Source organism: Pleurodeles waltl, chromosome 2_2, assembly GCF_031143425.1.
Source record: "Pleurodeles waltl isolate 20211129_DDA chromosome 2_2, aPleWal1.hap1.20221129, whole genome shotgun sequence".
Taxonomy (NCBI): Eukaryota; Metazoa; Chordata; class Amphibia; order Caudata; family Salamandridae; genus Pleurodeles; species Pleurodeles waltl.
Window position 1 is genome coordinate 233,649,520 of NC_090439.1, and position 72,089 is coordinate 233,721,608.

The 72,089-nt window shown below is 46.5% G+C and overlaps 1 long non-coding RNA gene across 1 annotated transcript; it reads left to right on the forward strand.

The window, feature by feature from the left end:
- The first annotated feature begins 3,509 nt into the window (after window positions 1-3,509).
- LOC138282310 (uncharacterized) lies at window positions 3,510-43,083 on the forward strand. Its single transcript, XR_011200911.1, has 3 exons — window positions 3,510-3,833; window positions 34,916-35,005; window positions 35,471-43,083. It is a non-coding gene; the product is annotated as an uncharacterized lncRNA (long non-coding RNA).
- The last annotated feature ends 29,006 nt before the right edge of the window (window positions 43,084-72,089 follow it).

The following is a 72,089-nucleotide window of genomic DNA, read 5'->3' on the forward strand; positions in this document are numbered from 1 at the left end:
ATGTCCTTTATTTTGTTGCCGCTCAGGTTTAAACGTGCAAGGCATGCCATCTGCTCTGCCAAGACTTCAAGACCCCTGGAGGTCCCATTATCACTTAGTTCCACCTAGTAAATAGAAAATACACCACAGTATAACAGCCCTGCTACATCCACATTACAGAAATAAAACGTTGCAGGTACATGTAAATTGCAAATTAGGATAACCTAACATTTCAACGCAAATTATACAGGTTAGCACTGCAGAACCCATATGCCATTACAGACGTTGCACCACCCATCACCAAAAACCTAATGTTCATTGTACCCCTGTATTTACATTCTGCAGGTTGGGGAGTATGGAGAGGTCCGCTACTGACACCAGATTAATGTTAATCATGCTGAGGAACTCCAATTTTTTAAAGTCTGAAGTGAGCTATGTGATCTTTCTGTCATCTGCTGACAGTTGTCCAGCACCAGACGTTTAACCTGATTGTGTTTTTTTTTTTTGGAGGGGTGGAGCTGGCAGAAAAGATAAAAAGAACATGACCTGAATGCCCCTAACTTTACTCACATTGGTAGCTGGTTAAATTAATTGCTGGCCAAATGCACTCTGGTAAATCATTGAGAGGAACGTGCAGGGGGCGAGCACATACACGGGTCTAACATAAATTGCCATGAGCAATAGGGTAAAACAATATGGAATTGATGGACACAGTAAACAACCGGACACCCCAAGTGAGGTGCAAATGATTAAAGCAGTCCCGGCATTATGCAGATAACACTTTTTTTTTTTTTTTTTTTTAAGTAGAAAAATAATTATTGCATTCTTAAAAAAGGTAACAGAACTTAACTGCAATGTTTAAATAAATCTAGACATATTTAAACATTGCACACTTAATAGATTAATTGTAAAAAAAAAAAAAAAATTGGGGGAGGGGGGCTGATTAGCTGTCAGAGAGAGAGTGCGTGTGCTGCCCAGGCGTGACCTGAAAATGGGGAGAAAGCAGTGAAAATGAGGCAGAAAGCACTAAGAAAACAAGGGGAAAGGAGGGAAAAAGCAGTGAAAACAAGGCAGAAAGCAGCAGAAAGCATTAGAAACATGGGGAGAGGTGGTCTAGGACCTGCCTAGAATGTGTTCACTGAATCTACTACCTACAGGGTAGTCTCAGACTTTTCTGCCATTTTGTGTATTCCTAACAGGTGTTTTAATACCATGCTTCATTTTTTGCAGAAAACAGAACAGCTCGGTTGGTACTGTTCATAACGAAGGCTGTGGGTTACATCTATGCACAATGAATTATGCTATTTTACAGCTGTGGCATGCTTATGCATATAGATTTGCTGTATTTTCCACATAATCTATTATCAGCAGCATAATCCACAGATTTCATTTTTTTAAATGTTGCTTCTAACACAAACGATTTGCAAGTTACCTAAAAAGGAGCAACATCTTGCTGCACAGTATATGGCCCTTTTAATGCTTAAGTTAAAAAAAAGAAGAAAAAAAAAAAGTAAACGCATTACACCACATAATCTACTTTTCTTCCCTCATAATTTACTCAGCGATGCAGCATTTTTTGGCCCTCCACTGCCACATATCTCCTGTGGCCCTGGTTATATCAGAACACCACATAGCAGACAACACATTAACAAAAGTGCTGTCTTAATTAAACAAAAGGTGCGCGGACAGTGCTTAATTTGAGCTTGTTGTTTCCGGTGCTGAACACCAGCACTTATTTTTCAGGGCCAGGGCTTATACTTTTGCCTCAAGCATTTGCTGCGAGGCAAAGACACACGTGGGAAAGACGGAGGAAGGGAAAAACGAAAAAGTGCCACAAAGGGAGAAAGTAGAAAACTGCGAGAGTGAGCTAAAGGGGCAGGGAGAGGCTTTATATGGATTGAAGAGGGCCGATATGGCTTCAGGATCACACTGCCTCACTATTCAGTGCTGGCAGATTTAATTACAGCAGCCTCGTGTTTTAAAGACGAGCTTTGAGCACCAGCACCTCTTTGTTACAAATTAAGCACTGTGCGTGGATGTTTGTTTAGGGCAGGTGAGAGGGTTAACGGTATCTACAGTTACAGCATATGGTAGCTGGAGTAAAATGTACTCCTTGGCTGGATGGGAAAGGGCATTGTGGTGGCTGCGAGGGCAGATTGCCCCAGGGGAGGGCTAATGCCTTGCAAAGCATGTTTGGTTCAGTGCTAACGTAAAGAGCTCGTTCATCAGACTTAAAGTGTTAGAGTGGAGCATCACATGCATGAACGGGAAGTACCAGTCCCAGGGCTGTTTCTTTGCATCAACCAACTGCAGACTGAAATGGATAAAGGCTACATCCGATCAGGAAATGCTTACCTCTGAAAATGCTGCCTGCAGCTCCCTTTATACTAGTTTTCACGTAGCAAAAGTGGCTGTAGTGTGCTCCTCAGAAAGTAAATGCACTTTTTTTTACTAGTTTTAATGCCATCGCCATCTGCTGCCTTCCAGTACTGTGAACAGCTTTTTCTCTATCACTTATAAAATGTCCCACAGTACCATAAGAAATCATATTGCTGCTTAGGCGACCCTTATTTGTTAAGAAAGGCCCTCATTTTCAGTGCAAGCAGCAGGGTTCCTTGTGTGACGGGGTCTCTCCACTGTATGCAGCCTAAGGCGGTTGGCTGGAAGGTTCTAGTTGCAGCAACATATGCGCAGCATTAACGAGCATTTCAGCGCAGTCACGTTCTACCCCCATGAAAATGAAAACCCGAAGAGGTCTGTCTCACCGACGGAGATGGCGCCGTCTATTCGTCGGATCGGGAGGCCCTCGGCGGCTGCTGCTCCCACTGGGAGAGGAGGACGACGAGCCTGGGCAGTGGGCCGCACAGACCGAGAACCCTGGCCGGGTCCTGATCAGGATCTGGCGGTAATGGAGGCCGAAGGCAGGCAGGCCCAGGAGGCTCACCTCTGCGGCATCCTCCCGCCGCTCCGTGGTTCTCATCCCCGCGCCGTCCGTCTGTGCCCTAGCGGGCGGAGCAGCGGGGGCGGGCGGGAGGATGCCGCGGAGGAGAGCCTTCTAGAGTGAAAGGGGGCGTCTGCTATGGTGGCATAAGGTGTCCAGGACCTAGCCACTGCGACATCCTCCCGTCCGCCCGCGCTGCTCCGCCGTCCGCAGGCCCGCCCCAGGAGGCTCACCTCTGCGGCATCCGCACGCCCGCTCCTTCTCATCCCCTTCGTTCGTCAGTTTGTGCCCTACTAGCGGTGCGTGCGGATGCCGCAGGGCAGCCTCCTGGGGTGAGACGGGGTTCTGCTTTGAGGGCAATTCCTCTGTAGGACCCGTCCGTTGCGGGGCAGCCTCGAGGGGGGAGACCGGGTTCTGCAGGCGGACTATTGGGAATGGCGCGCTTGAAATGGCTAAAAGTGCGCATGCGCACAATTTTGCATGCTCACAAGCGCATAAACCGCAGGCGGACTATTGTGGATAGCGCGCTTCAAATGTCTGGAAGTGCGCATGCGTACAATGTTACGCATGCGTACAAAGTACCTGCGGACTGCCAGGTGTTCTGACGCTTGACGCTCCAAGATAGAACACCACGGACGGGATCCTGGCACATACGGAACACCGGTCCACTCCCTACGCATGCGCTCTTCTGTGTTGAGGCTTCTCCCAGCCTACTTCCTGGATTTCAACACTGGATTTCAACGCACGCGTAGTACAGTATTTATATTATGCGCATTTCCTGGATTTTGACGCATGCGTTGTTTATGTCTGTTTGATCGGTGATAGGCACACCAGTTCAGTTGTTCTGGCCTGTTTACTTAATATTTCAATAATGATTTCGGTGACCAGCACACCTTCAGGACCTTGTATTGAGGTACTTTGTTCTTCGATATAGGGAAGTAATTCAGCAAGTTGGTTTCCTGCAAATTGAGTTCAGGCAATGCACTTTATAGTACTGTTTATAAAAGTTTAGTCCAGCTACTTGACATTTTCACATTTTAATCCAGGCACTTTTAGTACTGTTTATTATAGGTTCAACGGTTAGTGCCATTTTAGCTTGGCCAATTCAAATTTTGCAAACATAAAAGCTTTCTTACCACATCCAGGCAAGCCAGCAGTTAAATGGTACATGTGGTTACGTTCTTTCAGGAAATATTTAGTTGCTGTTGGTACAGATGACTTTGAACCAAACGCAAAGCTGCCATTCTGTACAGTCATTTGGGGTAAGAAGGGCAACAAGTGTTTATTAATTTGCCGGTAGTTCATCATTGTGCAGAATCTGCTGGTGATTGGGATGAGTTTGCGGAGGCTATTGCACGTTTGCAAAAGACATTTTCAAAGGAACCCAGTATTCTTCTGGAAAGGTTTTATTTCTTTAAAAGGAAGCAAGCTGCAGATTAATCTGTTGAAGAGTTAATTTCTGCCTTGAGACATTTAGCTTCCACATGTAATTTTGGTGCATCATTAGACATTTCCTTGCGTGATCAATTTGTGTATAGCTGTTATTCAAGAAAAGTTTAGGAAAGGTTGCTTCCCTGTAGAGATCCAACTTTAAATGAAGTCTTAGATTTGGCAAAAAGTATAGAACGTTCTATTGTTTCTACAAGTGCCATGGCAATGGATAGCTCTACATTGTCTTCTATAGCTATTAATTCACTTAAGGAGCAGGTTGATTCAGTCCAGCTCAAGCTTAATAGATATGTTAAAAGTTACCCTATGAAAAATAATTATTTTTGTTACAGGTGTGGTTTGTGAGAAAACAGTGCTGATTGCAGATGCCCCCTGACTTTTTGCTCCCATTTTTCACTTTCTACTGGTGTTTTCCTGACTCTGATGTTGCCCAGGGTACTGCTAACCAGTTTCAGTGCCTGTGCTCTGTGTAAAATGAATATGCAAATTAGGCTAATTATAATTGGCTAAGTCAACATACCTAAAAGTCCCTAGTATATGGTAGGACATGTAGGTTTAGGGACCCCAGCATAGGTGGTGCCCCCATAGGTGCACTGCTGAGGTACCCAGTGTCATTTTAAAAGCAGGCCTGCCTTACTTGCTGCTTTTAAATTAAAGTTACATGCAAATTCGACTTTGGAAATAAAAATACTTCCAAAATCTTAAACAACCTTATTGTTACATATAAGTCACCCCTAACGTGTGCCCTATGAGCCCTTAGGGCTGGGTGCCATGTAACTATAAGCAGGGACCTTATAAAAATAGTTTTATAAGCCCTAGTGAGGTAAAACAGCCAAACTCGTTTTTCCCTCATTGTAGTGAATGGCCTCCATTTAATTTAATTTATGAAGTCCCCTTAAGTATCAGATACCTTAAGTTTGGTATCAAATTAATTGTTATAATAAATCCCACAACTTACAATTGTTGAACTTAATATAACTTGTTCAGGTAAACAGTTTTAAACATTACCTGAAAAGTTGCCAACTTCAGCCCTGCAGTGTTTTGGTGCTTTGCTCTGATTGGCCAGCCTCTGTCAGCCTGGCCATGCTGCCTTGATGAGGTGTGAAGTGGACTGGCTCAACACAAAGAGATGTGCCTGAGGGAGGAGATCTTCCCTCAGCAGACGGGGAAGCAGGAAGGGAAGAGGACTGCCAAACTGGTCTTCAAAGACAGGAAAGGACATTTGGAGCAACCCAGCACCTCCCTCACATCCTGCAAACCAAGATAATTAGGTGCCTCTCTGATTAGATTAGGAGAGGGTAGGAGAAGAGTGTGTTTAAGATTGTTATCCACAACATTGGGTGGGCTCAGCCAGATGTAACCTTCAAAAATAATTTTTAGCCATGATGGATTTTTGAGGAACGTTGCTCCCTGGGGTTGATTTTTGACACACTTCCCAGGAAGTGGCCATCACAGGGGGAAGGACCCTGCACCTGATTGGAGGACCAGAACCCCCCCTGTTTTTCACCCAGGAGCAAGGATAATACTGGAAGACCTGCACCCACACCTCAGATCCTTACCAGGAAGAACTACAGGAGAAGAAGGACTGTCTGCTGGACCCCTGACCTGCACCGGGACACTGCACTCTGGAGGACTGCACCAGCTGCACACTTGGACTTCACCACAAGAAGGACTTTGCCTGGCTTCAACTGGTTCAAGGAGGGACTCGCTGTTTGCTACAGGTGAAAAACTGCTAACGAGAGTCCCCTCCACCAACTCCTGAAGAAAACTGACCAGCTGACCACTGTCCAGTGGCTTTTTGGGAGTTTGCACCAGGTGAATTCTGGGAGTTGTAGTCTGCTCCCTCAAGGAGCATCTCAGAGCTTCTGGAACCTTGGGGTGAGCTGTGGACCTCAAAAGAACCTTAAAGAACATTTGGAAGAAGATCCAGAAGTTTGGAGAAGTTTGGAGAACTTTAAAAAAAAAAGCTCCATAAAGGGACCCACCCGCCACAGCAACTCTAGCCAGCTTGCCTCAACAACGACCCGGCCTGACTTGCAGGTTCGTCTCGGTGAAGAAAATCTCCAAAAAAGTACCTAAGTCCGAACGTAGGAAGTTGACCGGGACCTCCCAGGCAGTGTATCCGAAGAGGGCTCCAGGGACATCGGATCAAGATTCAGGTTTTCCCCGGTCCAAGGATTTTCACCCCGAAAAAAACGACTATGTCCGAAGGTGAAAATTTTCACCGAGGGCTCTGGCGACAGGTATCCGAGGAAGAGTTCCAGGAGGTCGGATTGGACGGGCGACTTGGTCCCGCTGAAGAAAATCTCCAGAAAAACGACTAAGTCCTAAGGTAAACTTTTGACTGAGGCCTCCCGCGGGCTGTAGCCGAGCAGAGCTCCATCGCGGTTGGCCTTAAACTTTGACTTTGCCCCGGTAAAGGTGCGACCAGATGATCAAATTGTGGCTATTCGTTTCTAAGCGCTAAAAAGTATTAATTCTTTAAAAATTCATATCTCTGATTTCCCTTATCCGATCTTATTAATCTTGGTGTCATTTTAAAGGAAATAATATAATCTATTATTATAAATTGGTGTTAGATTGTTATTGTGTTTTGTGTTTTACTCATTTACTGTTTTGTGATTTTTAAATGCTTTACACGTATGTCCCCTAAGTTAAGCCTTGTTACTTGTTGCCAAACTACCAAGGGTTGAGCTGGGTTTAATTTATAGAGACCTAACTGGACCTAAGTGGAGGTAAGTGGCCTATTGCTAAGTGTAGGTACTTACCTGCCCTTACCAATAACCCATTTTCCAACATGGCTCAAAGTCACATTTGAGTAATTTTCAGCTTTGTCCAGCTATGGGTAAGCTTTCCACAAAATGCAAGAAAATTGGGCACTGTCATGCTGTGTGTAGGATGGGCAAAGGGGTAATGAAAGTTCACAGTGTTGAAGTGCCAGTTGAAGAGGTGCCTTGTGATTTGTCCTATTAATTTGTTAATACTAAATTGGAGGACAAGATCAAGGACCCTGTTTGTCTGGTTAAACTGGGGGATGTTATTACTATTCAAACAATGTTTCACTCGGGTGCCCCTATCACCATATTTCTGATACTTTATTCAATTTACATTGGAAAGATTCTGTGATATTGAGAGAATCTAATGTACATTCTAAGGCGTATGGTGACCAAGACATTGACATGGTGGGATATTTTGAACAACAAATTGTTTGTTTAGGTCAGCAAGCACTAACAAAAGGTTTATGTAGCAGTTAAAGATTGGCATATTATAGGGTGGAGAGACCTAGCAAAATTAGGTCTTATGTTAGTCCCAGGGTCTGATTCCCCTGTCCAAATTTCTGATATTTCCCTTCCTTCTGTACAGTTGTCAAATTTATCTTCTCAGGATAGTATATTGAAATCTTATCCTGATTTATTTAGTGACAACATTGGTTGCATAAAAAAATATGTTTATTCTTTTAAGCTTCAAAGCAAATTGGCGCCCATTGCACATAAATTGCTTTCTGTTCCGTTAAGCATCGGAGATGAATTGAAAATGTTATTGGATAAAATGCTGAAGGATGGTGTTATCAAGGAGGCTGGTCCATTGGAATGTGTAAGTCCTATTGTTATTGTGCGGTAAAAGGACAATAGCATTAGGCTCCGTGCTGACCTTCGTAGCCTCAACAAAAACATTATCTGTGAATCTCATCCTTTACCTAAAATACAGGAACTGTTAGCAAATATTGGTACTGCTAAGCATTTTTCGTTATTGGATCTCAAGTCTGCTTACCATCAAATTCCTCTTGATGACATGTCACAGGATTTGACTACATTTGTCACCCCTTTTGAAACTTTTAAATTTACTAGATTACCTTTTGGATTTGCTTCGGCGGCTCATGTCTTTCAGAGGTTGATGGATACAGTGTTGGATGGTACTGTTGGAGTCCAGGCTTTTCAGGATGATTTTCTTGGGTTCGCAAATAGTGTCTCTGAACATAACGGAATTCTAGCTAAGGTGTTTGGCCGATTCAGAGAGTTTGGTATTACTCCTCGCGCTGACAAATGTACATTTAATGTTCAGAATTTTGACTACTTGGGGCATAGCATTAGTCCAGAAGGTATTTCTCCAAAGTTTTCACTTATTAAGACTATTCAGGATGCACAACCTCCCAGAGATAAAGATACTCTGAGGTCGTTTTTAGGTTTAAGTGAATATTATTTACACTTTGTTAAGGGGTATGCTTACATTGCACAACCATTAAGAAATTTACTCAAAAAAGGGTCTAAGTATGTTTGGACCAAAGATTTGGATGAATTGTTCACTACGCTGAAGAACATGATAGTGACTGCACCAGCACTATCGCCTTTTGCTGCAGGCAAAAAGTGTATTATCACTGTGGATGCCAGTCAGATTGGGTTAGGAGCAGTGTTGTCACAGTTTGACCAGGGTAATGAGAGCACTGTTGCTTTTGCTTCACGTTCCCTTTCTAATGCTGAATCACATTACAGTACTGTTGAGCGTGAACCATTAGCATGTTCATGGGCAGTACAGAGGTTTACAAATTGTATCTGGGGTGTGAAGTTTGACTTATTCACTGATCATAAGCCATTACATAATCTCTTGAATGGGAATGGTTCTGGTAGAGCATCTTCTCGCTTAGTGAGATTACTTTCAAAGTTGCAGAAGTTTGGGTCATAGCCGCACAAGAAGACAAAACTTTGGTAGATATTAAAGCTTTCCTAGATAAAGGCTGGCCAAAAGAAAGAAATGTTGATGCTAGTTTGCATTGTTACTTGCAAGTTTCTGATGAGTTATCTATTGTTGATGGGGTATTATTACGTGGTGATCGTAGTATTCCCCCCATTGTTGTTAAGGGATTTCCTCATTAGAGAGGCACATAAGGGACATTTAGGTGTTAGCACTACTTGCAAGACTCTCAAGCAGTTTTATTGGTGGCCAGGTTTGGAGTCTCAGGTGGCAAAATTTGTTAATGTATGTACAAATTGTCTGATTTCGGATAAACATTGGAAATCTTTTGCCACTCTTTTTTTCAATGTTCCTTTGCCACAAGAAGCTTGGCAGAAGGTAGTGTTAGATTTTGCTGGACCTTTTGTAACACTTCCAGTTTCACAGAGGTATATGATGGTTTTGGTTGCCTATTTTCCAAAGTGGGTATATGTAGGTGTTACTTCTATTCCTAACACTGATTCTACTATAACATTTTTATCTACAAAAAAATTCATTTGAAGGAGCACCTAAGGAAATAGTAACCGACAATGGCACACATTTTGTTTCACACAAAATGAAGGAGTTTATCGAAAAACAGCAGATGAAGCATATTAGGGTTGCGTTATATTCTCCTTCCGCTAATGGTCTGTTGGAGAGTATGAGCAAATTTCTCAAAGAGGGGGTTCAGACTGGTTTGGCAAGTGGGGTTGATGTTAAAACATTTGTAAAACAGAAAATGTGTTCATATTTAATCACTCCCCAAAGTAATACAGGGGTGTGTCCATTCGTACTTTTACGTATAAGGTTTCCAAGGTGTGCCATATGTCCATACTGGATGAGGAAGTTCAACAAGAACAGGTTAGAAGATTTCTCTGAACTAAAGACAACAGTGTTAAAGAATCAAGTTCGGTCACAGGAATAATTTAATAGGAAACACAGAATTAAGGTTGTTAATTTTATGGTGGGTGATTGGGTACTTGTGAAAGTTCCTACGAGAGTGAGAAAAGGTTATTCAAAATTAATGTCTCCTGTATGGTTGAGAAAGTGTCAAAAGGTTGAGTGTTGGTGAAGAATCAAGGTTGGTGGAGTAAAAGAGATCTTATCAAAATCACTCCTGTTCAAGCAAGTAAAATTTTAGCAGCCATGGATTTTGATGCTTTGTCAAGTTTCGCGTTTATTGAGGTCTAACAAACTAGTTGTGGTAGTTGCAGTTCTGATGCTTGTGTGTCTGATTTTGAAGATGTTTCAGAGAATTAAGTTTTGTCATCTTCTTCTGCAGATAGTAATCAGGCGCTACATCAAACAGGTTTTGCAATTGAGTTGCCTAGCTCTGTTAGTGCAAAATGTAATGTTGGAATGCCTATCAAGTTTAAGGACTTCTATGTTTCATGATTTATTTATTTATTTTTATTTTTATTATATTATTTAACTTTTATTTAAAAAAGCGAGAAGGTGTTGTAGTGTGAGTCTTGTGCTCTATGATGTAATTAGTTCTGTGCCAAATGATAAAATTAGTTCTGTGCCTGAGCGAATTCGTGTTCTGAGTGTGCTCAAGGCTGTAGTCAAGTTATTAGTTATTTTGGTGTCAATTTGTTCATGTTCAAAAAGTGCCTTGTGTAATTACAATGTTCAATGTGGCACATGTATTGTTTAACTTTGTGTGTGTTTTGAACAGATTCATGGTATGGTTGTCTTCGGATAAATCAGTTGAGACTTTATCCAAAAGACTGCAGCAGCACGTGTTGCGGGCTCATTTTATTTATATGAAAAAAAAAACTTTGTCTACGGATCTGTTCGTATTCCTGTGGAATTATTACTTCACTTGGGAGTCTACATCTACAACAATTAGTGTCTTAGTGGGTGAGTTAGTTTCTATGTGGGTCTTTGAGTGGGTGTGTGAGAGTTTCAGTGGGTCTGTGAGTGGATGTGTGTGAGTCTGAGTGGGTCTGTGAGCTTGAGGATATGAGTGGGGCTGTAAGTTGGTGCACAAGGGCATGAGTGGGTCTGTGAGTGAGTGTGTAAGGGTCTGAGTGGGTGTGTAAGTGGGTGAAAGAGAAATTGAGAGAGAGAGAAAGAGAATGAGAGGGAAAGAGAGAGATAGAGATAGAACGTTTTTAGACTTAGGTGAATGATATACTTTGAATGAGATATTTCTAGAAGTATTGAAAAGAAAAATGCATTTGTCAACTAAAAAGAGTGAGATCACCTTTGATTATGAACCTTTTGAAGTTGAAAACAAATGAAAGTAGAGAAATGACCAGAGAAACACCTGGACTAAAACCCTCAACTTGCAGTGTGAGGGTCTGTAACGTTAACTATTATTCCACAGGTTACTCCTTACTTTGCTGTGAAGTAATTGCATGGAGAGACCATTGTATTGACTATCTCTCTCTCTCTTCCATTCCATTATGGGATGGAAGAGAGAGAGAGAGAGTGATAGGACTGCGGAAGAGTCTCAAGGCCACCGCAGTCCTAGCCAGCTCCCAGCATACTGCGGTAGCCAGCATTGCTCCCACAAGCAGGGAGCTGCTTTAAATAGCAGCTCCCTGCTTGTGGAAGCGGTGTTTTCATCTGTTTCCCTGCATGCATATTTGATTCAATTTCTCAATAAACTCATTAGCTAACTGTTGGGTGCCATTCCACACAATAAACAAATCATCAATGTACCATACTCATAGTACAATACTTTCTGTGCAAGGAACCTACTCCTCCGCATGTCACGTCATGTGATTAAGACCTCAGTGTCCTTTTTGAACACACAGGTTTTTGTCCAAGGAGGGCAGCTGCATTCAAAACTATATAGGAAACCCACATCAGGTAATTCTATCCTGCATGTTAAGAGTCAACATCCACGTAGTCCGATTTAAAGTATACCTTATGGTGAAATGTTGCGCGTAAAAGAGAACTGATCTCTGCACTCTGATTTTGCAGAGGTGAGCAGTGAGGCAATTTGTAAGTTCAAACAAAGGGGCTATTCCACCAGTATTTTGGGCCAGACAACCGAGAGGGTGGCATGCGTTGACAGACAACAGCTTCTAGTACAATGACTAGACAGAAAAGATAACAAACAGGGACGGTCAGGCTTGTTACTGGGTTTTTGAAGGATGAAGTCACACTTATGAAGATTCTGAAAAAGAATTGCCACCTATTGTTGATCCACCATGTTTTAGGGTCCAGATTATCGTCAGTGTCCCTAGTAACATGCAGGAGAAGCACCACTATAAAGGATCTTTTGGTCCACAGCCATTATGTGGACAAACAGATTGAATCAAAATTAATAAGGGTATTTTTTCCTTGTCTACAATGTAAGGCATGTAAATGAAGTACTACAGTGAAGGAATATCAGACTGCAGACAGACGAGGCAGGATGTTGTTCACAAAGCTGTTGAATTGCAATTCCAATTTTGTGATATATTTCTTGATATGCCCATGTGACAGTACGTATGTTGGGTCTCAGTTGGCTCCCCACCTCCTGTGTCACTGGGATGGGCCCCGGGGGATGTGGTCCCCTGGGATGAAATTGGCCCTGGTGAGAGGACCACAAGCCCACCTCTTGAAAAAAACCCATATATTTAGGCCAAGCTCCAGGGGAGGGAGCCCCCCTCCCACCCAAAAGAATAAATGCAGAAAGCCGGGTCCCGGTGGATGGGGCCCATAGGGCTGACATCAGCCTGGGGAGGGGTCCCTATGGCCCCACTCCTCAAGAAAAAATGTTCAGGTCGGGCCCTGGGTGATGGGCACCCCTGGGCCGATCGGCACCCTTGCCATGCACTGCTAACTATCCCAGAGATTACAGCAGTCATGACAACTTCTATAACGTCCCTAAAACTATAAATGAAACATTAGCAGTAAAATTTTGGGAGAAAAAGCTGTGCATGGCGATGGTGCGAGTTATAGTTACCTTAGCACGTGAGTCATAGTTACTTGAAAGAACTCTAACTATAACTGCTGAATTTCTATGGTTTTGTACAAGTTAATTCAGAACCTAACTATGATGTCCCTGTAACATTTTCATTGGGAAAAAAAAAACAAACAAAAAAAAATATATATATATATATATACACACACATATATACATATATATATCAGGACTCACCCAAAGGAAAACACACATTCCATCCAAAAAAATGAGTGCCCAACAGGGGGTCAGGTCCATTTTGTCAGGAAGGCTGACCCCCTAACAATTTCACTTACTAGTTTTTTATAACACACAAATAATGCCCTCCCCGGGGGGGGGGGGGTTGTCCCATTCACCATGAAGGGCGACTACCCCAAACACTGGTCCCTGGTGCTTCTTGAGATCAAAGGATGATTTTTGGATTTTGGAAATTAGTTTGATACTGGAAAATGCCCAAAACGCCCAATAGCTCCCCCAACAATAAAGGTTTGCATAAGCAGTGAAAAATGTATTCTGTGATATTGGGTATGTGGCAAGGTGAAGTAATACTGACTTTTTTTTGTTACAGCCTTTGGGGAACCTGCAGATTCACAAAAAAATTATGTTTTTGTTCATTTACTGTTGCACACATCTCACGGGGCACACACACACCAACTGATTTAGATTTGGAACAATACGTCTGGCTTTTCCATGAAGTACAGAGTTTTAGATGGAAAGTTTTAGTCAGTCAGACGATATTGCGTTTTGGTGAATAACACCACCCCAGGCCCTAGCTCGGCTTATGGAGGACAGCTCTGAGGCAGGATCAGAGTCTGAGACAGCATATACTGAGACAGGATCTGTGGGAGAGAATAATGGAGCTGACTCTGAAAGCGATTTTTCAGTCAGCAGAGTTCCTCGGACAACTCATCTTCTAGAGATTCTGGGAGACATGATGACGCCAGTTGTGCGGTCCTTCTGCAAGCACAGACTGTGGACCAACCAAGAGAGTAGGCAAGTGAGGCAGGAGGCACAGACAGAGTGCTCTCTTGGCAGCCCCCCAATTTAATTCAGCCCCAAATTTCACCTTCACTAGCAGCGCTGGATGCTAAGTCGAAATTTACTTGATCGAATTATGCAGCAAACAAATGTGCATGCTGAACAATTTCTGAGGGAGCATAAAGGCACTCTAGGGACTCATTCTAGGGCACACAAGTGGATTCCCACTCCACTTCGGGAGTTGAAGATATTTATGGGCCTTACGCTCCAAATGGAGTTACTGTACAACCCAACCCTGCAGTCTTACTGATCTACTTGCACGGTTTGGGTAACCATCGTCTTCGCACCGAAAATTAGTAGATGGTTTTTTGCCATTGCAGCATATGCTGCATTTTAATGAGAATTCTGCTGCATTGACCTGGGACCATCCAGATCATGACTGTTTATTCAAAATTTGGCCTGTCATGGAAGATTTGTCTGCCAGGTGTCTAGAGATTTAAACTCCTGGAAAGAGTATAGCCATCAATCAGTTATTGATCCTGTACAAAGGGTGGGTGCTGTTCTGGCAGTAGATTGCGAGGAAAAGAACTCTCTATGGCATCAAGTTGTACATGATGGGTGAAAGCTCTACTGGCTATGTGTACAGCTTGTGAGTGTAAACCGGGAAGAGCTCTACTCTAAAGCCTGTAGGTTGCCCTTCCATGCTAGGAGTCACAGGAAAGATTGCATGGGAGCTTGTACAGCCACTCCTTCACAAAGGTTATAACCTTTATGTGGACAATTTCTATACAGGAGTAGAGCTGTTCAGTGGGCTGTACAAAGCTGGCACTGTGGCATGTGGTACAATTCGTTGTTGCCAGAAAGGATTCTCGCAGGAGCTTGTTTGTAAAAAAAACTCTAGAAATCCAGGGCACTGTGTTACGTTCTAAAGAACTGCTCACAGTCAGGTTCTCAGAAAGGCAAGATTTGTACATGATCACTACAATTCATAACGAGATTGCTTCCCCGTCACGGTTTTGGGTCAGATGGTTGAAGTGCACAAGACCACCTGTATACTTGATTACAGCAACTACATGAGCAGACTGGACAAGAATGACCAGGCTCTTCAGCCACACAATGTGAGTCATAAAAATTGCACTTGCTATAATAAACTGACTTGCTTATGGCCTGCTCGACACCTTTATCCACTGTCAGAACGTGGTAGGTGTTCTGCTCACCAATTGACAAGTGCAGTATAGTCCCCACACTGCACATAATAGTGGAAGGAACATAAGCCACTTTGTCACAAAGTACCCTGTGTGGCAAAATTGTAAAGGCTTGACTAGATTTTGAGGTGCTTTTTAGGGAACTTATGTACACAACAGAAGGACCACCATGGTTGCCTACTAGAACCAGAGTAAATGTAATGAGTCTAACAAATGTCCTGTGGGACTTCTTTACCAACACTTCTTTAAGTATCAGGACAATATACATTTCAGTATGTATCAAAATTAATGTGGATGACGCAGTGCCCTGACAGGGACATATGTATACAACAACATAGAACAAGACAGTGAACAGATTTCAAGGTTGTATAAGATTTTATATCAAACAAACATACGCAGAAGTCCTGTCAGTTCATATGTGGTACCTCCTGGCGAACCATAAAATGTTTTGAAAGCAACCTAGGGAAGTGATGGCGACATTTGGACGTATATTTCATGCCAACACATTATAAAGGTGTGGTTTTCCAGAGTGTCATGCCAGCACAATGCAAAGGTGTGCTTTTCCTGAGTACTCCATTTACCTCTACAAGACTGTCTAACGAACTGAGTGGCCTGTTTCACATTGTTGGCTTTATCTAGGAATACTCTTGTATGTGTAGGTGTGAGCACTTTCTCCACACAATACAAAGGTGTACTTTTCCTGAATAATTTGTTTACCCCTCTGGAACTGTCTGATTTACTGAGTGGCCCAGTATATATTGTAAACTCTAGGCCTGATTTAGATGTTAGTGGTAACCGTGCCGCTGTTGCTTTTTCATCGGATTTCCCATCTGCCCTATTTAGATGTTGGTGGGACCATCAACGAAAGACAGCCACAGTCCCAGGCTTGGGATCCCACGTCGACGGAGTAATGGGAAAACAATGGCTGGCGGCGAGACTGCAGCCACTGTTCCCAGTGAGCAGATTCCGATTTGCCCTCCCGCCACGCCTGCTAATGCGGGAATATCTACAACCCAAGGCTAGCAGATTGGGGGGGAAAGGGTGTGAAAAACGTCCTTCTCCCCCATTTTCTTTGACCTTTTCCATAGGAATACAACTGGAGGACCAGTGCCAAAGCTGCTGACACCTGAGCACGAAGGACACCGACCCCGTTCCCTCTGATCACGAAGGTGACCAGTACATGGGACATGTGCACAAAGGGGTGAGACTTTACCGTCGAACACGACCCAACAGTTAACATACAGGTAAGTATTTTTTTTTTCTTAGGGTTGGAAAATGTGTTGACATAGGTTGTCCCGTACACTGTATGCAACACACCGATATCAACACATATATTCAAAGGGACACTCCCCCTTCATCACTAAACTGCTGCTTTCGCACTGCTGGTACATCAGGAACATCAAATCAGGTTGGTGGTATACCGCCAGCTGGATAGCAGCAGAGTCCAATAGGTCAGCAAAGGGAAACCGTAGTGGGGGCGGTTTGTTTCCCAACTGCTAACACCTAAATACGGCGGGTGGGAGAATGCCAAAATGACGGTCTATTTGTGCCTGCTGCTGACACTGCTTGCCATTAATACCACCAACATCTGAATCAGGCCTTCTGTCTTGAAGCATTCTTGCAAATATTGCATAGAGAATGCTTATTGAAGGTCCTCAGATTCCACGGTTTCTAGAAAGTTTAGTCAGATGACTTTTGTTCTGATGAGACACCAAGACTACCAAGGCTAACTATAGGTTGAAACGTCAACATTCTCTCCCTAAGTTGCTTTCAAAACATGTTATGATTCACCAGGAGTTAACATATACGAACAGACAGGATCTCCACTTATGTCTGTTTGATATAAAATTCTATGCAACCTTGGGATATGTTCAGTGTCTTGTTCTATGGTGTTGTAAATATACAAGTTCAGTGTCAGCTTTGCGGTAATATCTATGGGGGTCATTACAACATTGGCGGCAAAAGGCGCTTACCACCGTGCAGAAGACCGCCAATACACCGCGGCGGCGGCAGTAGTCCGCCACAGCTATTATGACACACATCTCGGAAGCCGCCGAAATTCAGACACCCACACAACTCCGCCACACCAAAGGTCAGTGTTAAACTGGCGAAAACAAAACCTCCACCTCCACGCCAACAGAAACACACCCATGCTATTACGACCCACGAATCCACGCGGCGGTCTTTCAACCGCGGTATTCCATTGGCGGTACACACCGCCGCGCTCAAAATACACACACATCTCCAAAACACCGTCACATTGGACAATTCAAAATACACACACCTGATACACATACACACACCACTCCCACTCACCCAACACAATATAAAACACACCCACATCACCCACAAACCCCTACGACCACAATTTCGAGACGAAGGCCAGAGAGACAGCACAGCCAAGACAACACCACCATACAGAGGCACACAACACCATCACCCACACCACATCCACGCACAAAACACCACACACCACTACACATCACCACACACATCAACACTCACACCACCCCACACATCACACACACCACCCCATGTCACGCCAAAGACACCCCCGCTTCTCCGAGGAGGAGCTCAGGGTCATGGTGGAGGAAATCATCTGGGTAGAGCCACAGCTATTTGGCTCACAGGTACAGCACACCTCCATAGCCAGGAAGATGGAGCTATGGCGAAGAATCGTGGACAGGGTCAACGCCGTGGGACAGCACCCAAGAAATAGGGAGGACATCAGGAAGAGGTGGAACGACTTACGGGGGAAGGTGCGTTCAACGGTCTCCAGGCACAACATCGCGGTTCAGCGGACTGGCGGTGGACCCCCACCTCCTCCCCCACAACTAACAACATGGGAGGAGCAAGTCTTGACCATCATGCATCCTGAAGGCCTCGGAGGAGTCGGTGGAGGATGGGACACTGGTAAGTCAAATCTTAACTATCATATCCCCCACCCTACCTGCATGCTCTCACACCCCCCACCCTCACCCCCTCCCCTATCACTATAACTCCTCACTAATGTACTCATAACACAAACCACCCATCCCAACACCAAGCCCTGCATGACACAACTAAGCATGGACACCCAGCACTAAAGCATGCCCACTGCACATACCCATACAACCCCCTAAACCACCATCACACAAGCTCCCACACAGGAATTATTGCACTGGGGTACACACTCACCCACCCATTGCACACCATTACACACACACATGCAATAATCATGCTCCTATGCCCCTGCAGGAATCCGAAGGACCGTCACCAGAGGGTCCAGACAACACCACTCCACCCCCAGAAGAGGCCCACAGTGACGATAGGAGCTCTGCCCTACTGGATCTTGATGACCAGCCCGGACCATCATGGGCCTCAGGACAGCCGGTTCCCCTTGCACAGGAACAGCCCAACACCGACCTTCCGCTCTCTGGTAACACCAGCACAGCACCCACCCAGCGGGCCCAAACCTCCGTACCCAGGACAGGTCAATCAGCGGTGTGTCCACCACTACAGGGAACCCAGGAGAACCCACCACCCCAACAACAACAGGGACCTGGGGGCAATGGTAGTGGGCACACGGTCCAGGGGACGGAGGCACAGGAACACAGGGGAACTGGGAGGGCTGCTGTGCGACAGGCGGCGGACAGGCCAAGGGAACCCACTCTCCACGAGGCCCTATCCTCCCTCATGGGAGCATGCCACCACTCCCAGGAGACGATGGCGACGGTCCTGGACAAGTTGCAGGAGACCCTGCGCCTGCAGGAGGAACAGTATTTGGGGTTCAGGGAGGAGCTCAGGACCATCAGCTCCGCCCTGGGCACCATCGTAGGGGTGCTGAAGGACATACAGCAGACCTTGAGGGACACCGTGGCACTCCAAGGGGCCCCTGACACTAGCCAGGACGATGAAATGCCCACCACCTCCGCCGGCGCTAGTGGACAGGACGCCCCGCCACAGGACCACCACACCAGCACCCCATCCCCTGCAGACGGACAACCACCACGCAAGTGGTCCCTGAGATCCAGGAACAGGACAGAGCAAGATGGCAAGACCCCCACCAGGAAATGAGACCACCCTGTTTGTCCTCCCACTGTCCCACTTTGTTACCCTGTCCATACTTAAACTGCCCCAGCTCCACTTCCTATGCCCAGATGGCAGTGCACCTGTGAGACTAATAGACTGGACTCTGCCATGGACATTCCTCTGCCATCACCCATCCTCATTTTACAATCCCCTCCCATTTCTGAGCACTTCAATAAACACCCTTGAAACACAAAACAATCTGGAGTCAGTCTGTGATTTAGTAAATATGTATTATCAATGACAGTGTCATAATGCGTTTCCTATTGTAAAGCTAACATACCTATGTCACACATCACAAGTCCTTGAAGGATGCAAGCAGATGACACGTTGGTAACCACACCTGTGATACCATAATGGAAAGGTACAACTCAGTTACCAAATACTGGTTGAAATCGACAGACAGGATAGAGGTAGACGTGTGAAAGTTAATGTAATGGTAAAAATGAAAATGTTCTCACCTGTGTGTCACTGGAAATATTGCTGTATGACTGACTCCCTGTTGTCGTTGTCTTCTTCCTCAGCTTCCTCCTCATCACTGTCCACAGGCTCCACAGCTGCTACAACACCGTCATCTGGATCATCCTCCTGCAGAAAAGGCACCTGGCGTCGCAAAGCCAAATTATGAAGCATCGAGCAGGCGATGATGATCTGGCACACCTTCTTCGGTGAGTAGAATAGGGAACCACCTGTCATATGGAGGCACCTGAACCTGGCCTTCAGGAGGCCGAAGGTGCGTTCGATCACCCTCCGTCCACCCATGGGCCTCATTGTAGCGTTCCTCTGCCTTGGTCCTGGGATTCCTCACTGGGGTCAATAGCCAGGACAGGTTGGGGTAACTAGAGTCCCCCAATAGCCATACACGGTGCCTCTGGAGTTGACCCATCATATCAGGGATGCTGCTATTCCGCCGGATGTAGGCGTCATGCACTGAGCCAGGGAACATAGCATTTACCTGCGAGATGTACTGGTCTGCCAAACAGACCATCTGAACATTCATAGAATGATAACTCTTCCTGTTCCTGTACACCTGTTCACTCCTGTGGGGGGGACCAGAGCTACATGGGTCCCATCAATGGCACCTATGACGTTGGGGATATGTCCAAGGGCATAGAAGTCACCTTTAACTGTAGGCAAATCTGCCACCTCAGGGAAAATGATGTATCTCCTTACGTGTTTCAGCAGGGCAAACAACACTCTGGACAGCACGTTGGAAAACATAGGCTGGGACATCCCTGATGCCATGGCCACTGTTGTCTGAAAAGACCCACTAGCAAGGAAATGGAGCACTGACAGCACCTGCACATCAGGGGGGATTCCAGTCGGATGGCGGATTCGTGACATCAGGTCTGGCTCCAACTGGGTACATAGTTCCTGGATTGTGGCACGGTCAAACCGGTAGGTGACGATGACATGTCGCTCTTCCATTGTCAGCAGGTACACCAGCAGTCGGTACACCGGAGGATTCCGCCATCTTCTCACATGTCCCAGCTGACGGTGCCTAGGAAGGACAACAGCGACGAATCAGTCATTATTCCTCCAGGTATGTACCCACAGTTACACACAAGACTACACCACTCACAAAACCCTTCCTGTATGTGTGTTGAGTGTAGGCCTAGCTATGTGTGACGCAGGGGTAAATTAAGCCATGTGGGCCCCTGAAATGGCGGCTGCCTGACCTCTAAACTGGGACAATGGGATTGTGGGGTAACTGCGCTGGCGTTGCACACTGTCGCGGTAGGCGGTCGTAGACCGCGGCGCAAGGCTGCATTGGTTGACATAGGACCCTAAGGGTCCCAGGAGCCAATGAACAGGTGCGCCGGCGGTGATGATGCGCACTGCCGCGGACGTCACTGCCGCGGACGTCACCGCCATTTTCTATCTGTTCAATCACTAGATACCTGACCTTCGACAGGAGAGGACCTACACTGCAAGTGCTTCTGTGACCTCGGTCTGGAAGCGACGATGACTGCTGCGTCTGGGGAAAGGGCCCCTGCCTTCACTGCACAGGAGTTGGAGAAACTGGCAAGATGGGGTCCTCCCCCAGTACACGCTACTCTACGGTCCTCCAGACCAACAGGTTAGTACACAGGGAGCACGTTGTATGGGCTAGGCCTGGGTGAAGAGGGCTGGTTGGAAGAGGGAAGGGGGCCGAGTTCATAGAACATTAATGCATGGGAATGCATACATGGCCAGAGTAGGGAGGGGGCCACTGAAATGGCGGCTGCCTGACCTCTAAACTGGGACAATGGGATTGTGGGGTAACTGCGCTGGCGTTGCACACCGTCGCGGTAGGCGGTCGTAGACCGCGGCGCAATGCTGCATTGGTTGACATAGGACCCTAAGGGTCCCAGGAGCCAATGAACAGGTGCGCCGGCGGTGATGATGCGCACTGCCGCGGACGTCACTGCCGCGGACGTCACTGCCATTTTCTATCTGTTCAATCACTAGATACCTGACCTTCGACAGGAGAGGACCTACACTGCAAGTGCTTCTGTGACCTCGGTCTGGAAGCGACGATGACTGCTGCGTCTGGGGAAAGGGCCCCTGCCTTCACTGCACAGGAGTTGGAGAAACTGGTAGATGGGGTCCTCCCCCAGTACACGCTACTCTACGGTCCTCCAGACCAACAGGTTAGTACACAGGGAGCACGTTGTATGGCCTAGGCCTGGGTGAAGAGGGCTGGTTGGAAGAGGGAAGGGGGCCGAGTTCATAGAACATTAATGCATGGGAATGCATACATGGCCAGAGTAGGGAGGGGGCCACTCACATCGACGGTGCAGTTGGTAATGACTGTTCCTCTTTCCTTGTTCATGTCATGTAGGTCAGCGCCCACCAGAAGAGGGACATCTGGCGTGCCATCGACAAGGAGGTCCGGACCCTGGGGGCCCACCAGAGACGGGGCACCCACTGCCGGAAAAGATGGGAGGACATTCGCCGCTGCAGCAAGAAGACGGCGGAGGCTCAGCTGGGGATGGCCTCCCCACGTGGGAGGGGTGCCCGTCGCACCATGACCCCCCTGATGTTCCGGATCCTGGCGGTGGCCTACACGGAGTTGGATGGGCGCCTGAGGGCATCACAGCAGCCACAAGGGGGTGAGTACACTCTCATTCTGCTGACTTTGCGTGCAGCGGAGGTGTCTGGGTGGGGGAGGTGGGCTGTGGGTTTCCCTAGGCCAGGGCGAGTTCGGTAGGCAAGGCCCCTCCGTAATGCAGGCCATGTGGCAGTCTACCCCACCTCAGCAGAGTGCCAAGTACAGGTATAGTTGCCCCTGTGGCATCCATGTGTGCAGATGTCCACCATTGCCATGTAGGCCGTATCCCAGAAATTGCATATGCAGAGGGCAGGAGCACGGCGTAATGCAGGGGGCTGCTCTGTCTGTCTTGTCCGCCAACGGTAGCGGTATGCCATGCACTCAAACTCTCTTTCTTCTGTCTCCACCCCCTTTTTCTGCACTCCCTGTCCTTTTGTACATCAGCATCATCAGGCGGAGGTACAGTGGCACCGGAACACGAGGGAGCTGCATCCCACATGGCCATAGAGGGCCACACCACGGACTCTGAATGCACCAGTGGGACGGAGGGCGAGGGGAGCTTCACGTCGGCCACCGGATCACCAAGCAGCGACATGGGCTCGTTCGCCGATGGGGGCTCCCTTGTGGTGGCGGCACCATCTGTGCGCCCCACTTCTACAGGTACTGCCGCCACCTCCCCTACCAGCACCGCCCTCCCAGCAGCCCCTCAGCGTTCGCCCCGTGCCTGCTCACCCAGGAGGGTGGGCATCACGTTCGCCCCAGGCACCTCAGGCCCTGCCCCAGTCACCCCTGCTGCCCTCAGTGAGGAGGCCATTGACCTCCTCAGGTCACTCACTGTTGGGCAGTCTACCATTGTGAATGCCATCCAGGGTGTAGAACGAGAGTTGCAACACGGTAATGCATTCCTGGAGGGCATTCATTCTGGTCAGGCTGTCCTTCAGCGAACCCTGCAATCTCTGGCCTCAGCACTGATGGCAGCCATTGTCCCTGTGTCCAGCCTCCCCCTCCAATCTCCTCCACCCAGACCCAATCTCCTGTACCCCAGCCCATCCCAAGCACACCTACAGACCAGCATGCACACAAGTCAGCACACACAAGTAGCTCAAGCAAACATATGCACCACACAACCCACAGCCACTCACGCAAGCCTCACCCACATACAGACACAGCAACATCCACTGCCTCCACTGGGTCCCCCTCCTCCTCTTCTCCCTCCTCCCTCCCAGTCTCGTCTACACACACACCTGCATGCACCACATCTACAGGCACCATGAATCGCACAAGGAGACCCAGCAGCCCAAGCCGCTCACCTGCACTCACCACCTCCACTGCCATTTACACGTCCCCTGTGTCCTCTCCCAGTGTGTCTGTGATGCCCCCTCCCAAAGTACACAAACGCCGGCAACCACACACCCAACATCCATCCACCTCATGACAGCCTCCAGTACCTGCACCCAAAACACCGATAGTGACACCTCTGACAACTACCTCCTCTTCCTCCACTCCCAGACCCCCTCCAACTACCCATCCCAGTGTACGTCAGAAACTGTCCCTCTGTAAAGTTGACCTTTTTGCCCCCAACCCCCTCCAATTCATCAGCCCCATCTTAGTGCCTCAGCCAAAAAGCCTCCAATACCAGTGGTGCCTGTTCAAGGTTTGTGGAGTGCACCGGCCACCAGGGCAGGCAGTGTGACCCGGAGCCAAGGCACTGGCAGCCCACCCCCTGTAAAGGCTCTAAAATTGGAGAGTGGACGACGGGACCGTGTGAAGACTCCTGGTGGGAAAACAACTGACATGGGTTCCAAGGGGATTGGAGAGTCAGCTGTGACTCCACCAAAGGTGGGGAAGGGCCAGAGGAAGTCTGCCCAGCCTGTTGTGAGTGTCACGGAAGAGAAGGGCGGCATCATTCCCGGCGGGCGAGACACAATCGCCAGCACCGTCGTCACTGGTCAGGAGACCCCCGCCACCGCCAGAGTCAGTGCCCAGGAAGGCCCAAGTATCGTCACTGGCCAGGAGACCACCGCCGGAGTTACAGCCCAGGAGGGCCCAAGTATCGTCACTGGTCAGGAGACCACCGTCAGAGTCACAGCCCAGGAGGGCCCAAGTATCGTCACTGGTCAGGAGACCACCGCCAGAGTCACAGCCCTGGAGGGCCCAAGTATCGTCACTGGTCAGGAGACCACCGCCGGAGCCAGTGCCCAGGAGGGCCCCGGCTGCAACAGCCCAGGTGGGCTATGATGGAACGTCATGCCACACACCAATGCCCAGTGTAGGGAATGTCATGTCACACACCAATGTCCGTACCAGAACCGCCATGGCAAAGCACCGCTGAACAGTCCAGAACCGCCATGGCAAAACACCACTGAACACTCCAGAACCGCCATGGCAAAGCACCGCTGAACAGTCCAGAACCGCCATGGCAAAGCACCGCTGAACAGTCCAGAGACCGCCATGGCAAAGCACCGCTGAACAGGGCAAAGACCGCGATGGCAAAGCACCGCTGAACAGGGCAAAGACCGCCATGGTTAAGCACTGCTGAACAGTCCAGAACCGCCATGGCAAAGCACCGCTGAACAGTCCAGAACCGCCATGGCAAAGCACCGCTGAACAGTCCAGAGACCGCCATGGCAAAGCACCGCTGAACAGTCCAGAGACCGCCATGGCAAAGCACCGCTGAACAGGGCAAAGACCACCATGGTAAAGCACCGCTGAACAGTCCAGAACCGCCATGGCAAAGCATCGCTGAACAGTCCAGAACCGCCATGGCAAAGCACCGCTGAACAGTCCAGAGACCGCCATGGCAAAGCACCGCTGAACAGTCCAGAAACCGCCATGGCAAAGCACTGCTGAACAGGGCAAAGACCGCCATGGCTAAGCACCGCTGAACAGGGCAAAGACCGCCATGGTAAAGCACCGCTGAACAGTCCGGACCCGCCATGGCAAAGCACCACTGAACAGTCCAGAACCGCCATGGCAAAGCACTGCTGAACAGTCCAGAGACCGCCATGGCAAAGCACCGCTGAACAGGGCAAAAACTGCCATGGTAAAGCACCGCTGAACAGTCCAGTACCGCCATGGCAAAGCACCGCTGAACAGTCCAGAACCGCCATGGCAAAGCACCGCTGAACAGGGCAAAGACCACCATGGTGAAGACCGTTGAACAGGGCAAGCACCGGGTAGGAATGAATAGACCGCCACATCAGGCATCCTTATCCCATGTGCAGCTGGGACAGTGACAGGACAGGAACTTTCACGGGGAGACTCATCCAGTCTGGGCACCAGTCCCCCTCCAGAACCAGTGGAGACATGCATCCACTAACTCAGTCCTGCACAGGATGAAGCACTCTGGGCACCAGTCCCCCCCAGAACCAGTGGAGAATGTTATCGACTTGAGAGACTGTGGCTTTGCACTCCCAAGGATGGTACAGTGGGCAACCCACCCACTGTAGAGACTTGAGAGACTGTGGCTTTGCACTCCCCAGGATGGCACGGTGGGCACCCCACCCACTGTAGAGACTTGAGAGACGGTGGCTTTGCAGTCCCCAGGATGGCACAGTGGGCACCCCTCCCACTGTAGAGACTTGAGAGACTGTGGCTTTGCACTCCCCAGGATGGCACAGTGGCCAACTCACCCACTGTAGAGACTGGAGAGACTGTGGCTTTGGTCTCCCCAGGATACATCAATGGGCATGGAGCCCTGTCGTGGATCTGGCTTTGCAGTCATCCGGCTGAGGTGCCTCCCCTTCCCTTCCCCCTGAGGTGCCTGTAGTATTTCTATCTGATGCCCTGGCACTGTTCCCTCCGATTGTGGTCAGGTATCTTTTGTGGGCCTCGCCCATGTATTTTTGGACTGTTGGTGCACGGACATTGTTATGTACATATCTGCACTACTTCTCGTAATGTCTATATTTCTGACTGAATTTCGTATATATCTGTATATTTTTGAAAGACATGTATATTGCAACATTACAATGTTTGAACGGATTTCGCTTTGTCTTTTCATTCTTCCGGGGGGATTGTGGGTTGTTACTGTGATTTTTGTGGATGCATTGGTGTGTATGTTGTAATATGCGATGGTGGGGGTGGGGGTGTTTGGTGGGTGTCCCCCTAACTTTTGCCTCCCCATGTCGTAGGTGCAGTACTCACCGTTGTCTTCGGCGCCTACGTAGATGGTGGTCGTAGAGGAGCAGAAAGACAAGGCAGGGAGTATTTGGAGTTCCGTGTCCAGGGAGTCCTCGTTCCTCGTGGGATGTGTTCAGGTGAGCGTTTTCCCATTGCAAAAGCTGTTTCCGCTGTGTTTTTATCCACGGTGAATCCGCCCCGGAAAAGATGGCGGATTGGCGGGTTGTGATACTCTGGGCGGTACATTGTCTTCCGCCTGTCTGTTGGCGGTGACCGCCGCGCTGCTTGTCTGTACCGCTGTCTTTGTTGGCGGTTTCCGCCTGGGTCATATTTCCCTTTTTTTATCTGCTGCCCTGTTTGCGGTATTACCGTAGCTTTAACACCGTCTGCCAGGGTTGTAATGACCCCCTAAATTCAAAAAGTAAATGTAAATATGACCCTTACTATGAACTCCTCGGTGTTTGTGTTTTTTTGACAATGTGGGTAGCTGAGTATTTTGGGCACTAGCTCAGCTGGCATGTAGGCAAATAGGTGCATTTTTGAAAACTACACAACCAGGGGAGTCCAAAGGTGCATGACTTGCGTGGCTCTCACCAGGTAATTTTACCCAGGAGCCCTTGCAAATGTCCATGTTTGGTGTAGAACACAGATTATCCTCACATATCTGTGACAGAAAGACCTGAAATCTGCTGTAAGCCACAGGTTTCCTACCACACTGAGTTCTCACATGGGTCCTGATAAGAACAGTACACCACTTGTGTGTTTGGGCCAAGAGAAAATGACACAAAAGGCCCAAAATCGCTATGTGGAAAAATAAGCATATGGTGTAGGTGCTGTATTTGGGGCCGTGCTGTGGAGCCATCCATGTATACCTATGAACCACAGATATTTTTGAAAACTAGACGACTAGCCAAGTTCCAGGGTGGTAGGCCTTGCATGGATCCCACAAGGTTTTCTTACTCACAATGCTCTGCAAACCTCAAACTCTGCCTGAATCCAAGCATTTTCATTCCATTTCTGTGACTGGAACTTCCGGAATCCACAGGAATCCATAACCTTCTACAACTCTTGATTACCTCACTTGTGCCAATAGAAATGCAGCACCACATCTGTCAAAGGCACTAGACCTAACCACACAAGAGCGGTACCATTTTTATTGAGAGACTTGGAAGAATGCCACCATCGCCAGACACCATGCACTCAACATCATCTCATAGGCCGACGATACTCATTTAATCATCTCCCTCACCAACGACCCGCACACAGCCAAAACCAACTTCCACAACGGAATGAGGGCAGTCGCCTCCTGGATGAAGGAGAGCTGCCTCAAGCTTAATACCAAAAAAACAGAAGTCCTCGTCATTGGCAACAACCCTTCAGCCTGGGACATCTCCTGGTAGCCCACTGCCCTCGGAACCGTTCTGGCCCCCACGACCCCACCCGCAACCTTAGCTACATCCTGGACTCAGCACTTTAGATGAACCGTCAAGTCAGCGCAGTCTCCACCGACTGCTTCAACACCATGCGCATGCTCCGGAAGATCTTCAAATGGATCCGAACCGAATCCAGAGTACAGTCACCCAGGCCCTCGTCAGCAGCCGCCTAGACTACGGCAATGCACCCTACGCCGGAACCACCACCAAGGTACAGAAAAGACTGCAACGCATCCAGAACACCTCTGCCCGTCTCATCATGAACACCCCCAAACATAGCCACACCTCCACTCTACTGAGAGACCTGCACTGGCTCCCAATAGACAAGAGAATCACGTTCAGGCTTCTCACACACACCTACAAAGCCCACCACAACACCAAATATCTGAACCAAAGACTCCCCTTCTACACGCCCACAAGACTGCTCCGCACTGCCGACCTCGCACTCGCCACCGTCCAGAAGGCCACAGCAGGAGGAAGATCCTTTCCCACCACGCCGCCAAGACCTGGAACTCCCTTTCCATCCAACTCAGAAGATCTCCCACTATCACAATTCAGAAAGGACCTCAAAACTTGGCTCTTCAACTGATGCTTTCCGTTCATCGATGACCTCTCACTTCCTGCCCCCCCAGCGCCTTGAGACCCTAGCGGGTGACTAGTATTATGATTGATTGATTGATTGATTGAATGCCCCCCCCAAGCAGATGCCAGAACATTCTATCATAGAAATGTGAGGAAAATGTTTTTTTAGTCAAAGTTTGAGTTTTGCAAGGGATTCTGGGTACAAAAACCTGGAAAGCACCACACAGCTCACCTCACCCTGGATACCCCTAGGTGCCTAGTCTTAAAAAATGTACAAGTTTGCTATGGTTCCGTTGATGCTGGTTGAGCTAGGGTCCAAAATCCACAGCTACCTACATTGGAAAAAAGGGTCAGTTTTCAGTGGAAAAATGTGAGGTGTCCATGTTGTGTTTTGGGCTGTTTCCCGTAGCTGGCACTAGGCCCACCTACACAAGTGAGGTATCACTTTTATTGGGAGACTTGGAAAAATTCTGGGTGGAAGAAAACATGTGGGTCTCCGCAGATTCCAGAACTTTCCTTCACAGAAATATGAGGAAAATTTGTTTTTTAGCCAGATTTTGAGGTTTGCAAAGGACTCTGGGTAACAGAACCTGGTGAGAGCCCCACAAGTCACCCATCTTGCATTCCCCTCGGTGTCTAGTTTAAAAAAATGCACAGGTTTGGTAGGTTTCCCTAGGTGCCAGCTGAGCTAGAGGCCAAAATCCACAACTAGGCACTTTGCAAAAAACAGCTTTGTTTTCTTTGGGAAAATGTGATGTGTCCATGTTGTGTTTTGGGGCATTTCCTGCCATGGGCAGTAGGCCTACCCACACAAGTGAGGTACCATTTTTATGGGGAGACTTGGGGGAACACTGGGTGGGAGGAAATGGTTGCTCCTCTCACATTCCAGAACTTTCTGTCACCAAAATGTGAGGAAAAGGTGTTTTTCTGGCCAACTTTTGGGGTTTGAAAAGGATTCTGGGTAACATAACCTGATGAGAGCCCCACAAGTCACCCCATCTTGTATTCCTCTAGGTGTCTAGTTTAAAAAAATGCACAGGTTTGGTAGGTTTTCTTATGTGACGGCTGAGCTAGAGGCCAAAATCGACAGCTAGGCACTTTGCAAAAAACTGTTCTGTTTTCTTTGGGAAAATGTGGTGTCCACGTTGTGTTTTGGGGCATTTCCTGTTGTAAGCACTAGGCCTACCCACACAAGTGAGGTATCATTTTTATCGGGAGACTTGGGGGAACATAGAATAGCAAAACAAGTGTTATTGCCCCTTGTCTTTCTCTACATTTTTCCCTTCCAAATGTAAGACAGTGTGTAAAAAAGACATCTATTTGAGAAATGCGCTGTAATTCACATGCTAGTATGGGCACCCCGGAAGTCAACCATGTGCAAATAACCACTGCTTCTCAACACCTTATCTTGTGCCCATTTTGGAATAACAAAGGTTTCCTTGATACCTATTTCTTACTCTTTATATTTCAGCAAATTAATTGCTGTATACCAAGTATACAATGAAAACATATTGCAAGGTGCAGCTCATTTATTGGCTCTGGGTTCCTAGGGTTCTTGATTAACCTACAAGCCCTATATATACATGCAACCAGAAGAGTCCAGCAGATGTAACGGTATATTGCTTTAAAAAATCTGACATTGCAGGAAAAAGCTACAAATTAAAACATGGAGAAAAAGGGTTGTTATTTAACCTCAATTTTTATATTTCTTTTCAGCTGTTATTTTCTGTAGGAAAACCTTGTAGGATCTATACAAATGACCCCTTGCTAAATTCAGAATGTTGCCTACTTTTCAGAAATGTTTTGCTTTCCGGGATCCAGCATTGGTTTCACATCCATTTCTGTCACTAACTGGAAGGAGGCAACAAGTAAAAAAATATAGTAAAAATTGGGTTTGTCCCAGTAAAATGCCAAAATTGTGTTGAAAAATATGGTTTTCTAAATAAAGTCTGCCTGTTCCTGAAAGCTGGGGAAATGGTGATTTTAGCACCACAAACGCTTTGTTGATGCCATTTTCAGGGGAGAAACCACAAGCCTTCTTCTTCAGCACTTTTTTCCCATTTAAAAAAAAAATCATTTTTGCTGTATTTTGGCAAATTTCTTGGTCTCCTCCAAGGGAACCCACAAAGTCTGGGTACCTCTAGAATCCCTAGGATATTAGAAAAAAGGGACGCAAATTTGGCATGGGTAGCTTATATGGACAAAATTTTATCAGGGCCTAAGAGCAAACTGCTCCAAATAGCCAAAAAAAGGACTGGCACCTGAAGGGGAAAAGGCATGGCAGCAAAGGGGTTAATATCTTATGCTACCAACTTTTAGCACAGTTCGAGTGGCTGTTTAAGCACCATGCAAAATAAATAAGTGTATGTAGAATGCATTAGATTTCAAGCCTGTTTTGTGAGTCTCCTTTTTAGTTCAAGTCTAGGCAGCGTGCAAGCGCTCTCTTTCGACATGTTGCAATCTACATCTGTGGGCTTTAACCAGCCCATCTCACGCACATCACTTTCATTCATTCATTGGCCTTTCTTTCAATATTCCCTTGATTTCGTAGGAAAATGCTTTATGTTTGTCCTGCCTTGAGACTGCTTTGTTACCGCCTTGCAGACTGACCCTATTACATGGATGATTGCACGATAGGCCATCTAGCTTAGTGTGGCACACTATTTTTGTCTTTTGCCTCAACGCTTCGCGCTGCATGGCCATACGTTGTTTCTTCCTCTTCCTTGTTTTGGGCATGCTGCTGTTTCTTTGTGGTGTCTGAGCTCTTTACATGAGGACGTGAAGTTTCATATAGTGCAAGCTTGATCAGAAGAGCGCTTTACATAACCGCACAAATAGCACGAACTCGAGCGGAAGAGTGCTTTACATCACTTTGTGAAGTTACATATAGCACGACATCATACTTATTTTTATTAACAAACAACATATTACTCTTGTCTCCCCTCCCTCATAACCTGAATACACAGATTTGTTGTATAGCTATTTTAGCCATGTTTTAGACACATTATTTTAGCAAACTAGGCCTGCCGTTGTGCACTTTAGCTCAATTACATAGCTCAGTTACATTTTATTCAGCATTACTTTATTTTGCAAGCATTAGCCACATTTGCGGTGTTGTTTTATTTTCTATATTTTTCCTTTGCCTAGGAAAGCATCACATTCTCAGCATTGCACAAGGCTGCACTCAACTAGGGTTGCCGGCAAAAGTGGTACACTGTGTCTCCAATATTCACAGAAATGATCATATCCTTACATGAGGACCCTTTCTTAGAATATCAACTGTTTTATTATAAAACACTTCTTTGTCCCATACATGTTAGAGGGAGATTCCAATCAGATGGCCACAACTGCATACTGACTGCTGAACGTCTTTGCTACAGCTGCTTGCATAGACTGCCCAAACCCTGGCCTACATTTGGACGGTGTCTCTTTAGACAACAGGCTTCCTTGCTCATATATGGGGGATGATGTCTTCCGAGGGGGAAACCTGAAGGGTGGATTAGGGCTTATCACACTGTGCTCTAACATAGCTTAGGTAGGAAAGATATATATCACTCCTAGTGACAGTATAGTGGGATTGTTTTTGTGTTTCACACTCCTTTTTACCTTTTTGCTTTTAGTGTGTTTTATCATCCTAATTATTGCAATGCATTCCATTTTATCTAAGAGGCAATTACTTCATTAAACCCTTATTGAACTATATTCTGCCTCTGTTGTCTTTGCCTGTGTGAGACTAATGTAACTGAGAGAAAGGGATGAGATCTGGCCGACCACGATTTCCTTGAGGAGTCTTTCTTGTCATGCTCCTGGTTGCCAAAATCATCCCTGTTCTTGGGCAGAGATGAGGCGCTGCTAGTTAGCCAGAAAATCCAGATTGGGCCGACAGGCGTCACATGGTGTTGAATTGTACTTAGTACCCCACAATTCAGATCACTCTGCCAACCAAATCCAGTAGCCTCATTTGGAAAATGAGAACCGACGTGACAGCATAAAACTTTTATCAAAACGGGCACCACCCTTCATTTTTCAGCATGTCACCCGAAACTCATTGGAAATTCCTTGGGGATGTGTTGAATTGAACATTGCAGGCTGCAGTACCTTATGGGGCCAAAAGAGGTCCCAAGGGACACCTAGGGACAACTTTTGGTACTGCATCCTTTCCTTACTTTGTGTACATTACAACAGTAAATGTTGCAGGCTTTTTGCAGCCAGCATATTACAAGATTAAAAACATTAACGTAACCATGTTGTTCCTGCTCACATTTTAAATGCTTTTTCTATCAGACTTTTCTTTTTCCAGGATGTTGTTACTTTTTTTTTTTTACAGGAGGACATGAAGTTTCTATAGCAAGAACTCGATCAGAAGAGTGCTTTACATCGCTACCTGAAGTTTCATATAGCACGACCTCATACTTATTTTCATTTTCAAACAGCATATTACTCTTGGCTATCCTCCCTCGTAACCTGAATGGACAGCATAAAACTTTTCACAAAACCTGCGCCACACTTCATTTTTCAGCATGGCACCTGAAAATCATTGAGGATGTGTTTAATTCAAGATTGCATGGAGCAGTACCTTATGCAGCCAAAAGTGGTCCCAAGGCACACCTTGGGCAGCCTATGGTACTGCACTCTTTCCCTGCTTCGTGCAAATTACAACTGTAAATGGTGCAGCTTTTTGCAGCCACCATATTACATGTATAAAAACGAAAATGTAAACATATTGCTCCTGCTTACATTCCACGTGCTTTATTTATTCTTGCATTCTCTACGAGAGTTAGATTTTTCCAGGATTTTGTTACTTATTTTTTTCACAGCCAGCATATTACTCTTGTATCCCCTCCCTCATAACCTGTTTCCCTTTACCTGGTTCTCCAGCGCCGAAAAGGTCATAAGAATGGCAATGGCACTATGCACATTTCAGCATCCCACTCCATACACAAAAAAAAAGTTTAAAAAAATGCCTCTAACTTATGCAAATGCAAGACCTAATGTATTGTAAATGCTTGTTTTCTTTGCACTCCCTTAACCAAATGCCACAAAACTTTCAGTACTCGGACTAAAAAACGGGAGCAGCAGGTCTGCAAAGTTTCACAGATATTCGTCAAACGTGTGCAAAGTCATTTAGGGAACAAAACTCCCCAAAATCCCTATCTCTGGTCTTTCTAACTATATATATATATATATATATATATATATATGTATATATATATAATATACATCTTAGCAAACCTATCATTCTGTACACTGCTTTGGATTATTTCCACATACAGTGTTATTTGTCTTGTAATTTCTATTAATTGAATTTCTATGCAAGGTAACATTAGCTATCAATTGCCTACCACCATGTAAGCACATTGCACATGCAACACTGAGTGATATATTTTGTTATGATTCTAAATATTGCATTTCTCATCAATTACTACCTACTGGAAACACTTAGCAATCACGATGTGTTTTAAACAAAAAATAAAATACCACTTTAATATTACTAAATTCCCAACTTTTTCATCTAAAGGTAATTTAACCTCTGTCACATATCCTCAATGTTTAAGTGATACGTAATAGGGCTAACTGAAAAATAATGTCCTTGCCTGTTGCTGTGGTGTCCCACTCAGTTGGATATACTGGAACATTACCTCATCTGTTAGAATTTCTAACTCACCAGGAGTGAAGTTAGGAGCCTTGTCACTAGTACTTTCTGACATGGTCACCAACAGTTCTGGTGGAGCAGCCAACTCAGAGAGGTCAGAACAAAACCAATGCTAGGAGGAAAGTGAAAATGCATTAGAAAAGGCAGATATATGCTTGCGTCAAGGGACGTATTCCAAAATCACTGTATAGTTGTTAAGCAATTGGCCCACATTAACCTATGGGTGTGCACTAAATTGCCGGAGGTTACACCTACAAAATGCACTATTCTCGTCTGTCATCACCAGAGGTCAAGCATCCATCATTTTAAGAGAAAATGCTTGAAATCTCATTCAGCAATCAGTAGCAGCATATAATGGTTGACAAAAAGCTGTTTATCTTGAAAGAGCACTTTATATGAAGTATTAAAAAATGTATGTGCAATAGTTGCAGTAAACATTATGCCTCTATTAAGCGTGGTACAATGTCTACTTAAGTTGACGGATCTCAAATTTTAAATTAAAATATACAATGAAAACAAAAGCTATGCAAAATCATAAATATATATAAACAATGACTACTCCACGCATGATGCAAAAATACAACCTGTAATGAAATATGGCCTCCTGGGAGTATTAATTCATTTCCTTTTGTGCCCATATTATATATTTGACTAGGCATTTCAAAATGCCTAAAGAAAACTCTTTTTGGGCTAAGGTAAACACACCTGTAGGGTGAATTCCTGCTTATATATGTGTTGTAATGTGAGTGAGTGTAAGCATCTAGATTGTTTTAGGATTACAATATATTGAAATTAATTATTTACTAATTACATATTTAATTTCTTTAAAATGTATACTTATCTTTTTACACCTTGTCTTTCAGAGACATCCTCTAACCTCCACAGAACAACCCTGCCAGAGTGCATAGACAGCAACCCCAAATGTTTCGTCCTTTTGCTGACCTTGCAACCATGTAAGAAAGAGAAATAATCAGGAAATATTGTCTCAGTCACCAAGCTATCTTAGATTTATGCCATCAGCTTGAGCCACAACTCCTGCCCCTAAACCATAATCTAACAGCAATCACACCACTAGTAAAAACTTTGGCAGTTCTTCATTTTGCTGTGACAGGCTCCTTTCAATACACAGTAGCAGACTGCAGCGGAATGTTCAAAGCAACTCTTAGTGGTGTGCTGCAGGAATTCATGTAAGTCTTGCCAACCCATAGGAACACCTTAATCCAGTACAGTTTCCAAGTAGCGCGGATGAATTGAACAATGTGAAAGCACAATTTTACTCTTTGGGTGGCATTTCGCGTGTAATAGGTGGCAATAAATGCTGTGTGGGAGGTATGTAAGAACTCAATAATCTTGGTATGTCAACCATGCAATCCAACTTTATAACAGCTTAAGTGATGTTCATATTTTATGTTTTGTAGGAAACTCAGCGTACCTTAATGGACCTTGTTTGTTACAACCACTAAGAAATTCAACAACACAAGAGAAAGTCTGCTTCAATGAAACACATGGTATAATGTGTAGACCTACTGAATGGACTTTTGTGCTCCTGAAATCTAGATTTTGTTGTCTAGATAAATCTGGTGGAGCCATCCTCTACTCATCTTAGAAAGTATGCAAGATTACAATGCTATTGTATGCTGCACAACATTGCCCTGCGGTGAAACATTCCATTCATCCCCGATGATCACTAAAGTGAGGAAGCCAAGTGTGATGTTGAAGATCTGCCAAAAGAAGAAGGCAGTGGGGAGGAAGAAGGGAAAAATTTACGCCAATAACTAATTGTCCACTTCTTCGCCTGAGAATAAATATCAGTTCAGAGACATGAAGGTTAATGTAACAAGCTTGCTCTATATGTGGCTGTCTCTTGCAGTCTTTACTTTATTATCAAATGTAATTTGTTGTCCACATGAGGTGGTTTAAAATGGAGGTGTGTACTAATGGTCTCGCCATATGGCTGAATAGAAATAATGGAAAATGTTCCTGTCAGCATGTTAATATCTGCATGAGAAGATTGTGTTAAGTTGCTACATTATAGTATAGCTATTCCGAGTCTATCTAACTACAATATTAATTTCACATATTGATTTTACACATCTTTGTCATGTGTGTCAACATCTTTATTGAAGGGATATTAAAATCCAATACAATTCGACAGAAGCAAAAAGAAATGCAAATACAAGCGGAACCTAATACATACTAAAACACGTCATAATTAGAATACACCGGATTTGGCCGTCTGTGGCACTGCGCAGCTTATGACAGAGCTTCAAAAAAGCACTGGCACCAACTGCTGTCAAATCCGGAAACCCAAATTCCAAATGTACCTGCGCAGGTGAGGCAAGGCGCGGAACGTAGAAGACACTCTTATAGATTTTATTAACCAGCCTATTTAATAGGCAGGAACCTTTGCACAGACGGATTTCTTGACCATAGACCAATGAAGGGATTATCTTTACTCTCATAACTTCCATTAAGGGAAGAAAGGGTGGCCCCCTAAAAGCTTTGGATAATTTTGATAAGGCCACCTGCAATGCCACAGCTTTGACTTTGATCTCCTTCTTGTGTTTAACAAAACTGCCCCTAGAATCAAAATGTACCCCTAAATATTTGTAAGACTGGTCAGAGACAAGTTCACAGCTTTCACAACTAAACCCTGAATGTTTTTTCCTTCCAAAGGAAACCACTTTGGTTTTAAGCAAATTAACTTCCAGTTAATTCTCGGAAGTATTAGATCCAAGTTGATTAAGCAGCTGTTGAAGGCCAATCTTAGTATAACTAAATAGTACAAGGTCATCGGCATAAAGCAAATGACTGAGCCTGAGGCCACCAATCTTAGGGGAATGAGAATTAACAACATCGAAAGACATTAATAGATCTGCAATAAACAAATTAAAAAGAAGAGGAGCAAGCACACAGCCCTGTTTCACACCACAAAAGGTGGGGATTTTTCTAGAAAGAGAACACCCATCAACGAGCTTAATCCGAACCCAAGTATTTGTATGAAGATCTATGATGGCACCAAGGAGTACTGGGGGGATACCCCAATTCTGTAGGTTAGCCCACAAAGCGCTCCGGGGGACTTTGTCGAAGGCCACCTTAAAATCAACAAAACAGCAATTCAGCATTAAGCCTGATAAAATTGCCCTGTCGATCAAAATAGAGAGTGCTAGCAAATTTGTCGAAGTGCCTGAGCCAGCAGAAAACCCTGTTTGAACAGCAGGAATTAGGGCCTTTGAGTCAGCCCAGGCACGAAGATCTTGCAACAAAAGACTGGCGTACAACTTTGCCTCGTTATCCAGCAGGGATCTCATCCTAAAATTAGCAGGATCTGACCTTGAACCACTTTTATGTAAGGGATGAAGAATGGCACTCCGCCAAGACTCCGGAATTATTGAAGTCAAAAGGCAGTACTCAAACAGATGGGGAAGATGGTTGGCCCAAAAGAGAGGATCCTGTTTGAACAGTGCCTGCAGAGGACCGTTGGGGCCGGGAGCTCCAAATTGCTTAGCCCTCAAGATAATATGAGGAAGGCGTAATTGAAAGGACTTCTTCACCCCCTGTGTTGGAGTTGGTGACCCAAAGGGCATGGGACACATCTTAGACAGAGTAGAATTAGGGCTATAAGCCTCCACTTTCAATGATTTCCCATCTGACTTACTTGCAGAAAAGTGGGTCGTCAGATAAGACGTCAAAACTCCTTCAGAAATGTTGGCAATGCCAATGACTCTTTGATTTCTATTTAGATTGTTAATAAGGGACCAAAATTTCCTAGGATTTGAGTCTTTGCTTGCACTTAAACGTTTAGCCCAAAACTGATTAAGGTGGTACTGGTGGTCATCATAAACAGCCTTCCTGAAGTCTTTCCTCAATTGATTATATTTAATAAGTGATCACTTGGAGCCAGGACTTTTCCTGAGTGCCCTCACTAGTCTGTTGCATGCTTTCTTTAGATTCCTGGATTCCCTTGAAATGACCAAGGAAGGGGTGGAGCTCAAATAAGCGCAGGTCGGTGAAACCTTGACAACAAAAGGAAGGAAAGTTTGTCCCAAGACAGAATTGGAGACTCACAACCCGCTACCTCAGAATCAAAAAAGTTGATACATTCAGATAACACTATACTGCCAAAAGAAGAATTCCATTTTATGCGCTTTAAAGATTCAGAGAAGACGCCACCACCCACATAACATCATGCAAAGAAAATCTGGATTTGATGGATACAATTTGTGGACGGTGGTCGCTCTCACTTCGAGGCCAAATCGAAAACTTCTTGATAAGGGGAAACAATTCACTGTTGCAAATACTGTAATCTAAATAGGAGTAGGATCGACCATCCGATCTTGTCCACCGGGGAGGCACATCGCCGCATAAGTGCCCGTTCAGGACTTTAAAGCCCATACTATTAAGGTGCATTACTGTGTACTCTCCCAATGGGCAATGCGAACAGCCCTGAGGCCTCAGTTCTTTCGGAAATTAACTGGCGGTTACAGAGATCAGGGCCATCCAGAGCCTCCATTGTGTCTTGAAACAAATTTGTATTACAATCACCGGTTATGAGGTAATTGGCACCAGGGTACTCCCCAACTAGATCGCCCATAATCTGCCTCAGTCAAGACAACTTGCCCCTTTTATCCTTTGTGCCAGGCGTGATATAAACATTAACTAATATAAGGGTTTGCTGTACAGTCCTATCCTTAATGACTGACCCCTGAATCCAATTATCATCCCAAACCAGTGGTAAAATACTCCTGTTTAGTTTGGCAGTTACATAGATAGCCAATCCTCCCTTGGAACGACCATTCTTGCTTGTTCTAAGAGCAGGTTACCACTTTTCTAAATACCCGGACAGCGAACAGCTGGTCTCAGCCCATGTTTCCTGAAGGGCAATTACATCATAGCTTTTAAAAAATGCTAAGATATCAGCTCAGGCAAACTTATGCACAATCCCATTGATGTTCCAAGAGCATAGGGACAGACATCCAGATGTTGTCCCAAACCCACCCACCCGTGATGGTCAATGAGGACGCCCGTGCAGGAGGCCAGCAAGTCCCAATTGGATGCCCCCTGGGAACCAAGACCAGTGAAAGGGGACCCATCAAAGGTAGAGGTTCCACCTAGAGCACCTTTCAAAACTGAAAAAGGCTTCAATACTGTGAGAGCCGTTGGACGTTGAAGTTCTGATAGTAATGCAGGATAACCAGACTCCTTATAAGGAATGATTGTAATGCCCCATGAGAAAAATACGTCTCTCTTAGAAAGAATGAACTGAGTTATTGAGGCAGAAAATAAGGAAACCAGTGTGGACTCTCTTGAACTAGACCCACTTGAGTCCAGAAATTCAATAGATACAATGTCCTTAGAGACGATGTTATTAAGATCCGAAACAGCATTGAAGAGCCTCAAAATGTTCACCCTATTCAAAATGTCATGTGGCCCCCTTGAACGATATTCAGGAATAAACAAGTTTTTAGGTTATACCCCCCAATGAGGCAGTTGGTGGACGCGGGGGGTATAAGTACTGTAACTGATCTGTTACAATATGTGAGCCTACAGGGCCCACCAGGGCCGGCATGTTTGCACAAACTGACTGAAGGTTTGATGACAGGGTTGCAGGAAGGCATCTTATGTTATCAAAATGCAACTTAAGGGAATTAGGTGAACCAGGGGCCAGGGCCTTACCACCAGTATTTCCATAGACCGTTTTGGGTTCAATGTGGCCGTGGAGCAGGCAGGCATTCTACCTCCCCGAAATGAGGCTAATGTATCCAATACATTACCTAAGTTGCCCTCTTCAACCAAGGTCAAAGGGTCCTTGAAGGGGGGTTCAGTTCCCTGCACTGTGATAGCAGATGAAGGATCTTTAACAAGCTCAATCGAGGGAGAAGGACCAACCAATGGGGTTAACGGAGAACAGGGCAATCGTGACACCCTGGGGACCACCTGCGGCTGCAAGGGTTGTGATGTCTCATGACTGGCCAACAGTTGGGCCTTAGTTAGGAATCCTTGAGAGGATTGGCTCCACCTTTTATTCCGATGTTTGCAGGGTCTTTTTTTTCCCTCTTGCTCAGCGAATGTTGAGCCCCAAGATCAACTCCTAAGGGCGTTGGATGTGTTGAAGCTGGTTGAGCAAGAATGCGGGGGGGTGATGACAGGCACCATAGACTCAGGTTCAGGTAAGGGAGAGATCTTGGGAGCATGATTGACCACAGTAACATGCTCCAAAGTTCCCGTAGCAGCTAGCCGAGAAGAATTGATAGAGGTTGCATTTTTGACTGGAAGGAAGTAATCGTAAAATGTTTTTGGTTTGATAGGATCCTGAGCCAAGTCAGAATGGGTGCTTAAATTCGGCTGAGGCACCACGGGCGCAGAAGCTGGAGATAGCCTCGTAATTTTGCATAGAACCAAACTTAAAAAGATGGGCAATGATGAAAAACTTTCAATAATTGGAGAGCAACAGAATATTGGTTGCGCAAGATTGGAGCTCACCTGAGCTCTGGAAATAAGCTGGTTAAGATTTTCTATTTTGTTATCAATACCAGCTACGTAAGAGGCCAGTGTATTCAGTATATCAACTTGGATGTCCAACTTATTGGAATGATAGTTGAAGGCCAATACAGTGGATTGAAGAGTTAGCAAAAGCTGAGGCCAGACAGAGTCAGTTGCTGCGACCAAAGAGGATGGCACAGGGTTGGGTACCCTACCAGCCCCTCCCGAAGAATCATGTTGAAGACAGGAAAGATCAAGGAGCAATTGGTCCTTAAATTCGCCCTTGCTAGGCTCCATTTGAGAGCTAGGGTCGCCTGCCCCGCTAAAGGACCTTATTGGTAACATTGGATGAATACTGCCAGTTGAACTACGAATCCATTGGGCTGCCGGTGGACTCGATGATGTAGAAATACTGCAGTCCTGTGGAGGAACGTGACAACTCCCAGCCAGCCCCTCCTGCCGAGGGAGGACAGCTGGAGAGGCTACCAAGGAGGTCTCCCACTCTCCAATTTTGAAAGAATGATCGCTGGAAATAATAATTGGCGAAAGATCGTGTTTTGACAAGGACACGGCCGGCTGGCCCTCATAGGGTGGCGAATGGCATACTTCATCCTGAGATCCTGACTGAGAGAAGGCAGATAAAGCAGGACAATGAACTTGAACCACTGTTGTAGAATAACCACAAGCCATAGGTAGGGCATCAATTACTGCAGATTCCGAAGAGACGCCCCAGCCTGGCACCAGCACATTCGCCGCAGTGTTTGCCGGAGGTTCCTGCCTAGGTTTTTTCTTGAACTAATCCAGAAGCCAAGATTCACGAAGTTTTGAGGGGCATGGATGCGGCGTGTGAACAACAGAGAGTTGAGACTTCAAAGTGACTGGGTTGGATGGATCGGAAGCCAGTGGAGAAGTGGCCGCTGTAATTACAGTCGGTGAAAGAAGATAAGTCCACTTTTCAGGGGTCTATGGCAAATACAAAATAGCATTACTGCGGCGCCATTTCTTGCGTTTTTGAGGGTTTCGATGCTCATTCCTTACTTTACCAGACCTCATGTTAAAGCAGACTCCAAAAGTCCTTCCTTATCTGACAAAGCTCGGGTCAAAGGCAGATTTGACTCAGCGTAATAAGTTCTTAGAAACGCTTGTAGCCCTTTTGAGGGGTGTCAGTACTCCACTTGAAGACTTGCAGCTTATGGAAAAATTGAATAGTAGAGACCTGTTAAGTTGGATTGAGCAGGAGAGACAGGGGGAGCAGGAGAAGCACGGCAACACGGTCCAGACAAGCCCCACTGGCCTAACGCCAGCCGTTTCCATCAAAGACAGGTTGCCTGCAGCCTAGCTTCAATTTATTGGAGCCCCAACACCTTGACCCTGCTTGCAGAATGCTGTGCACTTGCCTTAGGCCGCCGTCCTCTATGAATTCCGGTCCTGGGCAGTTCTGGGAGGCCTAGGAGGATCAAAATAGACTGCAAACAGAAATTCTCTCAGGAGTTCTCTTAGTGCTTCCACCCAGGGTCGTCCGTCGTGGGATGTGTGACCCTAAGGATCTTTCTGTGAAAGTTTTAAAAGACTATGGCCCTCATTATGACCTTGGCGGGCGGCTCCAGCTGCCCGCCAAGATCTGACCGCCGGGCGACCGCCAATGCAGCCGCACTCCCGCCGCGGTCATTTTGGGATCCCCTCTGGGCCGGCGGGCAGAAATCTGGTTTACGCCCGCCGGCCCAGCAGGGATCTCGGCCGCAACACAGGAGCCGGCTCCAAATGGAGCCGGCGGTGTTGCGGCTGTGCGACGGGTGCAGTTGCACCCGTCGCGCTTGTACGGGGCCCTGTCAGGGGACCCGTGCACTGCCCATGCCAGTGGCATGGGCAGTGCAGGGACCCCCAGGGGCCCCGCGACTCCCCGTACCGCCAGCCTAAACCGCCAGGAAAAGGCTGGCGGTACGGGGACTCGTAATCCCATGGGCAGCGCTGCCCTGGTGGATTATCACCACCGGGGCAAATGTGGCGGAAAACCGTCGGCCCCGGCGGTGCGACCGCAGTGGTTCTGCCAAGGTCGTAATGACCTTGGAAGCACCGCCAGCCTGTTGGCGGTGCTTTCCTCAAAACAGCCCTGGCGGTCTAGGACCGCCAGAGTTGTCATGACCCCCTATGAAACTTTAGCTTTCTAAGATGGTTGCCAGATTAGAGAGAGCAGCTCAACATCTGCTATCATCTTCAGTAGCCTAAAAGAATCCTTGGTGACTTATTGAAAAGGTAGGCTTTGTACTTGTATTACACAGATATGCTATTTCATTTTTTTCCTGTTGTGGTACTTTGTTGTGTTATAACATAGTAATAGGTTGTAACAGCAGGCATCATTGCAGTGTGTGTTTCTAGGAATGGCTAATACTGCTGGGTTATTATATACATGGTTAATGCTATGGTAAAGGTATTATAAAAATGTGCAAACTGCCTACAGTGTAATATGAAAAACATAACTGAGTGTTTTTGTGACATTTAATAAAACAATTTAACAAAATATAACTAATAAACAATGAATACATTAGAATCGTTTGTGTGTATTATATTAGAAAATTGTTATATATATGAGCTAATTTAGTTAATAAAAACATTTGACTACTCCACGAAAAAGGAATACAACAGTCAATGTAAATGTACTGACTAAATGGATTTTAAATCACATTGTGACATATCATAAGTAAGGTCTGATAAGTGAACAAAGGTAAATGTTTAATTTCACATGATCCAACACCAAATTTATTATCTTGATAAATGAGACCATTAAGGGTCCATGACCATTTATTTTGACAAAATGTCCAAAATACAAATGTCACTCAGATGGAAAATATGCTGACAGAATTGTCCTTCGAGTCGATGTAGCACTTTCACAGGAAGAAAGTACTTGTGCCTCTTGGTGGTAGTTGTAGTGGTATCCTCTTCCACTTGTCCTGATAAACTGCCCCTCCTCAATGTGACTATTGGCTAAACAACTGCAGGGTAGAGGTGATGGCAGGTGTCTCCACTGGTTGCAGGGCCTCCCATGCCGTGGAAGAGGCTGGTGTATGTTGTTCAGATATTGTGTGTCCACACAAAGAGTAGATGACTCACAAATAACCCTGCATATGTCTCAAAACCCATCCTGCACCACCCCAGACAAGGAGCACAAGACAGAAATTTGCCCCTCAATAATGTCACTGAGTTTTTTGTTGTGTCTGCTGAGTTCTATGACCTGTCCAACCTGTTCTTCGTGCCAGGAGGATACTAAAATTATGTTGTCGCCTATGGGTTTCCTAAAACTATGGGCACCACTGGGCTCACTCGGCTGTCCAAATGGTTGCTTCACCCTTCCCACACTGCCCTGTGGCCTTGGCTGAGTTGCCACCATCCCACCGGGTCCTGGCTGAACTGCAGATGTTGTTGTTGAAGTTGTAACTGGTAATAAAGGAGCTTGGAATGGAGTGTGTACTGCCAATATAGATTGTGGGGATGGGCCACATGGAGCAGTGGCTAACTCTAGCTGTTGCAGAGAGGGAGACACTACAAGGGTGTAAGAAGTTGTGATAGGCAGAGTGAGGCTCATCCTAGCAGCCTGCCCAAACACACCTGACGGACCTGGCTGATCCTCAGTGGGATAAGGACCAGCAGGAGTTGTGTCCTGACTGGGGGCTTCTACAGGAGGTGGTATGGTGCCAGGAGATGGAGGATTCCTACCAAATGAAATGGCATGATGATTGTTAGTATGTCTTTATGTAATGGATTAAATGTTATAGTAATGTGGTTGCTCAGATATTGTATGCCTATTTAGACTCATAATTCTTAGTTAACAAATCTGAACACCTCATTGATATACATGCTAAATTTCAGTAGATTAAGGGAGAAGAAAGTTGCTTCCCCTTTGCTTAAGGCATCAATTTACACTTCTTACTTGAGACTTACACTCACAAATGTTTCCTGAGTATGATGTAGTTACATGCTCAGCTTTTCTACAGTATCACAGTTATAATTTATCTGTCAAGAGTTATATGTATTCCTTTAACATGCTGAGGCCACTTAATGAACCAACTATTTTAATTATGTTCAATTTAAATACTAGATAAAATTCACTTTATATTTAAATGGCATGAGATATAACTTGCACAGGGAAGGAAACTAATGCATAAACCAGATAGTTAAATACACAATACCCCCTCTGGTACACACACAATTGGCTAAGGTTACACACTGTAAGTGTAAGACCACAGACATAAGTAACCTGCCTTAAAATAGGAAATTGTTGAAGAGTATGCACATGGGTTATCTAAAGATTATGACACTTGATTGGATATATTGAGAATCCAGGATATTGTATGATGAGAGTGACGCATCCTATGAAGCTATGTTAGCTATTAAAGTGCATTATGGGAGTTGTATTCATTGACCACTAATGGAGTAGCTGTTATTGTGTAGTGCACTAATTAATGACTCAATGTAGTCTTGCATGTGATCCAAATGACAGTTTCACAATGCATCTACAGACTCCAATAGCAGGCCTCAGAAATGTTTAAAGGCCTACTGAGCTGGTTCTCCCAAGGCGTGCTGCACCCATTTACTCAGCACATACATGTTAATTGATTGTGCAAATTGTGTCTGAGTTGCTTTCACCATGTTAAACGGAGAGAACACAATCGCTTTAGTAGTGAGTAGCAGTGGTAACATTCTGTTAGTCCTAAGGTCCAACAAAAACCAGGTTCAGTAAAGAGGATGATGAAGGAAAAACTTTAGAGATGAGTCTGCAGAGAATGGTAAGTCCAACATTTATGTAATGAGTTCACAGCTTATGTACACATAAATAGTTATCATCATTGTTTTAACCATTGATGATTTGTACAAGGACCCTACAAAGAAAGTTACATGCTTTAGATTAGTTTGTGTATGTGCATGGAAAAAAGCAGTGAACACAATGCTTACTTGTTAGATCATTATTAGAATTCTACACGGAAGGTACATATTTATGGCAGTTTTGTTACCATTCTGAAAAGGCAATGAGGTTACCTGATGTAGCAATGTTACAGTTTAGAAAGAAAGACTGAGCTCCAGGGTCACTTAAAATTAGATTTGCTAGGATTTTCAAGAAAATGCATATTTGTTAGGTGTGGGCAAAAATACAATTCCACATGCAGAGATGACGCAATTTGAGAACTCTGCGTTAGACGTGTAACACAGAGTTCCTGCAAAGTTCAACCATCTGGCATGTGGTGGAATTATTTTTCTATAGGCGCATTAGCGAGCGTGACGAGATTTGCCAGTTACAGGCAAGTGCACGCAAGATTTGCTGGCTGCTCACACGGCTTCTGGTTGTCACGGAGCCTTCTAGCACCATTTTCATGACGCTGGTGAGGGGCAGGCTGCATCCCGAGCAGCCTTTCTACGCAAAAAACAGCTAAATCTACTCAAAAAGATGTTGAGTGAATATTTTACTCCAACTGACCATTCAGGTTGCTTTTTTATGTGAAAAGCATTTTTTTTATTTTACTTTTTATGTTTCAACAGTATGGAAATACCCCTAAGACTCCAACTTCCTCTTCCTGTCCAGCAGGTTCCTCCCAGTGCTTTTTCCATCTCCTGGCCACTTTTCATTTGGATTTCAAGATGGAAAGATCACTCTCTTTGTCTGCAATTCCTGAGGCATATATACCATTGCATTTTAAGGATTTTGGCCCTCATTATGATATTGTCAGAAAATCCTGCTTACCGCCTCGCTGACTGCTGCCAACCTTCCGCCACCATGGTGGACATCTGCTCACCATATTATGAAACACACACATCAATCCGTCACTATTCAGTCACATACACAATTCCGCCACACCAAAGGTCAGTGATAAACTGGCGGTATCCAAACCCACATCCTTATGCCAACAGAACAACGCCCATCACATTATGACCCACGAATCACCACAGCAGACATTCAATGGCGGTAAACCATTGGCAGTACATACCGCTGCGCTCAAAATACACACACTCAAACAAAACAACACCACATTGGACAATTCAAACTACACATACCTGACACCCATATACACACCACACCCACATACCCACACCACTATAAAACACACACCCACAGTACCCACAACCCTTTACGAATAAAAACCATTGGCACGAGACAGACACCACGACCAGAGACAAGCCCAGAGCCACACACCACCATCACCTATACACCATCCACGCACCTTACATCACACACCCCAACACATCTCCCTACACACCCTCACCCACAATACTCACACAACACCCATGGCACCACAAAGACACACCCAATTCTCAGAGGAGGACCTAAGGGTCATGGTGGAGGAAATCATCCAGGTAGAGCCACAGCTATTTGGAGCACAGGTGCAGCAGATATCCATTGCCAGGTAGATGGAGCTATGGCGGAGGATCATGGACAGGGTCAACGCCGTGGGACAGCACCCAAGAACCAGGGATGACATCAGGAAGAGGTGGAACAACCTACGGGAGAAGGTACGTTCCATTGCTGCAAGGCACCAACTCGCTGTACTGAGGACTGGCAGTAGACCCCTACCTCCTCCCGACAACTAACAAAATGGGAGGAGCAAGTCTTGGCAATCATGCATCCTGAGGGCCTGGCAGGAGTAGCAGGAGGACTGGACTCTGGTAAGTCAACTCACTATTTCAATCAACCCCCTACTTGCATGCCATCACATACCCTCACCCTCACTCCCATCACTCCACCACCTCCCACACACCCTACCATCACATATCACTTATCACAATGCCAAGCCATGCATGCACCACCAATGCATGGATACCACTGACAGCCCTGCATGGACACCTATCACTAAAGCATGCACACTATAGAGAATCAGCTATCCCACCATATACTAACTCACACAAGTGAAAGCTGCCGGGCAAATACAACCAAAGAGGGCAACCCACAGATCCACAGTATGTCACACACAGAAACAATAACACTGCATTCACATCCCCATAGGTACCCCAGCCAATGTCAGTGGAGAAGAGGTGCCAGCACTTTCCAGTCCCCCCACAGAAGAGGCCCACAGGGATGACAGCGACTCTGGACGCCTGGATCTGGATGACCAACCTGGCCCATCAGGGACCTCCGGACAGTCGGTAACCCAGCCACAGTCACACACCACCATAGAGCCTTCCCCCTCAGGAAACACCATCATTGCACCCACCCAGTGTACCCATACCTCTGTCCCCAGGACACGTCAATCAGCAGCTTGTCCACCACTACAGGGACCCCAGGACACACCTCGCCCACAAGACAATCAGGGACCTGGGGTCAGTAGCAGTGGGCACACAGTCCAGGGGACAGAGGCACTGGACAACAGGGAAACTAGGAGGAGTGCTGTGCGCCAGAGGGGAGGACAGGCCCAGGGAACCGACTCTCCAGGAGGCACTCGCCGAGATCCTGACAGCATACCAACATTCCCAGGATACGCTGGGCCAGATCCTGGCCAACATGCAGGAGAACAGGCGGCTGCAGGAGGAACAGTACCAGGGGATCAGGGAGGACTTGCAGGCCATTAACACTACCCTGGTCTCCAATGCAGGGGTCCTGGCAGACATGGCCAACATTACGAGGGAGGCAGTCTCACAACAGCGGGCCCTTGCCACTAGCCAGACATCTGCACTGCCTACCACCTTTGCTGCTGCTAGTGGACATGAGGCGCCGCCGCCACAGGGCTAACAGGCCACCAGCACCCCTTCCCCCGCAGAAGGTGAACCACCCTGCAAACGTTCCCTGCGATCCAGGAAGAAGCCAGAGACTATTGCCAAGACCCCCGCCAGGAAATTAGACTCTCCTGATTTTCACCCTTGTGTCCCACTATGTCACCCTGTCCACCTTGAACTGCCATTGCTCCCCATCCTATGTCCCCTTAGGCAATGCACTTGCACTACAAATAGACTGGAACTATGCCCTGGACTTTCCTCCATCATCACCACAGCCCATTGCACTTGCCCCTCTACTTCTTAGCATTTAAATAAACACCCTTTGAAAAAATACAAGTATGGAGTATGTCAAATGATTTATGTATGTATTTGTTTAACCAGGTTCAAAGATTGCAATTCAAATGTACAGTAATGTTCATATTGGAAATACCTGTAGTTGGCTGCAGTGATCTCACCAGGAGTGATAGTGGGGCACCAACATCTGCAAGATGAGTTACCAAAGGGTAAGGTGAGTGGGCATAGAAGTGGGAAATAAAAGCATGCCAGTGACAAAGATAAACAGGAAAAGGTCAATGAAAGATGAAGTAACACTGTCCTACCTGTGTGTCATTGGAAGTATTGTCTGATCACTGCGGTTCTGTTGCCCTCATCCTCTTCCTCTGCCTCATCATCCTCACTGTCCACAGGGTCCATTGCTGGCACATGGCATCTCAAGGCAAGGTTGTGCAACATACAGCATGCCACAATTTTCTGGCAGACTTTCTTGGTTGAGTAGCACAGGGGTCCACCTGTTAGATGGAGGCACCGAAACCTGGCCTTCAGGAGGCCAAAGGTACATTCTATTATCCTTCATGTACGCCCAGGTGCCTCATTGTAATGTTCTTCTGCCCTTGTCCTGGGATTCCTCATAGGTGTCAGTAGCCATGATAGTTTGGGTTAACCTGAGACACCTGCAAATATGGAGGGACAACATTTAGCCACACACTATCCCATATGGTCTACACCATACCCATACACCAACATCCACTGGGTGGGAACCAGGGCTCACCTATTAGCCACACCCTGTGCCTCTGTAGTTGGGCCATCACATTTGGGATGCTGCTATTCTTCAGGATAAAGGCATCATGCACAGACCCAGAATACTTAGCATTGACATGGGAGAGGAACTGGTCCGCTAGGCACACCATCTGGACATTCATAGAATGAAAACTCTTTCGATTTCTGAATACCTGTTCATTTTGCCAGGGGGACAAATGCAATATGTGTTTCATCAATGTTGGGGGTATGTCCCATTGTATAGAAGTCAGCCTTCACTGTGGCCAAATCCTCCACCTGGGGGAATACAATGTAGCTGCACATGTGTTTAATCAGGGCAGACAACACACTGGTCAGCACTTTTGAGAACATTGGCTATGACATTCCTGCTGCCAAAGCCCACTGTCACTTGGAAAGAACCAGCTGCAGGAAATGGAGCACAGATAGAGCTTACACAATAGGGGTGATCCCAGTGGGGTGAAGGATAGCAGATATCAGGTCAGGCTCCAATTGGGCACACAGCTTTGTGATTGTGGCACTGTCAAGTCTGTAGGTGAGGATAATGTGCCTGTCTTCCATTGTTGCCAAGTCCACCACGGGTCTGTAGAAGAGGGTGTGTGTCTATCTCCTATTAATCCGCAGCAGCAGCAATCTATGGGGCAAAAGAGTAAGGAGCGGGCCACAAACTGAACATTGTAGCCACAATGCATGATGTTAATTTGAAATGTATAAGTGCCATTTGTCCTGTATGTGCAAATGTGAACTGTGATGCAGTTATAATCCAAGGCCTGCCCCCTCCCCTGAAATTGCGTCAGCCTGTCCTGTGTGGAGAGACAGGTGGAAGTGAAATAATTTCACTGACGTTGTGCGCTGTTGTGGGAGGTGGTTGGGAACCGCCATGCAGCGCCTCATTGGATAATATTGACCCCTATTGGGTACAGTGGCCAATGGTGATGTACACCGCCGGTGACGGTAGGTGCCGCCGTGGACGTCACCGCCATTTTCTTTCTGTTCCCTCACTTGCTACCTGACCTTCAACAGGAGAGGACCTACACTGCATGTGCTGCTGTGACCTGTGTCTGGAACCTACCATGACTCGTACGACTGGTGAAAGGGCCCCTGCCTTCACCTCTCTGGAGTTGGAGAGACTGGTGGATGGGGTCCTACCCCAGTACAGACTGCTGTATGGGCCTCCAGACCAACAGGTGAGTACGCTGTGAGCACGATGCATGGAGCATGAATGCATGGAGTGGTGTGTGTGAAGGCCTTGTGTAGAGGGGTGTTGGTGGATGTCCCCTGGGTGGCGTGCAGCTTGTGTGCTGGGCCCTGTGCGTGCAAATGGTGATGTGAAGGGGTACGGTGGGCCATAAGTGTAACAGGCAGGATGGTCTGACTAAAACCTTTCCCTGTGTGTATTTCTCTGCAGGTCAGCGCCCATCAAAAGAAAGGTATATGGCGTGCCATCGCCAAGGACGTGCTGACCCTGGGGGTCTACTGCAGGTGGAGCACTCACTGTCGGAAACGGTGGGAGGACCTGAGATGCTGGGCACGGAAGACGACGGAGGCCCAGCTGGGGATGGCCTCCCAACGAGGAAGGGGCGCCCGTCGAACCCTTACCCCCCTGATGGCCCGCATACTGGTGGTGGCCTTTCGGGAGCTGGATGGGTGCTTGAGGGCATCACTGCAACCACAAGGGGGTGAGTACAGTGCCCATCATTACAACTTATGCCTGTTGGGGTGGTATCCGGGTGGATGTGTGTCTGTGGGTGCCTCTAGGCCAGGCCTGACATTGAAGAGTAGGTCCCATGTTGGGCAGGGTTCTGATGTGATATTCCTCCTACCTAGCTTGTAGGCATCCACTACTGGGCAGGACTGTGTGGGTCCCAGGTATGCTGCAGTTGGCGGTATGTGTCCCTCCCCATGCCCTGGTGGCTAGCATTGTTACTGGTAGTGCATTGCATAGTGCGTAGGCCTGTTCCCTGTGTGTGAGGGTGGAATATACGCCAGCGGTGGTGGTGGTGCAGCCATTGACCTAGTGTATCCTTTGCCTCTTGCCCCCCCTTTTTGTTTTGTCATCCGGTCCTTATGTGTATTAGCATCATCTGGCGTAGGAGCAGAGGCACCGGCGACGGAGGGAGCTGCATCCCACAGGACCAAGGAGGCAGAGTCCACCAACAGTAAGGGCACCAGTGGGATGGAAGGCGAGGGGTGCACCACGGCAGAGACTGGAGGGGACAGTTCAGACACAGATACCTTCTCTGATGGAAGCTCCCTGGTGGTGGCGGACACTTCTGTGACCACCCCAGCTATAAGTACAGCCGCCACCCCCATACCAGCACCACCCTCCCAGCAGCCCCTCATTAAGTTGCCTGTGCCCACTCACCTAGGAGGAGGGGCATCTCCTTCGCCCCAGGCACCTCAGGCCCTGCCCCTGTGAGCCCTGCTGCCCTGAGTGAGGAGGCTATTGACCTCCTGCGATCCATCTCTGGTGGGGATTCAACCATTGTGAATGCCATCCAGGGGCTGGCAGCCCAAATGCAACAGACCTATGCATTTCTGGAGGGCATTCACACTGGCTTGGCGGCCCAACAGAGAACAATTCAAGCTTTGGCCTCCTCTATTATGGCAGCCAATGTTCCTGTTTCCACTCTCCTCCCTCCAACTTCCTCTTCCCAATCCCATTCCCCTCAACCCCAACCTATCCCAAGCACACAGGCAGACAAGCATGCACACAGGACAACACACAAGAGTGGCCCGGGCAAACACAAGCACCACACATCATCCCTCAGGCACTCACACAAACACCATCCAGATGCAGACATACAAACATCCACTGCCTTCACTGTGGACCCCTCCTCCTGTTCCTACACCTCCCTCCCAGTTGCATCTACACTCACACCTGCATGCACTACATCCTCATCCACTACCGCCATCACTAGCACACCTAGCAGAACACACACCTCACTGGCAGACACCACCACAACAGCCATGCACACGTCCCCTGTGTCCTCTCCCACTGTGCCTGTCCCCCCCTCCAAGGTACACAGATGCATCACTCAGACACCCAACAGCCATCCACCTCACAACAGCATCCAGCCCATGCACCTGCACCCAAACACAGCAGACAGACACCTTGCACAACCACTCCCTCTTCCTCTACTCCCAAACCTTCTCCCTCTTCCCTCCCCAATGTCCCTAAGCAGCTTTTCCTCTCCACCATTGGCCTCTTCCCTACCCCCCCGTCCTTCACGTCTGGCCAGGGTGGCTAAAACCAAGCAAGCACCTCAGCCACCCAGTCCACGGGCCCAGTAGTGTCCACACCCACTCGTGGTGGTAAAGGATCCAGAACACCAGGCAGCCTCAAGGAAAGGGTGCCTGCCCCAAGTGATGCCCAGAAGGGCAAGAAGCCATCCCCAGCTGCTGCCCTGAAGGGCAAGGAGCCTGTCCCAAGTGCTGCCCTGAAGGGCATGGTGCCATCCCCAGCTGCTGCCAGGAAGGGCAAGGAGTCTGCCCCAAGTGCTGCCAAGAAGAGCAAGGAGCCATCCCCAGCTGCTGCCAGGAAGGTCAAGAAGGCTGCACCAGCAGGCCGGAAGGATAAGGGGCCCGGTGCTGGGACTCAGTTGGAGCCCCCAACAACAACGATGGTTGTGCAGCCGTCCGAGGCTGCAGGGGATGGGCAGGAGTTTCCCCCCACAACCATCACCAGCAGCAGCAGCACCACCAGCAGTGGGCAGCCATCTGAGGCTGCAGGGTATGGGCAGGAGCTTCCCCCCACAACCACTACCAGCAGCAGCAGCACCACAACCAGCAGTGGGCAGCCGCCCAAGGCTGCAGGGGATGGGCAGGAGCTTCCCCCCACAACCACCACCAGCAGCTGCAGCACCACCACCCGCAGTGGACAGCCGTCCAAGGCTGCAGGGGATGGGCTGGAGCCTCCCCCCACCACCAGCAGCACCACTACCAACACCGAGCAGCCATCACCGCCGGTGGACGGTCTGTAGACCTGCCTCCATGGGCTGTTGTGCGGCTTGCCACCTGCAAATCCTGTGGGTATGACACCTGGCTGTGAGACTGTGACCTTGCACTCCCCAGGATCTGAAGCACAGGGCACGATGCCCCCTCCAGAACCAGTGGGTATGACACCCACTCACCCCATCCTCCCCAGGATCTGAAGCACAGGGCACGATGCCCACTCCAGAATGAAGCACAGGGCACAATGCCCCCTCCAGAACCAGAGGGTATGACACCCACTCACCCCATCCTCCCCAGGATCTGAAGCACAGGACACAATGCCCCCTCCAGAACCAGTGGGTATAACACCCACTCACCCAATCCTTCCCAGGATCTGAAGCACAGGGCATGTTGCCCCTCCAGAGCATGTGGGCTAGACAACCACCTGAGAGACTGTGGCCTTGCACTCCCCAGAACCAAGCACAGGGCATGTTGCCCCCTCCAGAGCGAGTGGGCAAATCATCCACTTGAGAGACTGTGGCCTTGCACTCCCCAGGACCAAGCACAGGGTATGTTGCCCCCCCCAGAGCCAGTGGGCAAGTCAGCCACTTGAGAGACTGTGGCCTTGCACTCCCCAGGACCAAGCACAGGGCATGTTGCCCCCTCCAGAACCAGTGATGTTGTTCCATCTGCCGGCTGAGGTGCCCCCCGTTCCCTGTCCCCCTGAGGTGCCTGCCTATTTTACAACTGATGCCCCTGCAGTGTTTTCTCCGTGTTGGTGCAGGAGACAAGTGGGGCCTTGGACTTTGTCATGTGGCCCTGTTGCCCATGCACATTGAGGACTGGGCAGTGTCCCTTGAACTGTACATATGTTTATACTTTTAGACTGAATGTTCGTATTTTTACTGTATTTATATTATTACACTCACTTTCATCTAATAGTGTTGTCCTTGCATTATTCCTGAGGGGTACGGGATCAATATGTTTTCTTACTGCATCTGATTGTGTTCATGGTGTTGTGGGTGGGGGGGAGTTGTGCGTGTGTGTGTGTAACTCTCTTTTTCCTCCCCTCCTCCCCTGTGTGCTAGGCAGCTGTACTCACCGTGGTCGTCTTTGCCGTCGTTGGTGTTCGTGGTGGAGCAGGACATAAAATATCATAGGAAAGATTTTCATCTCCGGCTCCATGGCTTCGTGGTTGTTCCCTGTGTCTACAAAGGTGAGTCCTTTCCCTTCTGTGCAGTGTTTCCATCAGGCTTTTGCTTTCGTTGGTACCGTCCCGGAAAAGGTGGCGGTTTCAAGCGTCTTAATATGGTGGGCGGAACACTGACTTCTGCCTGGCTGTAGGCGGCTACCGCCGTGGTGGCTTTTCTTTCCGCCCTGGAAGTCATTGTGGTAAAGTAGCTGTCTATCTGAGATCTGTCCACCATGGTCATAATTTGCCAGTAGTTACCGCCAGCCTATTGGCGGTATGACTGCCACTTTATCACCGACCCCCAGGGTTGTAATGAGGGCCTTTGTTCTTGTGATATCACAAGTAAGCTGAAAAACATTTGTATAATGTTGTTGTTTGTTTGAAAAAGGGCATGCACCAGTATTTATTTGTACTTGTATTCGATTTTTTAGGGTCGAGCTTGCGTCGCATGCGCTTGCGCATACATTTCGCTAGTGAGACGCTTTAGGAATTAAAAAGGGCTCGGAGCCCCCTCCACGTCACATCAGTGGCTTTCATTGGTTTGTGGGCTTGCCTATTAAAATCGGCTTGCTTTCATTAGTGGAAGGCACGCATACGTCATGCCTTTTCCGGTGGTTAGCCCTCCTCGAGGGCACCAGCCAAGTACTGAAAATATGCGAGGCTCGCTGTTTTCCATCCGGTTCGCGGACTACTTTTTCTCTATTTTCGCAGCGCGATCCCGCTTGGCAGAAGTCGAGTGCTTTGCATAATATTGACCCTGTTACACAGTTAGTGCATTTTTTCCAGTTACGTAGATAATTGCACTTTTGCCGTCTCCGTTTACAACTCTATTAGCTCTAACACAAATGTATGTTTTGCGTCGTTGTTTCGTACTTAGAACATGTGTGAATGAATTGTGAGCACATTAGCGCTGTAATGCCGCCCCTTCTTCCAGGAAGAAGCACTATCCATGTAGGAGATTACTTGTCTTGGATTTGCATGCTATGTGGAAAAAGGGAAGTATCCGAATTTAAGGCTACATTTTGGGCTCACGGACAGTCAATTTATGATCGTGAAAGAGTAATGCGCATGAATTCTCTTACTGCGCTATCAAGTGTCCAATGAAAAGGTGGTGCGTTTTCAACACCAGACATCTTTCTATTGACAAAAACACACGAAAAGCTGTTTAGTTTCCAGCGTTATCTTTTCAGTGCGTGCAATCGAGGTTTGAATTAAATAAATGCTTTTTATAAACAGCGAAAGTGAAATACATGTGTTCCACAATGTGCGTGGTCAGCACAGGGGCCAGCCTGTAACCTCTCTTCAGCCCACACTAATGCATATGCTATACACATCACACCGAGGTGAGACCTAGTCACAGAATTGCCAGGTAATGTATATTCAGTCACTGTCTGTGCAGTACATACATATTAATAAACATTTGTTTAAATCGTGCCATGATACCATCCCACTCCAAGCAACGGTAAAGGATCCCAAAGGGACCTACTCTAACACAACCACTCTCGCAGTCTTCCAAGTCTGTCTTGAGCTTCTAAGTCCTAGACACAACAAGTGGGTGTAAATTACTCACCTTATGTCTGAGATGTATAGCTATAGAGTTTATATTGATCTTCGTATTACGGAATATTCCCTAGTCCTGTGTACATTGACTAAAATAAATATTCCACCCCTGTGCAAAAAAAACCACCTACATCTGCAGGAATCCTTTCTGTTAGATTCCAGAACAATGTATTTGTACCTTTTGAAATATTGGAGACTTCACTATTTAGGGCAAAAGCTGTCAACTCAGTCAGAAACAGTCGATGTATTTACTACAAAAATGGCATTGTTTGTAAACTTGCATTGCTAATCATTTATAAAGTAAATTATATTTGACATTTTATTTTATGTAAAGTATATTTGACCCAGTATTTTGCATTCAAGCAAAAAACTCTTATTACTGGAGATTTTTATAACCATTATATATGCCACCTGCACAGCATTCCTCTTCTTTATTTTGTGCACTAATTCGAAATGACAAACGATTTGCAAACACTAGTCTAAGCTTGTGGCAAATTACAAGTTATTTCCCAGCAGTCCTGTTCTGGTCTGGAGATGAGGTTGCAGGCATGAAGTATATTGAGCTGGGTTTGTTGTCACTCATTGCATCTTAAACCTATCTTCTAGATATTTACTATGTATCTTACATTTTATACATCTTAATTGACTCTCTCATTTTATTTTTCTGTTCTGCAGCCATTTTGCAAAGACGTTTTGCATTTTTTTGCAATCGCAAAGTTTTAAATTAAAATGCATAATTCTGTTCCTTTTTTGTTCTCCTCAACAGCACAGACTGCTTTCCGATAGCGCAAGATTATTTCTAACTACATTTTACTATAGTTAGGTTGCCTTCTGTGGACTTTGATGTAGTCGTGCCTACATCACAATGACGTGCTTGTGAATGACTTTTTACACTACACACCGTCCTATGCCGTGTTTACTGTTACATAAAAGACACCATGCATTCTTATGCATTTTAGACAATATTAGGATGCTGTTCCTCCTTTCTTCAATGGCCTTAAAATGGGTTATTTTGAGTTATAGAGGTTCACATTTAAACACACGAGTATGTTGGGTTTACAAACGATCTTACACTACACAATTGATGTTTTTTTTAAACAAAATGAGGCATTCATACTTTCGGTGAATTAGGTCATTTTATATCACGTGCTCGGTATATTTTGAGAATCTGAAGCACAATAAATTGTTTTGGTGCAGTGTTAGAAGAGAGAATTTAGGAATCCTGTCTTGGATTCAGTTACACAAAGATAATGAAACACAACAAAGGAATTGAGCTGGAGTTTAGTTTTGTCGTCCCACATTTCCACTGAATTTATGTGATAACTGTTCTTTAAGTGCAACTGACACACCAATCATCTAATTTTCAAGATAAATAATGTTACCGTGCAATTCTTCAATGTGCATTTGGCACATATGTATGTGGGATGAGAATTTATTTTGTGGCATAGAAGGGGTTAATGAGGTAGGTCTTGGTTTGCAACCCATTAGGAAATCGCTAAAATCACAAGGATGGTGGCCTGCTGGGTTCAGCAGACCACAATGTTTGTGACTGCTTTTAAATACAGCAATCTTTTTTTTTTTTAATGCAGCCCATTTTCCTTAAAGGAAAACGGTATGCGTTAAAAAAACAAATGAAAAGTTTTCTTTTAATTTTTGGGGAGAAGGCAGTGGTGCTTTGAACCAACGCCTGCTCTTCAAAAATTCTTTTACAATCATTCACAAAGGGGAAGGGGTCCCTTGGGGAACCCTTCCAATTTGCGAATGGGTTACCACCAATTTGAAATTGGTGGTAAAATGCAAATGTTGTGTGACCGCATTTCGGTTGCAAAACATTCATACATACCACTGCGATTCGGAATTAGAAAAGAACACTCTCAAGATGCCCCTTCCTAATATCGAATTGCAAACCCGAATTGCGATTCGGTAACAGGTTACCGAATCGCCATTTGGGATTGGAACAAATAGGCCCGTTTGCGACCTCAAAAAAGGCTTTGTACATGTGATCCCAAATTCCTTCAGTAAAAACACCAGTCTCTGTAGTGCAATCTTTCTATGCTCACAGAGCTGTTACTGTACGGGCAGAAACAGTGCAGCCTACTGCTTGGTACTCAAAACAGACAAGTATAATCAGCAGCAGTGAAGCAGTGCTGCTTCACTCATAGAGGAATAACAGCACAAATAGCAGTAGTGTAAGTTAACACTGCCCTCAACTTAAAGAAATAAGATACTGCGCTGTTAACATCACTCTGAGCATCCTTCAGCCGCACTCATCATGCACACATGGAACAAAGGCACTCAAGTTTCTCCACAAACACAAAACAGATAAATCACATAAGAAGTCAAGTTAATATTGAGCCAGCGACATAAATAAAATCCCAGCAAAATATGGTGGAGTGCACCCAAAATGTTGCCGTCTCACAGCTACAGAGAAAGATGTAAGCTGAGTATGAGTAATAAAGGGAGCCCCAGCAACAGAGACTGTAGATGCTTACATTGTGGCCTTTTCCCACACTTCTTCATATTGCCTTTTTTGATCTCTACTAATTTCACTGTTAAGATATTATGGCGGAATCAGTAGCACACAAAAGGATCATAAACACAGCAAGCAACTAGCAATAGAGTTGCAACGTTGCAACCACGCACAGAAAGATACAAAAAACAAAAACAAGAATTAGTAAATATGATAGATCATGTCTTTGTGACCCATTGGCTTTGCCTAGGGAATGATACAGCATCATTTTTTATGGGCGAGTGCAAAGCGCTCCGTCACATGCTGTTATCTCTCTTTGGGCTCCCAACCACGCCCATGTCACGTCAGTCACTTTCATTGGTACGTGGGCATGCCTTTTAAAACCTGCTTGCTTTCATTTGTGAAAGGCATGCATAAGTCATGCCTGTTCCGGTGTTTAGTCCACCTACACAGCACCGGTAAACTACTGAAACCATTCGAGGCTCCATATGTTCAGCCTGGTTTCCAGACTACTTTATCTGTTTATTTCCCACGCAGCGTGATCGCGCTGGGGTTTACATAGAGCAATCATGCTTGGTTTTTCAGTTTTGAATTTCAGCGCGATTGTGCTGTGTTTTAAGTCCGGTTAGGAGTTTACAACACTAATAGCTCTAACTCGAGCAAATGCGAGAACCGTTGCATTGAAAATGCTTGTTAATATATTTGTGGTGGGTGGCCTGGAGTTTAGGTAGAGGTCTAGTTCCTATTTTGCATTTAATTCTGTTTCTTTTTAAAGGGAAAAAAGCTGCATGGTTCAGTACTTTTTCTCAGTTTGTTAAATTTGAACTATGCATTTATTTTACTATGTGGCTTAGTCTGCCCCCAGGCCACCTAGCTAGTACCAGTCAAGGGTACATGAAACAATGGTTTCTATGGTATATGTTGTTTTAAAACACCATTTAGGCCAGGGATGGAATTGGATTGAATTGAAAATGTGGGGTTTTTGTATTACACGTTTGTTTCTGAAAAAAGTGTATTTTGGTGGGGTTATATTCGATGCCTTGGAAGGATGAATGTTGTAGTAAAAGTTTTATAGTGCACTTAATTTTCATTTTTGTGTGAGAAAGTAGCCTCTTTCTAGCATGGTTACCCCACTTTTGACCTGTTTCTGAGGGTGTGTCAGTGTGTTTTTACTGTGTCACTGGGATCCTGCTAGCCAGGACCCCAGTGCTCATAGATAAAAACCTATATGTCAGTATGTTTTGCCTGACTCACTGGGATCCTGCTAGCCAGGACCCCAGTGCTCATAGTTTATGGCCTAATGGGTATGCCTGTGTGGTGCCTAACTGTGTCACTGAGGCTCTGCTAATCAGAACCTCAGTGCTGATGCTCGCTATGCTTTCAAATTTGTCACTGTAGGCCAGTGACTTCATTTACCAATTTCAATTGGCACACTGGACCCCCCCTTATAAGTCCCTAGTATATGGACCTAGGTACCCAGGGCATTGGGGCTCCAGGAGATCCATATGCACTGCAGCATTTCTTTTGCCACCCATAGCGAGCTCAGGCAAACACTTACACAGGACTGCCATTGCAGCATGCGTGAAATAAGGCACACGTTATTTCACAGCCATTTTCACTGCACTTAAGTAACTTATAAGTCACCTATACGTCTAACCTTCACTTGTTGAAAGTTAGTAGCAAAGGTGCCCCCACATAGTTCCCCGGACTTTGTGAGTGCGGGGATCCCATTACACGTGTGCACTACATATAGGTCAATACCTTTATGTAGCTTCACAATGGTAACTCCGAATATGGCCATGTAACATGTCTAAGATCATGGAATTGTCCCCACATTCCAAATCTGGTATTGGGGAGCCAATTCCATGCATCCTGGGGGCTCCACCATGGACCCCCAGAACTGCCAAACCAGCTCTCTGAGGCTTGCACTGCAGCTACAGCTGCTGCCAACTCACAGTTGGGGTTCTGCCCTCCTGCAGTCTGGGCAGCCCAGTCCCAGGAAGGCAGAACAAAGCATTTCCTCTGAGAGCAGGGTATTACACCCTCTCCCTTTGGAAATAGGTGTTACAGGCTGGGGAGGGGTAGCCTCCCCCAGCCTCTGGAAATGCTTTGAAGGGCACAGATGGTGCCCTCCTTGCATAAACCAGTATACACTGGTTCAGGGACCCTTCTCTGATGCTCTGGTGCAAAACTGGACAAAGAAAAGGGGAGTGACCACTCCCCTGTCCATTACCACCCCACGGGTGGTGCCCAGAGCCCCTCCAGCGTGTCCCAGACTTCGGCCATCTTGCTTTTCAAGGTGTGGGCACACTCTGGAGGGCTCTGAGTGGCCAGTGCCAGCAGGTGATGTCAGAGACCCCTCCTGATAGGTCCATACCTGATAAGGTAGCCAATCCCCCTCTCAGGGCTATTTAGGGTCTCTCCTGTGGGTTCTCTTCAGATTCTGCTTGCAAGTTTCCGTCAGGAATCCTCTGCAACAACTTCAGACTCCTCTGACCTCAGATCAACCACAGCCTGCTCCAAGAAATGCTGTAACTGCAACAAAGTGTCTACAAGAGACACTCTTCTTCAGCAACCTCACCTCCAAGTCAGCAACTGCAACAGTTTCCATGGTGTGCACGCTCTGGGGACTTCCTTTCTTCATCCTGCACCAGAAGGGCTGAAGAAATCTCCTGTGGAGTGACAGAGTCACTCCCCTGCTCCAAGCAGGCACCTTTCAAGACGACGACTGGTACTCTTGAACTCCTCTCACAGTGACCAGATTGCTCCTAAGGACAAAGAGGGTGGAAATCATCGACAGAGACTGTCCTGAGGTCCTGCTGACGCAATTTGGAGGAGGTAAGACCTTGCCTTCCCCGAGAGCGACGGTACCCGTGGGTAAGCGGCCTTCTTAACCTACTGAGGCCTATGTGCACTCTTTGCAAAATTCCTTCATGCACAGCCAGGCCCAGGCCCCCAGCACTCCATCCTGCAACACTCAACTCGCTGAGTTTTTCCCCCGGCGGCGTAAGACCTTCTTTTGTTGTGCTGCATCAACCGCGTTTTGCACCTCCTTTGTCCCCAGATCCTGCGACTCTTGGGGGTGCTGGATGGCATCCTGAGGGCTCTCTAAAGTGCTGAGAACCCCCTCTTCCTCCTCACACAGAGTTGAGGCCCCCAGGCCCCTCCCGGGTCCATCCAGTGCCATTTTGACACAGAACGCACTTCTGTCGTATCCAAGGCTTGTTGGCGACTTCCAACACAAAATTTTGTCTGCAAAGATCTTCACACCATGGGACATCTTTTGCATCTTGCAGGAACCCGCTGGCATCTTCCTAGGGTACATTCCTGCAGTGTTCGACTAACCGGGGACTCTTCTTTTGCACCCTCTTCTGGGTTGGCAGGGGCTCCTGTCCTTCCTGGAACTTCTTTTGACTTCTGGGCTTGGTCTCCTTCCTTTGCAGGTCTTCAGGTCCAATAATCCATCAGTTGTGCTATGCAGACTTGGTTGGCTGCTGCAAAATCCCAAACATGAGGTGTAGTGTGTCCTAAAGAAACTTGAGGTACTTTACTCCTGCTTTTCTGGGCTATGGGGTGGGGTAATTTACTTACCTTTACTGTATTCTTATTCTTCCAGCGATTCTGCACACACTACACTTGTCTAGGGGGGGAATTTGTGATTCGCATTCCACTTTCTTAGTATATGGTTTGTGTTGCACCCAGACCTATTTTCTCCCATTGCATTCTATAGGATTTCCTACTGTTTGCATTGTTCTATGACTATTTACTTGTCTAATTTTAGTGTCTAGTGTATAAATTGTGTATAATACTTACCTCCAGAAGGAGTATTTTCTCTAAGATATTTTTGGGTACTGTGTCACCCAAATAAATACCTTTATTTTTGGTAACACTGAGTATTGTCTTTACTTGTGCATAAGTACTGTGTAACTATAAGTGGTATTGCATGAGCTTTGCATGTCTCCTAGTTCAGCCTAAGCTGCTCTGCTATAGCTACCTCTATCAGCCTAAGCTGCCAGAACACTACTACTTCAATAATGATGGATAAGTGGACCTGGTATAAGGTGTCAGTACCCAAGGTACACACTACAAACCAGGCCAGCCTCATACATTATGGCATTGCTGAATTATTGGTAATGCTTTGTTCATTACCATGCTTCTGGCCTCCTTTGTCTGGCCAGCGTCTTTGTGACTGTGTACATTTGTCATAGGCCACTATTTTTCTTTGTTTGTTCTCTATGCCATGTGGCCGGGGGCCATTTTGTGTAGTCACTGTCCATAGGCCTGCATGTGTTCTTTGTTATCCATGCCTCCTGGCTTGTTGTTTGACCATGTGGCCGGTGGCCATTTTGTGTAGCCTGTTAGTGTGCTTTTGCCATAGGCCTGCATGTGTTCTTTGTTGTCCATGCCTCCTGGCTTACTGTGGTTTGACCATGAGGCTGGCGGCCATTTAGTGCAGGCAGTCAGTGTGCTTTTTCCAATGGCCTGCATGTGTTCTTTGTTCTCCAATGCCTCCTTGCATGCTTTTGTTGTTTGACCATGTGGCCAGCGGGCCAGGGTACTTTTGCCATAGGCCAGCATGTGTTCTTCTTTGTTGTCCATGCCTCCTTGCTTGTTATTTGACCATGTGGCCGGTGGCCATTTTGTGTAGCCTAGCCAGCCAGTATGCTTTTTTCCATAAGTATTACTTTGGTTCTGGCATCAACCAGGTTACCACGTAACTGCGAATCAGGCACAGGCACCATAAGAGCTGGCCATCTTAGAGTGAGGCTGCCAGGCAATGTTCCTGTACAAGGGCCACCAGGGAGGTCCCTAATCATATAGGGTTGCTATTAAACACTTAGGCCAGATGACAGAGTTTGTGTGGGTTGTAAACTGAATTTATTAACAAAATCAATTGTATTGTCTTCTATTGCTTGAACTTGAATACAGTCTGTCACTCTGTTCTCTTACTTTTTCATCTTTCAGGCGGCTTCCGGGTCCTCGAGGTATGTCAGCACTCAGATATATATGGGAGCAAGAAAAGAGAGGACCAACCACAGGTAAGTGTATTGTTCCTTTATTTCTCTGTGTCTTATCTTTATATACATGCAAAAAAAGTGGGGGGGGGGTGAGGGTCCCCTATAAAGAGGCGTGGTACCAGTGCAATGCGGTAGAAAAATAAAGAATAAGGGTGACTGCTTACACCTGCTTGACGTGACTTCCAAACTGCACCAGCCAACATGCGTCCCCAATGTTACTTAGACTGTAACTTTGGCCCTGTGACTTCCCCTAGCTTCTGTTTTCAGTGAGGGTGTTCTTCCTGATCTCTTCGTGCCTCCCCACCCCCTCTTCCCCTTTTCCAGAATGGGTAGACCGGACCCCGCAATCGGGCACCTACCTGGGAAAGCCACGTCTCCCCAGGGATGTGGCAGACTTCTGGGTCTTGACTCCATGAATCCCTTTGCTCCTCCGAATCTCCCACTCGGCTCGTCTACTTCCTCGCCTCTCCATTTTCCTCCGTCAGCCTTTTCATCCCTCCGTTGTCCTCTGTCTGTTTGCTCGCCTCTCCGTCTTCCTTCTCCCTTCCACGTCTTCCTCCATCTCCCTTCTGCGTCTCTTTCTCGTCCGTCTTCTCTTTCCTCTCTCTTTCTGTCTAGGTCGGCGCGCCCTTTAATGCGTGCTGAAGCATCGATCCTAACAGTCCCCTGGGGTACCGATCTAACGGTCCAGAGTCTTCCTTTCCTCCTACGATTGGGTCCAGCACCCGTCACAGTCCCCTAGGTGTAATGTAAAGTGTTCATTCTGACAGACTCTCCCCACTGAGAGCAAGAACAGCCCACCATGAGAAAGTTGCAGAGGGAAATACCCAGAGTGTGACTAGCCACCGCACTGCAGCAACCACACTCCCGAGCACAAATTGCCAATGGAGCCTCATGCCTGCTCGACCATAGCTCCATGTTGCAGTGAGTACACAGTTCACATGCATTCCAAAAGGGAAATTACTAGTGCAATCAAGGAAGCACAAATCTATATACACAGAGCCATAAAACAGCAAAGAATACATATGTTGGAACACATAACTGATACAGGGGTGGGCTTAACAGGGTCGGCGTTGGAGCTGGAGGCCCCCACTGTGACAATTGTTTTGGAGTTTCCCAATTAACTCCTCCTCCATGGATTCCCTCACAACCACTCTCCAACAGTACCCTCGTCTCTCATTAGCCCCTCGCTCACATGCATTTCATTTGTATTATAGTGCTACTCATACCAGTGTAGGGTGTCAGGGCACTTAACATCACACACATTATACAGAGACGGTGCCCTGTGGGGAAATGAGGAAACACAGTTCTGAAGAAAACAGACTACACTGGAAATTCTAAGGCACAAGAGGACAAGTAAATTGCCTGTTTACAAGAGTGAAGTCTGGAATGAACAAGCATTGGCAATGCAATAGGTCTCGCATTTGCTTGAGTTGGAGCGATTGGCATTGTAAATTCATAACTGGACTTTTTTTGCCACATAAGTTGGTCAACCCTGCCTCATAATTTAATCTTTTCCTGCCATATAATTCCAGTGGCCCTGCAAATAACTAAAACACTTAGGCCCATATTTATACTCGGTTTGCACTGAATTAGCTTTATTTATTTTTTTACGCTAATTCAGCGCAAACCTAACTCCATATTTATACAAAGTTATGGAGTTTGCATCGTTTTTTGGAGGGGAAAACCTACCTTGTGTCAATGAGATGCAAGGTATGCGTTCCTGTCCGTAAAAGGACGATATGGCCTTTGCTCCATATTTATCCACCTGTGCTAAAATGTAGAACGGGGGGATGGGGGCCTTAAATAATGGCGCTAAGCTTGCTTAGCGTCATTATTTAACGCTTGGGTCTGGGCAGGCGTAAGGAGACATGTAAGCATATTTCCATGGTCGGAGACCATGGAAAAAGCCCACAGGTGCCCTTCCATGGACCCAGGGACACCCACACCAGAAGGAGTCCAAAGGATGGGGGACCCATCCCAGGTAAGTCTGGGTGAGTATTATTATTTTTTTTACACAACACCATTCGGGGGCCCTGACTTGGGGCCCCCTCCACGGCGCTGGCCCCAATGGCCATGGCTGCCGTCTTTACGAAGACAGGAGCCATGTCCATGGGGGTTGTGCGCCAGAAAATGGCGAAACACTGCTTAGAGGCAATCTATTTGCCTCAAAACAGTGTAGCGCCATAATTTGGCGCCAATCCCTGGTTACCCCTATGCCTCCCCATCCCTGTTTCAAGGAGGCTAACAGGGCCTTAGCGCCGGCTAGCGCCATTCCATAAATATTGCGCCCGGACGGCATTTTGGAATGGCGCTATACTTTTTGACGCAAACCTGCGCTAACACAGGCTTGCGTCAAAATTATAAATATGGCCTTAATTTACCTTCTTCCTCTATCTGCAGCAAACAATGCAAATGTTGCCATTTAGCATCCTCATTTAAATCTGCCATGCTAATTCCAATAGAATACCACTTTCACCACCCCACCATCAGAGTTGTTGGCTGGCTAACACAATTGCCCCAGAAAAGACACAAGACAGCCACAGAGGAGAAATAAACTAGTAGGGTCACTCAAACATATCAAGAGTGTTCAAACAGTCATCGTGTAGTAAAGATGTTAAGTTGGCCTGAATTATGGTCATAATTGTAATAGGGAGAGTTTCTGAAAAACATACAATTATCATATAAACCTTTATCAGAAATAAACATTTGGCATTAGACAGTAATGCTCAAAACAGCCACTAGAGGACACCATAACAAAAATATAATTTGTAAGAAACATGGTCATGTAACCTTACTGTTTGGCTCTAGAGGACATAACCCCATAAAAAAACAGGAGAAAGTAATGCAGTTTAACCATATACTTAGCCCCCAGAGGGCATTTTTAGGGCTAGCAGGCCTACTACAATGATATTACAAACAAGACCTTTAAAACAAAACAAACTTCTCCCAGCTGTAAAATAAAGGTTCTAGCCATGAGAAAGCTTAAAAGACACTGAATGGTGGGAGGGGTTATTATTTTGGGGTCCCCACTAACCTAGTGTAGGGGCCCAGAGATGATGTAGACAGAAAGAGCTTTTTGAAGGAGGTCCCATTGTCCTATGATCACCACAGTCTGAGTTATGAGCACAAATGTTTTGTAAACGTAATGCCTTGCAAAGCAATAAATAGCAGGTCTTTGTGCTGCAAATATTATAGTATGTTGACTGCAATGCTCACAGCAGCCTCTAGAATACACCACAATTAAAATAGCATTTGGAAGAAACATGGTCATGTAACCATACAATCAGCCCTTAGAAAGCAAAACCACATGAAAAAAATGGGAGAAAGTAATGCAATGTAAATATATATGTAGCCCATACAGAACATAGCGCATTACACATTTTCAAGAATAGCAGACCTATTGCATTGATATTACAAACAAGACTCATAAAATATAACTGCTTCTAGCTGTAAAACAAAAGTTTCAGCCATTAGAAAGCTTAAGAAGATAATGAGTGGTGGTAAGGCTTATTATTATGGAGTCCCCACGAACATAGTATGGGGACCCAGAGATGATTTAGACAGAAAAAGCACATTGTGGGCAATGTATTGAAGGTGGTACCACTGTCCTAGGACCAGCATAGGCTGAGTTATGAGCAAAAATGTTTTGTTAAAGTAATGTCTGCAAAGCATTATGGGGCAAGTTTCCATGCCACAAATATTTAAATATGTTGATATGAATGTAATGCTTAGAACAGCTCCTACAGGACACCACAATTAAAATAGCATTTGGAAAAAACATGGTCATGTAACTATATAGTTAGCCCCTAGAAGGCATAACCAAACAAAAGAAAATGGCAGAACGTAATGCACTGTAACCATATATTTAGCCCCTAGAAGCATAATACATCACACATTTTCAGGGCTGGCAGGACTACCACAACAATATTACAAACAAAGACCTTAAAAAATTAAGTACTCTCAGCTGTAAAAACAAAAGTGCCAACCATGAGCACTTCAAAAGACATGAACTGGTGGGATGTGTTATTATTTGGGGCCCCCACTAACCTAGACAGAAAGAGTGTGCTGTGCTGAACATTTTGGTGGTGGTCCCACTGTCCTAGGACCACCACAGGCTGAGTTATGAGCACAAATGTTTTGCAAAAAGGATTGCCCTGCAAAGCATTATGGTGCAATTTTCCCGAGTGCAGTGAATCTTGTAGTATCAGCTCCCCGGCTGTGCCAGGAGAGTTGCTTTCACTTTGAGGATTTCTTTTTTACCTAAAACATTTACCAATTTCAAGTGCTTTAAGGGGAGACCCACAAGAAATTACTCTGATTAGGTAACTGCGAACAATGTGACCAGCACTCCAATACCGCCAATCGAGTTCACGCTGCTGTGCCTGTTCATACTGTGAGTGCCATGTCTGCCATGCAGCATAATGGGTAGAGACAAAAGAAATAAATAGTTCAACCACGCCTAGGTATATCAGCAGTCATGCAATAATCCATGTATCAGACACGGTCTGCAAGTCATGACAAAAACAGCCTCAAGGCGGGACAAATGTAAAGCATTTACCAATGACATTAAGTGATTTTTGAAAGACAACCCCAGGAACAAATGAAAGTGATGAACTGGAGATGGGTGTGCTTAAAAGCCGACAATACTTATAACAGGTCAAAGCGCTTGCACTCTTGACCTAAACATTTATAACCAACAAGGCGATGGATGGAATATTTAAATTAATCTCATCCACTGGCAATCGCTCAGGCCACATCCCTATCAATTGTTAGTCAACCCCATAGCCCCCGCAGCCATGGGCTGAAAGGGCTTCAGAAATATAATGGATGCATCTGCATGATTACAGCAATTAGATGGGTACTTGAAGTGCTTTAGGTGTGAAGTGAGCCCTGCCCTTGTGTGAATCAAAAGCAGGGTATTCGGCAGGCCCCACAACAAAATAAAGAATCATGTCCCACCACTCACATGGAAGAAAGGGAGAGGGTGTCATTAAAACTTTTTTTAAACATATTTCTTTAACACACAAAAGTGTTTTACTTTAGTACATCAGATCATTTCACTATATTGAGATATATTTAGCAAAACTGAGAGATTTTAGATATGAACTGGAAAACACTACTGCTCCCACCCTGATGGTAAATGTATTAGTGAACTAAGAACAGGGATACTGGAATTATGTGGCAGGAAAGTAGCAAATTAGGTGGCAGAATTTGCACACATATGCAGCAACAAAAGAGAAAATATGTGGCATAGTGTGCCACATTTTGTGACAGTATTACCTCATTATGTTGTCATTTTTAGCATGTTATTACTATCCGGGCAGTCTGACACCCAAATACAGCAATAAGCAAAATAAATTGTCCAGTCAACTTTTATGAAGTGCTTTCCACTGTGCAATAACAAGTGAACTTTATTGGTAAAAACTGCTGGTTATGCAGCAGGTGGCAATACAGCAAAATCATGTGTGTACCCTATATGTCGGCTAGATACTTATTAAACATGGAACAAAATTATAGCCCATTACATCGAAGACAAGAGTGTTGTAGAGGTAGAGCATACACCCTGACTGCCCATATGTGAATGGGCTCTGATGGTGATATTGAACTAAATAGAGGTTAGTGAAATAAGCAGTTGCCTAAGATAACACATTTCGGTCAAGTAGGGAAGCTGGAACTGGTCTTAGGTTTCTTTTAGCTGCTCACTGTGCAATTCTGACACTACATGGGTATCTCTTTATGAAATTAAAGCGTTGTGCTTTGTCTTTACTTGTTGGAGGCTGAGACTAGAGTCTGGGTGGCAGACAAGGTCCATGTTGTATTATTGGCAGTTTTAAGAAGCAGGAACCTTGACTATGAACATAAGAGCACTTCACAAAAGACACAGACTATCTTAATGTTTTGTTCCAGCACCAGGAGTTGCCTGTATTCACAGGAAACTGAGCCAACACCAATATACAAGACGGGGTCCCCGTGCTGCATGGTTGGCAGATTTAGCCACAAGGCCCCATTGCCTCCTATGAAAGATTGGATCATTTTGGGCTTGAGGTTCCAAAAGGACCTAGAGCTGAGCAGAACCAGCTTGCTTGAGACACTCGAGCCATTGTATCTTCCAGACCGAGGTCACAGCAGCACTTGCACTGTAGGTCCTCTCCTGTCGAAGATCAGGTATCGAGTGATTGAACAGATAGAAAATGGCAGTCAGATCCGCGGCGGTGCGTACCGTCACCGCCGGCGTACATCGTCATTGGCTCATGGGACCCACAGAGTCCAATGTTAACCAATGCAGCATTGCGCCGCGGTCTTCGAACGCCTACTGCAATGGTGTACAACGCTAGCGCAGTTACCTCACATCCCATTGTCCCACTTTAGAGGTCAGGCAGCCGCCATTTCAGGGGCCCACATGGCTTCATTTTTAACTGCGTCACACATACCTAGGCCTAGACTCAATACATATAGAGGCCACTTTTCGGATTATGATTCGTGTTCTGCGTAAGTTGTGGGTACGTACCTCTGAGTTGGTTGACTCTGTGTTTGCTGTTGTCCTTCATAGGCACCATCCGCTGGGACACGTGAGGAGATGGCGGCATCCTCCGGTGTACAGACCACTGGTGAGCCTATCGACAATGGAGGAAAGACATGTGATCATCACATACAGGCTTGACCGTGCCACAATCCAGGAACTGTGTAGCCAACTGGAGCCAGACCTGATGTCAGCTAGCCGCCATCCAACAGAAATCCCCCCTCAAGTGCAGGTGCTGTCAGTGCTCCATTTCCTTGCAAGTGGGTCATTTCAAACAACAGTGGCCATAGCATCAGGGATGTCCCAGCCTATGTTTTCCAACGTGTTGTCCAGAGTGTTGTGATTTCTATGCCCTGAGACATATCACCAACATCATAGGTGCCATTGATGGGTCACATGTGGCTTTGGTCCCCCGCCCCCGCAGGAGTGAACAGGTGTACAGAAACCGGAAGAGTTATCATTCTATGAATGTGCAGATGGTATGTTTGGCAGACCAGTACATCTCCCATGTGAATGCCATGTTCCCTGGCTCAGTGCATGACGCATACATCCTGCGGAATAGCAGCATCCCTTATGTGATGGGTCAACTCCAGAGGCACTGTGTGTGGCTATTAGGTGAGCACCTGGAAGCAAGTCAGTGGGAATGGTTGTCTGGGTCTGGGGTTATCCCTACAGGTTAGTGTGTGTCTAACAGTTGTCCCTCGCCATTTGCAGGTGACTCTGGTTACCCCAACCTGTCATGGTTACTGACCCCAGTGAGGAATCCCCTGGACAAGGGCAGAGGAACGCTACAATGAGGCCCATGGGCGAACACGGCGGATAATCGAGCGGACCTTCGGCCTCCTGAAGGCCAGGTTCCGTGCCTCCATATGACAGGTGGATCCCTATTCTACTCACCAAAGAAGGTGTGCCAGATCATCGTGGCCTGCTGTATGCTTCACAACTTAGCTTTGCGCCGACAGGTGCCTTTTCTGCAGAAGGATGGTCCAGATGGCGGTGTTGTTGCAGCTGTGGAGCCTGTGGACAGTGAAGACAAGGAAGCAGAAGAAGAGGACATCGACAACAGAGACTCGGTGAGCCTGCAATATTTCCAGTGAGACACAGGTAAGAATACAGACCTGCCTACTACATGTACTTTAACACTACTACCTCTCTACTGTCTGTCGTTTTCAGCCAGTGTATGGTCACTGAGTTGTCACTTTCCCTTCCGATTTCACAGATGTTTATCCCACTGTGTGACATCTGCTTTGATTCCTCATGGACTAGAGCTGTGTGACATAGGTATGTTGACATTACAATTGATAATACACTAATTTGAAATCACAGACTGACTCCAGATTGTTTTGTGCTTCAAGGGTGTTTATTTGAGTGCTCAATATTGGAGAGGGTTGCAAAATGGGGAGGGGTGATGGTGGAGGTATGTGCATGACAGAGTCCAGTCTATTGGTCTCACAGGTGCATTGCCCAAATGGGCCTAGGAAGTGGAGCTGGGGCAGTTTAAGGATGGACAGGGTGACAAAATGGGACAGTAAGATGACATTCAGGGTGGTCTCATTTCTTTGTGGGGGTCTTGGCATCGTCCTCTGTCTTTGTCCTGGATCTCAGGGACCGTTTGCAGGGCGGGTCTCCCTCTGCAGGGTGCTGGTGTGGTGGTCCTGTGGCGGTGCCTCCTGTCCACTAGCGCCTGCGGAGGTGGTGGGCAGTTCATCGTCCAGGCTAGTGTCAGGGGCCCCTTGTTGTGCCACAGTTTCCCTCCTGGTGTTGAGTACATCCTTCAGCACCCCTACGATGGTGCCCAGGGTGGAATTGGTGACTCTGAGTTCCTCCCTGAAGCCCAAATACTGTTCCTCCTGCAGGCGCTGGGTCTCCTGAAACTTGGCCAGTACCGTTGCCATCGTCCCCTGGGAGTGGTGGTAGGCTCCCATGATGTTGGAGAGGGCCTCGTGGAGAGTGGGTTCCCTTGGCCTGTCCTCCCCCTGCCGCACAGCAGCCCTCCCAATTCCCCTGTGTTCCTGGGCCTCTGTCCCCTGGACCGTGTGCCCACTGCCACCACCCCAGGTCCCTGTTGTTGTTGGGCTGGTGGGTTAGCCTGGGTTCCCTGTAGTGGTGG